The sequence below is a fragment of the Phascolarctos cinereus genome, unplaced genomic scaffold, assembly GCF_003287225.1.
Source record: "Phascolarctos cinereus isolate Bilbo 61053 unplaced genomic scaffold, phaCin_HiC Scaffold_6;HRSCAF=336, whole genome shotgun sequence".
NCBI classification, from domain to species: Eukaryota; Metazoa; Chordata; class Mammalia; order Diprotodontia; family Phascolarctidae; genus Phascolarctos; species Phascolarctos cinereus.
The window spans coordinates 1442402-1514490 of record NW_027556069.1 but is presented as its reverse complement, the minus strand read 5'-3'; the positions used below and the strand labels follow the sequence as shown (position 1 = coordinate 1514490).

At 39.9% G+C, this 72089-nt stretch overlaps 1 protein-coding gene, 1 long non-coding RNA gene and 2 pseudogenes across 2 annotated transcripts in view; 2 read left to right on the top strand and 2 right to left on the bottom strand.

Moving 5' to 3' along the window:
- Positions 1–27376: 27376 nt before the first annotated feature.
- On the top strand, positions 27377–28168 carry LOC110202226 (tRNA-uridine aminocarboxypropyltransferase 2 pseudogene; annotated as a pseudogene).
- Positions 28169–31148: 2980 nt separating this feature from the next.
- Positions 31149–58757, bottom strand: LOC110202225 (protein regulator of cytokinesis 1-like). Its single transcript, XM_020978247.1, is given in 10 exon segments — positions 31149–31298; positions 31483–31629; positions 33962–34060; positions 35932–36068; positions 42341–42488; positions 43249–43370; positions 43373–43397; positions 46502–46662; positions 46745–46988; positions 58692–58757. Coding segments are annotated over 10 exon segments (1299 nt in total).
- An 808-nt stretch (positions 58758–59565) lies between these two features.
- LOC144458183 (RCC1 domain-containing protein 1-like) lies at positions 59566–62251 on the top strand (annotated as a pseudogene).
- Positions 62252–68954: 6703 nt separating this feature from the next.
- The window catches only part of LOC110202218 (uncharacterized), a 7422-nt gene continuing 4287 nt past the window's right edge, over positions 68955–72089 (bottom strand). Inside the window, exon 4 of the long non-coding RNA XR_002322665.2 lies at positions 68955–69536. This is a non-coding gene — a long non-coding RNA (uncharacterized LOC110202218). The remainder of the gene's footprint in view (positions 69537–72089) is intronic.

Genomic DNA, 72089 nt, shown 5'->3' with positions numbered 1-72089 from the left:
CATCTCTCCATCAATTCCCTTTGAAAGATAATCCCCATCGCTATCTTCTTAAGCAATCAGAGCATGTCCTGAAGGACAACTGCCAGGTACCATTCCTATAATCAGCAAAATTGTCAAAGAGAGGGTTGCCATGGCAACTCCATCTTCTCAAGTTCTCATCCCATTTACATTTTCATTATGTTTGACATTGCCTTTAGATTTTTTCCAGAGAAAAATTGGTGGAGGCTATTGATTACTTAACAGCCCCAAATCCATCATCTCTTCAAGGAGAGCTCTGTATTGCCAGCCATGAAGGAATGAATGAATGAAAACAATTGTTAAGCACTTACTATGTGCAAAAAACTGTACTAAGTGCTGTAGCACATACCTCCATTGGCAGTCCCTACTTCCACTTCCTGAAGCACACAAATATATGTTGATATATTCAAAATTATTATCCCAAAAGGGTGTGAAATTTGATGGAACTTTCCTTCATGATTCAAAAGGAATGAAGGGAAGTAGGAAGGAGAAGAACAGAGCATCTAGTTTTGGAACTTGCCTCAGGGGTGCTGTTCCCCCTAATCTCCACCTTTCCTTATTCTTGCTCCACTCCTCTGCACAGCCTAACATTATGCTGAACATTCAGTAGATACTCAAAAACAAATGGTTTATGTTCTACAGCAATTTGACTTAAAATCCAATAAACAAGGAACTGCCTAACTCAGATTTTGTTTTGTCAACTCTGTTCTTCCTCAAAATTTTTGAGTCTACAGTGGTATTCCCAATTCTCCCAGCTCTTTCTGGTATATAATTGTAGTTATGACTTTCCTTTTCTCTGACTCCAACAAACCAAAAAGTTTTTGCAGGCCTTACTGTCAGGAGGCGGCTTCCTTTGGACAGTAAGAACATCTCTATGTGTGAGACATGGGTGGAAGAAGAGGTAGTGGCAGAAGGCATGTGAATGATGTGAGAGGAAGTGGAGTGGAGAAGAAGGAGTTCTCAGGGAACGACCTCAGTATTTTCAGTAAAGTATGAGGCAAAAGTTCTCAGCTGAGAGGGTGGGTGGGTGCAAGAAGGAGCCATGGGAAGTTTGAGAAGGGTTGAAAATTTTCTGAAGAGCCATTGTGCTGAGTGTGATAGTGAGTTAATTAGAGAAGTATTAAAAATTATTTGGGGGCACCAGGAATACCACTTGTTTTATATGGCCCTAGACCACAGTACCCCAATCACCTCAGCTATGGGTCACGCCTGTAACTCTCAGAGTCATCCACTCATCCCTTAGAACTTTCTGCCTGCCAAATCAGGGGGAGCATTTCCTTCTTTCCAGTCCCCTTCTCAGAAGATGTCCTTCTTAAAGTAGTCACTCTCTCAGATAGGATCTAGTGTAGAAAGATCCTCTCCTACTTCTGTAAAAATGGACAAAAACAGACTCAGAAAGTATCCTAACAAAAGTCTATATAATAAACACAAAGATCAACACTTCCTCATTAAAAAGGAGGGAGAGGATTGAGGCATGTTCTCAAAGTACATATTAAACAAATTTAAAACAGACAGAAATACAGTTGGATCAAAGAGATGTAACATTTCACCTAGCAATGTTAAAAGCAAGTTTAAAAAAATAGATACTTACCCCTGGATATGTCCAGTATATCTGAAAGTGGTCAATCTCTGGAGGAATCCTATAAAATAGCAAAGATCCAAGAGTTGAGTCCAAATACACTCCACAGGTGACATTCCACATGAATTCAACCAACTATGTGTGTGCAGAGAACCACTGAACACATGATCTAAATGGGGGTTTGTTTATACAAATGGGGTCATTATCAGCAGAATTTATAGATTTTGTTTAAGGAACCCAGATTTAGCAATCAGCTCAAACTCTGGAAGGAAATAGTAGAAACTGAGCAACACTTCACTGTGGGTTGTAAAACATTAGTATCCAACGAATACTTTGCAGGCATGAACTGGTGGCTGTAATCATTCATCAGAAGCTCAATAGCTTTCAAAAGTGTACACATAGTAATCTAATTCTAAGAATGAGTGGGACAAACAACAAATCATAGAAACAACCAATAACTTCATCCAAGAGCATGACAATGAGACAATACACCAGAACTTATGGGATGAAGCCAAAGCAGTTCTTATGGGAAATTTTATATCTCTAAATGCTTACATGAATAAAGTAGAGAAAGAGGATACCAGTGAGTGAATTGGCATGCAACTAAAAAAGTCAGAAAACAAACAAATCAAAAATCCACAATTAAATACCAAATTAGAAATTCTGAAAATTAAAGGAGAGATTAATAAAATTAAGAAAACTACTCAACTAATGAATAAAACTAAGAGATGGTTTTATGAATTAAAAAAACAATAAAATAGATGAACCTTTGGTTAATTTGATTTTCGAAAAAAAGAAAGAAGAATACCAAATTACCAGCATCAAAAATGAAAAGGACAAATTCACCACTAGTGAACAGGAAATAAAAAAAAAATAATAAGGAACTATTTTGCCCAATTGTATGCCAATAAATTTGACAATCTTAGTGAAATGGATGAATACTTACAAAAATATAAATTGCCCAGATTGACAGAAGAGGAAATAAATACTTAACCCCATTTCACAAAAAGAAATTGAACACCCCATCAATGAACTCCCTAAGAAAAAATCTCCACAGTCAGATAGATTGACAAGTGAATTCTACCAAACATTTAAAGAACAATTAATTCCAATAGTGTATAAACTGTTTGGGAAAATAAGGGAAGGAGTCCCACCAAATTCTTTCTATAATACAAATATGGTTCTGATATCTAAACTGAGAAAAGCCAAAACAGAGAGAGAAAATTATAGAACAATTTCCCTGATGAATATAAGTAAAAAAATTTTTTAATAAAATATTAGCAAAGACACTAGAGCTACTTAGGATGAGGATAACACAGTATGCGCAGTTTGGATTCATACCAGGAATGTAGTTCTGGTTCAATATTAGGAAAGCAAACAGCATAAATGACTATATCAATAAAAAATTAAAATAAATCATATGATTAACTCAATAGATGTAGAAAAAGCTTTTAACAAAATGTAGCATGCATCCCTATTAAAAATACTAGAGAGCATAAGAACAAATGGAGTTTTCCTTAAAATGATAAGTGCCATCTATCTAGAACCATCAGCAAGCATTATATGTAAAGGGAGTAAGCTAGAAGCATTTCTAGTAAAATCAGTAGTGATACAAGGATGTCCATTATCACCACTGTTTTTCAATATTGTACTAGAAATGTTAGTTTCAGCAATGAGAAGAAAAATAAATTGAAGGAATTAGAATAGACAATGAAGAAACAAAGCTATCACTCTTTGCAGATGATATGCTGGTATACTTAGAGAATCCTGAAGAATCAACTAAAAAACTACTTGAAATAACAAGTTTAGCAAAATTGCAGGATATAAAATAAATCCACATCAACCGTTTCTATAGATTACTAACAAAGCCCAGCAGCAAGAGATGGAAAGAGGAATTCCATTTAACATAACTGTAGAAAACATAAAATATTTGTAAGTCTACTTGCCATAACAAACCGAGGAACTATATGAACACCATTACAAAACACTTTTCACACAAATAAAATCAGATCTTAAAAAAAGGAAAATATCAGTTGCTGATGGGTAGGCTGAGCTAATACAATAAAAATGATACTTCTATCTAAACTAATTTACTTATTTAGTGCCATACCAATCAAACTGCCAAAAATTATTTTATAGAGCTAGAAAAAATAATAATAAAATTCATCTGGAGAAAACAAAGGTCCAGAATATCAAGGGAAAGAATGAAATGAAATACAAGGGAAGGTAGCCTAGCCATTATAGATCTAAAACTGTATTATAAAAGAGCAATCATCAAAATTTCTTGGTACTGGCTAAGAAAAAAGAGTGGTAGATACGCAAGATATAGTAGTCAATAACTATTGTAATCTGTTTGATAAACTCAAAGACTCCAGTTTCTCAGATAAGAACTCATTATTTAACAAAAACTGTTGGAAAACTGGAAAATAGTATCTAGGCATAGAGCAACATCTTATACCCTATACCAAGATAAGGTCAAAATGAGTACATGATTCAGATATAAAGGGTGAGACCATAAGCAAATTAGGTGAGCAAGGAATAGTTTACCTGTCACATCTATGGAGAAGGGAAGAACTTATGACCAAACAAGGGCCAGAAAACATTATGAAATGCAAAATTGATTATTTTGATTACATCAGATTAAAAAGGTTTTGCACAAACAAAGGTAATAAACCAATGTTAGAAGGGAAGCAGAAAGTTAGGAAATGATTTTTACAGCGAGCGTCTCTGATAAAAGCTTCATTTCTATAATATATAAAGAACTGAATCAAATTTGTAGGAATACAACTCATTCCCCAATTGATAAATGGTCAATGGATATGAACAGGCAGTTTTAGATGAAGAAATTAAGGCTTTCTATAGTTACATTAAAAAAATGCTCTAAATCACTACTGATTAGAGAAATGCACATTAAAACAACTCTGAGATGTAATTACCCTAAGATTTAAACAACCTTAAATGTTCCTAAAGTACCTTTAAATCACACCTATTAGATTGTCTAACATGAGAAAACAGGAAAATGATAAATGTTGGAGATTTCAGTTAATTGGAACACAAATGCATTGTTGTTGGAGTTGTGAACTGATCCAACCATTCTGGAGAGCAATTAGGAGCTATGCCCAAAGGGCTATAACACTGTGAATACCCTTTGACTGAGCAATAGCACTTCTAGGTCTGTATCCCAAAGAAATCATAAAAAAGGGAAAAGGACCTACATGTACAAAAATATTTATATCAGCTCTTTTTGTGGTAGCCAAGAATTGGAAATTGATAGGATGCCCATCAATTGGGGAATGGCATAACAAGTTGTAGTATGTGATTTTGATGGAATACTAGTGTTCCATAAGAAATGATGAGCAGGTGAACTTCAGAAAAACCTGGAAAGACTTACATTAACTGGTGCTGAATGAAGTGAGCAGAACCAGGAGAGCATTGTACAAAGTAACGCAACATTGTGCAAGGACCAACTCTGATAAACTTAATTCTTCTCAGCAATACAAGGATCGAGGACAATTCCAAAAAAATCATAATGGAAAATGCTGTCCATGTCCAGAGAAAGAGCTACAGAGTCTGAAGGCAGATTGAAGCATACTATTCTCTCTTGTCTCTTTCTCTCTCTCTCTCTCTCTCTCTCTCTTTTCTCTTGGTTTTTCCATTTGGTTCTAATTCTTCTTTACAACATAATTAATATGGAAATATGTTTAATATGATTGTACATGTATAACCTATATTGGACTGCATGCTGTATTGGGTAGAATGGAGTGGAGGGAGAGGAAATTTAGAACTCAAAATCTTATAAAAGTCAATGTTGAAAACTGAAAACAAATACATTTTTTTAATAAAAGTGAACAGAAGACAAACATTCATATTACAAATGGAAACTTCAATATATCCTTGGAAATTCAAAAATAAATTGCGCTGGAACTGAAACACTGTCATGGAACAAAACTATCACCCCCATCTCCTAGTCACAACATTGATCCATAAAAATTCGGGAACAATGTTTTTAATAACATACCAAGTGTTAGTAATCTCTAAGCTGCATGGATGAAAAGCTTTCAAAGTATAGAGATCTAGGGGAAGAATGAAAAACCATGTGGAAACAGCATCAGGAATATGTGATCTTCATAGCCGTGTCTCCTCGTCGAATTGTCCTAAAGATATATTCATGTAGCCTGCAGGAGATGAGTTAACATCCCTTTGATTTTACTGAGTTACAAAGAACAGTAATTCTATGCAATTATCTGAAGAACATTAAACAGAAAAGAATCAATAGCATGATATGTAAACTCCATCAAAAAGACTAACAGAGATGAATAATAATGATAATAATAATACTATCAAACTTTCTATAGTATGTCATAGTCTGAAAAGCACTTTGCAAGCATCTCATTTGAACCTTGCAACCACCCTGTAATTTATTTAGCACAGGTATTATTATCACCCCCATTTTACAGATAAGAAAATTGAGGTTAAGAGAGTCTAAGTGGCTTGGGTATTGTCACACAATGAGTATGGCAGAACTTCAATCTAGGTCTTGTGACTCCAATTCCAACTATTTATCTACTATGGCAATTTGCTAGTGGCAGGGTGGCTGGTGTTGGAGAGAATAAAATGCCAAATCCGAAATAGTTTTAGAAAGAAATTTATTAAGTCCCATGGTGGAGGAAACTGCACCAAAAAGGAGGGCATGGCTCCCCCTTCTCCAGATTCTGGAAGGTTTATATTATATAGGATTTAGACCAGGGTACCCACGCATAAATATCAGGGGCAGATGCACCCACCTCTTTCGGTGCCCAGCCCCACCCCTCCATGCCTGATCTTTGTCTTCTCCTCCCTGGAGAAAGGAAGCTGAGATCCACCTCTTCCTCAGACCAGCCCTTTCCTCCTCTGCCTTGGGGGTTGTGAGGAATCCACTTCCCATTCAAAGGCTGGTAGTTTGCAAATGCTGCAGCTACTGAAATACCCAGTTTCATAAATGGCAGTTACAAAACACAAGACATGGTTAGTAAGGCTTAATAAAATAGCATAACTGGTTTTAAACACTTTTTTCCACTGTCATTTAGTTTCAACAAAATTCCGATTAAAAATTGCTTTGTCTAACACCTTTTCCGTCTCACAATGGTCACTCAAATTTTCCAATACAGTTTAGAAATACAATAATAACACAAACAGTGTGTTTCAGATGACATTAATTGTATTTCCAAATAATCACATATAAAAATTATTGATAGAAGGTAGGGCTTACCAAGTGCAGATGCTGGTTGGCTTCTTACCTCGTACTTCCCTGGTCCATCTGCCTTTTCTTTCTTCCCACAGTTGTAGACACTGCTAAGTCTGGGGCTGCTTGCAGCTGCTGGGAGGGTGTGCAGAATGTTTTGCAGGTTGGGGAGGATGACTTAAATGCCCTACCATTCTCTGGAACTCTCTTTTCTTAATCTGATCTGGGATGAAAGGAGTTAACAGAATCTGCTAAGCTATTTATAGCTGTTCTAACTTTTCACTGTAGCCTTAACCTGGTCAAGAGCTGGGATGACAGAGACAAAGATTTAAGAATATTTTAAATTTTTACTCAAGTAAACTTCACTTCTGCATCCACTCCTTAAAAGCTTCTGTGAGAGTGAGAGCTTTGAACCTGCCAGTCAAGGTACGTGGGACTGTGGAAAAAATCCAGTGGCACCTAGTCCCTTCTCCCCCTTACTGGAGAACTCATGTCTTCACTTTTGAAGCTTCTCTTTTTCAGATCTATGCATTTTCCCAATTTATTTTAGTGTCAAATAGTATAATAAATCCTAGCTTATCTTAAACATCAAAATAGGAGAGATGACATTTCACTCAGAATGAATTCAATTACCTGGATCTATATTCCAAATGACATTACACAGAATCCAGGGTTAGGATTTTACAAATGTACCCCAATTATCACACTTAAGAGCGTGTTCTAATTTACTACCTGTCTCGGTTCCACAGTCTTGGATGGAACCCATAGCTCTCTGATTTCTTAAAATGAATAGGAGTATCTTATAATTTGGTCTAATTACCAATTTTAGCACACATAGTGATTTAAAAGTTATTTTAGAATTGATCAGTACTTTAATTTGTAGGACTGTCTAAATTCTAGCAAGATATTCCAATCACATTCAGTTACCTTTGGTTGTGTCCCAACTTTTTCCTCTTTCTGTGACCCAGGAAAGGGTTAAGTTCTAGTCCTATTACAAAGTGCAGCTTTGAAACCTACCTCTCTTTGGTAAGTGAAGTGACCCTCTTTCTCTTAGATCTAAGTGAAGTTCCCCTGTTCCTCTTTTTCCTATCTGTCCCTTCACATTCAGAACTTGACCAGAGTCCAAGAATGGAGGGAGAGAGAGAGAAACAGAGAGAGAGGAGAGAGAGAGAGAGAGAGAGAGAGAGAGAGAGAGAGAGAGAGAGAGAGAGTTTTTGTTCTCAAGAATTCTATCAATCTTTTCAATCTAGGTACAACCATCAGAAGGTTTGGTTTTTTTTCCTAGCTAGCTAGCTGCATTTTAAACCTTAAAAGGTGGCAGACTCAGATTTTCCACATAGACACAGAGAAGACAAATACAAATAGAAAGCACAGATAGTCATAACTTTTCGTGGTCCTCTAGATCATACTGAGACTAGGCCCTATTACAGCTTAGTGCTCCTGTGGGATGGGAGCTGGTACTGAATGCCAGTAAGCCTAAGGAAATCCCCCCATAGCCACATTCATCCTTTCAGTGGTCTCCCACCAGAACAGATGAAGAAAAAAATTGAGTTCAGAAAGAACTCCCCTCGAAATTCTTAAATAGAGCTTCCTCTATCTCGAGGAAATTTGTTGGCCACAAGGACTTTGGGTGCTAGGGCCCAATTGATCCAACTAAGCCTCCCTAGGTGCTTGAAGGACCTCCCAGCTAAGAGATGGGGAAAAAATGGTCTTACCTTTAGATTCGAGGGGGTCTGAATCAGGCATTCTCCTCTATGCGTGTGGGGTCAACCCAGGGATGCCAAAATTGTTGGTTTTCATGTTGTGTTGTGGCAGAACCATCTCAGAGAATTCAGAGTCAGACCACCTCTAATCCAAGTATAGGCATTTACTGGAATGGTGCCTCCAATGGGCAGAATTCCAAAAGGAACCAGCAACATATTAAGACAAGATGGATTTTTTTTTATAGTGTAATGGTGCTGACCACACAACAGAAACTATGAATATTAAAAAGGCAGAGGTGGTTTGTCAAGGGATTAGGTAATGGGGAGGGGTCCCTTCTATGGTTTGGTGATCAAACATCCTGGTCGTACTGCTTTCTGATTGGCTAGCTATTGTGGTCCTGTCTGGTCAGGATTGATATTTAGGTATTGTGGTACAGTCTTGGGCTAAATGGAGGATGTAATTGTTGTTGAGTACAAGGACACACATTTTTAAATATATGAATTGGATCTGGGGGCAAGTGGCTTAGCTAGGGGCAGTGGCTGTATTGAGAATGGGGGCAGCCTTATTAGGATTCCATTATACCCACACATAAGCAGTGGGAGCAAATGCATGAGCCTCCCTGGTTGCCCCTCCCCTATCTCTCCTAGCCCAGCCTTGCCTGATCTTTGTCTCCTCCTGCCTTGAGAAAGGAAGCTGAGACCCGCCCCTTCCCCACACCAGCCCTTTCCTCCTCTGCTCTGGGAGTTATAAGAAATACAAGTCCCATTCAAGGGCTGGTGGTCTGCAGATGCTGCTGCAGCTATTGTGCTCTTCCCTTTTGTGGTGCCCAGGACAGCCCTCCCTCGACCTCCCACTTCCCCTCATTACCCTCCCCCTCCCAGTTTCTATAAAAGGGCTGACCCTCAACAACCCCAAAATGACTCAGCTGCTGCACCCCACTTCCAGCCGCAACAGCCTGCCCTCAGGAACCTGAGACCCTGGTTAGCACTGGGCCCACCTCCAGGTGGAGGATGCACTATGCCCCCCTCCCCTAATCAGGCTGGTTGATGGGGGCTGAGAGAAATGACTGGGGGAGGGGCTCACCATTGTTCTGGGCCTGATGTCACAGACAACCCTCCCCTCCTCCCTTCCCCCACCTCTCTGGGAGGAGACTAGCCCTGCCTTGAAGTGATGTCACAGGGCCTGCCCCTTCCCACCCTCTATTAAGCATTAAGTGGAGGATGATATGAGTGGGATGAGCAGCTCCAGGTCTGCATGCCCCTCACGCACTTTCCTTCCCCTTCCCATCCACACCCTGCCCCTCCATTACTCCCATGTTACTCCCATCTTCCAGACTGACTGCTCATGAGGGTACTGATAGTGCTTAAGTGTCTGTGAATGAAACAAGTGCACCCCTCTCCTGCTCCTGCCTCAGCCTCTCCATTTCTTCTCCTTATCTTTTCTTCCCTTCTCCTCCTCAACCTTTTCATGAAGCCAACCCCGCTCCAGCTGGCTTCACTTAGTACATTGGAGGATGTGTGTAAGGCTGGGTGGAAGGTCCTGGAAGTATCAATACCTTTCTTTAGGCATGTGTTGTGTATGTAGGTAGGATCATGTGTGTGTGTGTGTGTGTGTGTGTGTGTGTGGTGTGTGTGTGTCTGTTTTTTTGTGTGTATGTGTATATATGGCTGTGTATATGTTCAGGGATGAACCTGTGTCCTCCAGGGCTACTCTTGCCTGGGAATTCCTGACTGCCCAGAACTTTGTCTGGAGGTTTGGGGCTTGGGGGTCATGGGATTTGGTGGGATGTGGTGGGGGCCAGCAGGGAGAAGCCTTTGAGGACACTCCCTCCTTCTTCTCCTCAGGTGGACATTTCCATCCTTTCTTCCTCCCTTCCATCCTTGACTTGGTCTCAGAGCTGGGGAGAGAAGAGACAGTCTAGGAACTCTACCCCTCCCCTTCTCCAGATCATCTATTTTCTTTGTTGGCCTTTAATTATATGGTATATTTGTTTTTTGTTTTGGTTTGAACCAGAACCTGGTGAAAGTGTTGTTTCCATGTACCTTGTTGCAGAAGAGAAAGAGGGGATTTTCCCTGAACCTGCAGACCTCTATGATATACAGACTGAAAGAAGAGAGTTGTTTTAATATACACTTCTTGAATTATGAAGGATTTGGAGCATTTCGTCATAGGGCTATTGATAGGTTGGATTTCTTCCTTTGAAAACTTCCTGTTCATATCCTTTGACTTACTGGGATATGGCTCTTAATCTTAGAATTTGGAATCAGTTCCTTTTATATCTTGCATATGCATCAGTCTTTAGAGAACTTTAGTGCAAAGATGTTTTTCCTTACTTAACTATTACCCTTCTCATTTTAACTTCATTTATCTGTTTGCGCAAAAGCATTTCAACTTTATAGAAGCAGAATTATCCCTTTTATTTCTGTGATCCCCCGATGGCTTGTTCTGTAATGACCTCTTCCCCTATCTATAGATGTGAAAAGTAATTTCCTCCTTGCTCCTCTGATTGGCTATTTATTCCCCCTTTACACCTAATTCATGTATCTATTTCTAGTTTAATTTGACAGGTGGTATGAGTTATTGATGTCCTATCAAATTTCTGGTAAACTGTTTCCCCTTATCCCATCTGTTTTTTTAATCAAATAGTTTGTCCTCCCCTGCCCCCCACCCCTTCATCTTCTGTCTTTGCATTTATTAAACATTATTTTATTTGTTTACTTCTGTGCGTTGCATACCTAATCTTTTGTATTAAGCAACTTCAATTTTTAACAAGTTCAAATTGTTTTCTGGACAGCTAGGTATCCTTTGGGCCTGAAGTCAGGAAGACTCATCTCCTTGAGTTCAAATCTGGCCTTAGACACTTACTAGCTGTGTGACTTTCAGCAAGTCACTTAACCCTGTTTCCCTCAGTTCCTTATCCATCAAATATGCTGCAGAAGGAAATGGCAAACCATTCCAATATTTTTGCTAAGAAAACCCCAAAATGGGTCAGAAAAAATCAGACAAGATAAAACAACAATGACAAATGCTTTCATAATCACTGATCTATAGTATAGTTTGAGATCTTCTACTAATAATTACTAACCCCAATCTCCTTTCATTCCTTATTCTCCACCCCATCATTTCCCTTGAGATATTTGGCCCCTTTTAAATAAAATTATTGATGTTTTCTGTTTCTTACATCACCAGGGTATCCCATGTATCCCTCCCTCTCCCCATCCTCGAAGGTCATGCCTTGTAACAAACTGTATTTTTTTTTTGGTTTTGTTTTAGAGAGGAAAAGAAATGCAAGCACAATTGATCAATTCATTCTGGTAAAGGTGTGCAATATGTAACACTTATGGACCTCTCTCCTCCTGGATGGTGTAGGGTAATGGTGTCTTCTCATGTTTCCTTTTCAATCTTATTTGATCTTTAACATTTTGTCACTGGTATGTTTAATTTTTGTGCCATTCTTTCTATTTAAATTGTTGTAGTTACTGTAAATATATATACACACACTGTTTGCTTGGCTCTCCTTAATTCACTTTGCATCAGTTCACAAAGATCTTTCCATACTTCTCTGTAGTCATTACACATATTATTTCTTACAGCATGGTAGCAGTATTCCCTAAAATTTATGTTCCATGCCTTGTTTAACCATTCTCCAGTTGATGAGCATCTGCTTTGTTTCTAATCAATAGCTGTCTCAAAAAAAGGGTGATTATAAATATTTTGGAATATATGGGGTCTTTTTTCTTATTGATGCCTTCCTTGGGCTGTAAAGGAGTCCTTGTTTTAAATGTTTTGGACATTTTTATCACTTTCTTTGCGTAACTCCAAATTATCTTCCAAAATGGATGTGCCCTTTCTCAGCTCCCCCAAGAACGTATTAGTGTGTGTATATCCTCACAAACTTGTTTAAGTATCAAAACCATATTTGTGCCATAAAAAGAATTTGATAGGACTCCTTTTTTTCCTGTTTTTTCAAATAGTTTATATACTATTGGGATGAAATTTTTAAAAATGTTTGGTAGAATCACTTTCAAATCCATCTAGTCCTGGGGATTTTTTTTCCCTAGGGAACTCTTTTATGCCTTGTTCAATGTTTTCTTTTAAGGTAGGGTTATTTAAGTATTCTATTTCCTCTTCTGTTAACATTGGCAGTTAATATTTTTGTAAGTATTCATCCATTTCATGTAGATTGTCAGTTTTGCTGGCAAATGATTGGGCAAAATAACTCCCAAGCATTGCTTTAATTTCATCTGCATTGGTTATGCATTCACCCTTTCATTTTTGAGACTGGTAATTTGATTTTCTTCTTTCTTTTTGTTAATCATGTTAACTAATGGTTTATCAATTTTATTAGTATTTTCATAAAGTCAGCACCTACATTTACTTATTACTTCATTTTTGAAAAACTTTCTTAAACTCAACTTTGATTTAGTGGTTTCCATTTTGATATTTAATTGGAGATTTTTCATTTGTTCTTTTTCGACTTTTAAAAAGTTCATGCCCAAATCCTTGATCTGTTCTTTCTCTCTTTTTTTATTGATGTAAGTATTTAGAGATAGAAATTGTCTAAGTACTTCTTTGGCTACATCCCACAAATTTTGGTATGTTGCCTCATTGTGGTAATTCTCTTTAATGAAATTATTGGTTGATGCTATGATTCATTCTTGGACCCACTCATTCTTCAAGATTAGGTAACTTTGTTTCTAATTAATTTGTAATTTATCCTTCCACATCTTGGTAATTTATATTGCATTGTGCTCTGTAAAAGCTGCATTTAATTTTTGTATTCTTCTCCATTTGGATATGAGATTTTTATGAGCCAGTATATGTTCATTTTTTGTCAAGGTGCCATGTATGGCTGAGAAAATGTTATATTCCTTATTATTTCCATTCATTTATCTCCAGAGTTCTATCATATCTAACATTTCTAATGTTCTTTTCTTCTCCTTAACTTCTGTTTTATTCATTTATGCATTTTCTAATTCTGAGTGAGGAAATTTGAGGTCACCCCTTACTACAGTTTTACTGTCTATTTCCTTCTGTAAGTCATTTAACTTTTCCTTTAGGAAGTTGGATGTTCTGCCATTTAGTACATATTTGGCATATACTGATATTATGTTATTGTCTATGATACATTTTGGCAAGATATAATTTTCCTGCATATCTCTTTGAATTAGGACTATTTCAGCTTTTGCTTTATCTCAGATAATGATTCCTTCCCTTGCCTTTAATACTTTAGCTAAAGCCTAAGGGTGTGTGATGTGGGACTTGGGGGAGTGGATTGTCTGAAGCTTTAGGCCTTTTCACTCTGCTGTTTTTTGAAAGATTTTGGTGGTTCCAAAGTGATGTGATTTGGGGAGAGGTTTGGTCACTGCTTTCCTGGTGTGTGCACAGGAAGAACTCTTAATCCCTTGGGACTGCCATCAATACTGCTCCACAGGGTCCCTACTCCCTTTTGACTAGAAGTGACACTACCCCTCAGGACTGTTTCCTTGGGATTGGAAGTGATACTGTTCCTCAGGGTCCCTGCTCCCTCTTGTAGAAAGTGCTCCTCTCTTTTCTTGAACTGTGACCCAGAAGTCTGTATAGGCAATGGAATGTCCAAACATCTTCCAATCTTGTGTCTAGTGCTAGCACAGGGGTCTCCATAATCTCTCTCTAGCCAGTTGCTAGGTCCCATTATTGTTTCTGGCTTGAGAGCTCTTAAAGCTACTGCTGCTTCTGACTACTAAAATTAATTATCTGAAATAGAAAATAATCCTGAGGTACGAAATTTCCAAGTAAATAAATAAGGATTTCATAGTAATGGTTGACAGTTTCCCCTTCGGTCAGGTCAGTGAATTACTCAGTAATTAGTGACAAAGGCGTGATTTATAGAGCTTATTTTTGTAACAGAAAAGTGGAATGAAAATTACATCAATCTTAGGAAACTTGTTTGTAACATAATTCAGTTGGACAAAGCAGTTCATCAGACTACTTTGCTTCTCCCAGGCTTTCTTAACCCAAATTTGTACTGTTGGCAACATTTAGCTGTCAAAGTGAGATTGCCCCAGATGTCCTTGGCCCACAGCTGAAACATTTTTTTAACCAGAAAGTTTCCTTTCAAGGGGCCTTTAGTTTGAACTAAGGCTGGGAAAGAGGAACTTATGTTTTGTAGTTAGCAGTCATCCCCTATCCCCCATCCTGCACTTACCAGAAAGGGAAACCCAGCCTTAGAAGATTACACTACTCAACTCATACTTAAGCTCTAGCTGAAGAAAAATAAGAGAGCTTATCAACTGAGATATGGGGATGCCAGACATGCAGATAAATGGGCAGAGCAAGAAGTGTCTTCTCTCAGCATTGGAGGTCTCCGCACATCCAAACCCTTTTCTTTCCTCCTTCCCACATCTCCCACCTTTTAGATTCTTGACCTCATTTAAAAATTTTTATTGATGTTTTCTCTATCTTACATCATAGTATCCCATGTATCCCTTCCTCTCCCTCTCCTCCTCCCTCTGATCCATGCATTGTGACAAATGATATTTTTTGTCTTAGGAAGGAAAAACACTCAATAAAACTATATAGTAAACAGGAGAAAAGAGAGTTGTGACAGGAGACAATCTCCCTAAGAACATTCCAGTTACTACAGGCTTGCTTTCTATGAAATGCGTTAAGGGAAAAAATGGATATTTAATATTTAATGAAATGTTTAATGATATATAATGATATAAATAATATTTAATGAAATAGAGGCTTCTGAAGCATTCCTGATGAAAAGAGAAGAGAAAATGAGTTTCAAATACAAGACTCAGAAGAATCATTAAAAGTAAATATGAAAGAGAAATCATAAGCAACTCAATAAGGTTAAAGTGTGTACATTTATGTAAGGGAAGATGATACACATACCTTCTAAGAATTTTATCATTATTAGAGCAAGTAAGGATTCTGCATAGAAAGAAAATTTTAGGGTGAGCCAGTTAGGTTGGGATGATATAAAATAAATGGACAGGTAAGATATATAAATGCCCTGGGAGAAGGCAGAGTGGAAAGAAAGAATGGGGAAAATGATCTCACATAAAATAGGTGTGGAAGGAAGAGCTTGTACCCTAGAATGGAAAACGGTAAGGGGAGAGTGGCCAATGCTTAAACCTTAGTTACAATTAAATTGGTTCAAAAAGGGAAAATATCTATATCTATATTTATATGTGTACCTATATGTACTTACTCAATTGGTCATAAAAATCTATCTTACCCTAGAGGTAAGCAAGAGAATGGAAAAAGAGAAACAAAAAGTGGTGATGAAAGAATGGACAGATAAAAGAATACACTGGTTATATGCAAAACAGAAATTAGAGGAGGGACAGGATAAAAAAAGGGAGAGAAGGAGAAACAGAAGAAAATGGGAAGGAGGGAAAGGAATAGTTAGTAATCTTAACTGTGTGAATGGGATGAAGTCACTGATAAAATGGAAGCAGGTAGCAAAATGGCTTAGAAACTAGTATCCAACAATAAGTAGTTTTTTTTTTACAAGAAACACACTTGAAACAAAGAGAGAATCACAGAGTTAAAATAGGAGGCTGGAGCAGAAATTGTTATACCTCAGCTGTAGTAAAAAATGGAGGGGTAGCAATCATGATCTTAGACAAAGCAAAAGTGAAAGTAACCCTATTAAAAGTAGTAAGCAAAGAAACTACCTCTTGTTAAAAGGAATGACAGAAATGAAGCAATATCAATAGTAAACATTTATTTGGGAAATGACATAGGATTCAAATTCTTTAAGGAAAAGTTAAATGAATTACAGGAAGAAATAGACAGTAAATCTATATGTGGGGTATGTCAACTTTCCCCTCTGAGAGGTAGATAAATCTAACCTCAAAATGAATAAAAAAGCAGTTAAAAAGAGTAATAGAATTTTAGAAAACTTAGATACGAAAGACCTCTGGAGAAAAATGAATGGGAATAGAAAGGAGTACAGACAGATGTTGCTTTATGTAAATTCACATTATGCAAATTGGACTTTATGTAAGGAATTCTATAAGAAATCTGCATTCTAAAGAAGCATCTATGTAAACTTTCCCATAGCATACTGGAATCTCTTTCTGTTCTTGCCTCTCAACTTGGCGATGACTCCCTACCACCACCATCCCTCCCCCACCCAGAAAAAGCTAGAAAAAAAATCTCCAAGTGAAAGCAGAAGCATAGACCTGCAGAGAGACAGCTACCACTACTGCTGGATTGGAGCTTGGCTTAAGACCTCCAATGCTGAGAGAAGAGACCTTAGTTTCAATCTGCCCACTCACCCGAGTGTTTGGTCCCTGCATTTTGGTATTTTGTCCATCCACATTGGGGTACTGTGTGTCTGTCCCTGGTCCCCACCACATGTAGCCTGTCCTCTCCTGAATGTTTCCATATCCGGCCTCCATGTGTCTGTCTGCCAGTGTGTTCTTCCTTTCAATTCCAGCCAGGACCTCATGTGGCTTGCCCCACCAGCCATGTGTTCCTCCTCCTGTTTTTGCTTCTCTGTGCCCAGCCCCAATGTGTCCTGGAACCATGATCTGGTGTCTACTCCATGGAGGTGCAGTCCCCTTCCTGCCTCCCTCCTGCCCTTTTCCACATCCATGGGTAAATTCACATTACATAAAAAGTCTGCAGTATGGTCCACTTATGTTGTTGGGGTTTTTCAAATATTTATTTAGTATTTTATTTCTCCTTAATTACAGGTAAAAACAATTTTTAACATTCACTTTTACATTTTTGAGTTCCAATTTCTCTCCTCCCTTTCCATTCCCCAACCCCCCCCATTGAGCAGGCAAGCAATTTTATATAAGTTATACATGTGTACTCATGCAAAACATATTTCTATATCTGTCATGTTGTAAAAGCAAATGTAGAGCAAAACAAAACAAAAAAAAAGAACCCTCAAGAAAAATAAAGGAAGTTAAAAAAAAGCATGCTTTGATCTGTATTCAGACACCATCAGTTCTTTATCTGGGGATGGATAGCATTTTTCATTATAAATCCTTCAGAGTTGTGTTGGATATTTGTATTGCTGAGAATAGCTAAGTCATTCACACATGATCATCTTATAATATAGCTCTTATTGTGTACAGTGTTTTCCTCATTCTACTCATTTCACCTTCCATTTGGTCACATAAGTCTTTCTAGGTTTTTCTGAGAGCATCCTGAACATTATTTCTTACAGCATAATAGTTTTCCATTGAAATTATATATCACCACTTGTTCAGTCATTCCCCCAATTGACGGGCATGCCCTCAATTTACAATTCTTTGCTGCCAGAAAAGAGCTGCTTTAAATATTTTTGTACGTATAGGTCCTTTTTTTTTCTAAATCTTTTTTGAGATACAGACCTAGTAGTGATATTGCTAGGTCAAAACATACTCCTGGTTTTATAGCCCTTTGGGTATAGTTCCAAATTGCTCTACAGAAGGGTTGAATCAGTTCACAACTCTTCCAACAGTGCATTAATGTCTCAATTTTCATTTTGGTTTGTAAATATTATCTCTTCAAATCTTACAAGTGTTCTATTACATTGTGATAGCAGGAAGCTACCATCCATGGGCCAAAAGATGTAGCAAGGCTGGATCAGTTTCCAGAATGCTCAGGCAGTCAAATCTTGGCTCTCTTGCCCTCTGAATCTCTGACTGTTCAAAAAGAGCCCTGCATTTCTCATTCCTGAAATGGTTTCTTTGTCAAATATTCTGACTCCTGCTTGTGGACCAATTTCATATGCCAACCGTTAGACTTGAAGGAAGATTGTCACAAATCATTTCTGTTAGTGAAGACACTTCTTGAAGGTGTTTTTTTTTTAAAGAGAATCATGACTGGCAATTAGAGAATGTGCCTTTGGAAAGACAGGTGAAATTCTTCAGATGCTCTCCTGACAGAGTTTTGCTGAAGTGTTCATAAAAAAGTAAGTATTGTTTCTAACATAAGGATTACAGTGATGGTGGTGATGGTTAGTAAGTGATTGTGTCAGTGTCTTGCTCTTTTTTGACTTCCTTTGATACCACATTACCCACAGGGGTTTAGAGACATTGGCCTGGGCATCAGAAATCTTGACTTCAAATCTTATTTCAGTTATCTTCTAGCTCTGGCACCCTGGCTCCTTCCCTTTGAAGAGAAATAGCCTCAGATAACTCATTTGTCAAATATGCGGAATAATGGCTCTTACCTCAGTGGATGGCTTGGGCAATTCAGTGTCAAAGGAAGTAAAAAAATCCATATCAGGGGTGAAACGAGGATGTCCATTATCACCACTGTTATTCAATGTTGTACTAGAAATGTTAGCTTTAGCTATAAGAGAAGAAAAAGAAATTGAAAGAATTAGAATAGGCAATGAGGAAACAAAGCTATCACTCTCTGCAGATGATGTGATGGTATACTTAGAGAATCCTAGAAAATCAACTAAAAGCTACTTAAAACAAGTAACAACTTTGGCAAAGTTGCAGTATGTAAAATAAACCCACAGAAAGCATTGCATTTCTGTATATTACTAACAAAGGCCAGCAGCAAGAGATAGAAAGAAAAATTTCATTTAATGTAACTGTAGACAATATAAAATAGTTGGGAGTCTACCTGCCAAGACAAACTCAGGAACTATGTGAACACAATTACAAAACACTTTTCACACAAATATTGTCAGATTTAAATAACTGGAAAAATATCATTTGCTCATGGGTTAATATAATAAAAATGACAGTTACACCTAAACTAATTTGCTTATTCAGTGCCATACCAATCAAACTATCAAACATTATTTTACAGTGCTAGAAAAAAATAACAACAAAATTCATGTGGAAGAACAAAGAGTCAAGAATATCAAGGGAATTAATGAAAAAAAATGCAAAGGAAAGTGGCCTAGCTCTACCAGATCTGAAACTATATTATAAAGCAGCAATCATCAAAACTATTTGGTAACAGCTAAGAAAGTGAGTGGTGGATCAATGGAATTAGTTAAGTACATAAGACACAGTAGTCAATGACTATGCTAATGTACTGTTTGATAAACCCAAAAATTCAAGCTTCCAGGTTAAGAACTTACTATTTAATGAAAACTGCTGGGAAAACTGGAAAATAGAATGGCAGAAACTTGGCATAGACCAACATCTTACACAGTATACAATGATAAGGTCAAAATGGGTACATGATTTAGACAAAGTGGGATATCATAAGCACATTTGGAGAGCAAGGGATAGTTTACCTGTCAAATCTAGGGAGAATGGGAGAATTTATGATCAAACAGGAGATAGAGAACATTATGAAAGGCAAAACGGATGATTTTGATTATATTACATTAAAAAGTTTTTGCACAAATGAAATCAATTCAACCAAGATTAGAAGGAAAGCAGAAAGCCAGTAAACAATTTTTACTGCCAGTGTTTTTGATAACAACTAATTTCTCAAATAAATAAAGAACTTTGTTAATAAATTTGTAAGAATACAAGTCATTCTCTAAGTGATAAATGGTCAAGGGATATGAACAGGCAGTTTTCAGATGAAAAAAATTAAAGCTATTTATAATCATATGAAAAAATACTCTAAATCACTATTGATTAGAAAAATGCAAATTAAAATAACTCTGAGGTACCACCTTACACCTATCAGATTGTCTAATATAACAAAAAAAGGAAAATGATAAATGTTGAACATGTGGAAAATTTGGAACACTAACATATTGTTGGTGGAGTTGTGAACTGATTCAACCATTCTGGAGATCAATTTGTAACTATGCTCAAAGGGCTACAATACTGTGCTTGTAAAATCTGTCACACTCAATTCCATTGAATTGATGCTTACAGGAGGATGTTTGCAAAAGACAAATAAGTTAACAGAGTTGGCATCAATTAAAAGATCACACTGGCAAGAAGGTCCTCCATAATATTTCATTGGATTTTGAATTTATCATTAGTAGTACTCTTCAATATGTGTTGTCACCAAATAGGTTTACCAATGGAGGTGGTAAAGTGTCATTTTGATTTTGGAAGCAATCTTCAGGTTGATTTTTGGAGAGGTGTTTGTGCTTAGTAATAAAGGAGTAGTATCTCTAGATAGTCAGCTTATGTCATATTGATGGAGTTTAATTGGCTCCTTTTGGAATGGGTCAATGCCAGCATTCCAAACGGTTCTGACAACAGTGGTAATCAATAATGATAGTGCTGGTGGTGATGATGGCCATTTCTGTTCATTTCTTGTATTTACCATCCCAAAATGCTGGCCACTCAATGAAGTAAGTGCTAATATAGACCACACATGAAATAAGTTTTCTGGTGAATGTGACGTGACCACAGTGTCAGAATTTGGAAAGACTGAAATGAGATTGCAATTTAACATACTCATCCCAAATCCTGATTGCTAAGCCACTAAGAATACTCTGTATCCGTCACTAGTTTTGCAGCATTATATTGACCACCACTACTTCAATTGTTTACATTTCTTTGTCATCAAAAGCCATAAAATAGGAAAGCCAGGGTGGTTCTGTGACCCTGATGAGACCATTTGGGTATGATTGACCAAGGACCTATTCCATAGCTAAATAGATGTAGCAACTGGTCTGAATGGATATGTTTTTGCCTCAATCCCAAGATACAGGCCTTTCCCCATCGATTGAGGGTGAACAGCTATGGTTCTTTTTTTTTTTCCACAGTCTTCTGAAATCTGGTAAGCTATGTTTTCATGAATTGAGAAAGAAGGAAAAGAGACTCCAAGGGACTAGAACTGTTGGATGGCTGGATCATTTTCCAGGTTGATACTGGCAATGACAAACTAACCAAAGCTCTTTGTGGGCATTTCCTTCTGGTCAAAATGATTTCTGCATTTCTCATTGCGAGGAATTTTTCTCTTGGTAAAGTTTTCAGACTCTATCTTCAAACCTAATTGCAACTGTTATGCTTAAGTTTGAAAATAAAGTCTCTGGAATGCCTTTTCAAATGTGGAGTTACTTTTGGAGGTGACAGTTCTGAATGGGTTTTGCAGCTAGTAAGTAAAGGGGGGAGGTCTACAGATGGCAAGATAAGTTTTTATATCAGTCTTCCTAAAAGATTCCCATTTGAAATAATCTTGCCTTAACGATTCATGGTTCTGACAGAAACAATAATGATGATGACAATGAAGATTATAATGGTGATGAGGAGGAGGTTTAATATCATTGCTATTTAATTTTTCCTTCACTTTTCATCATAATTCCCTGAATACCTGATGACACAAGTACCACTGTTCTGTCATAAAACTACCCTGATTCTAAAAGTTTTCACAGGGAGTGAGCAAAGGTGCCACAGCTAGTAGATAGCTAAAGTAATATATTAAGGCAAGATTGATGGTCCCCCTTGGACTCCTGGGGAATTAACAACATTTGTCTATGAGCATTTTAAAAAGGGTTTGGACTCTATCACTAATTTTAAGAGCCCCCATGATTTTTAGGGTTTCTTTGGTGACAATTAATGACAGAGGTCCTGGGCCCTTTTGCAAGGTCCCAAAGGGGTATACATAATGAATAAGATTTTTTGGTAGTAAAACAAGAGGGGAGATTAGTTTATTAATCTGGAGTCCTAAGTGATTCCCTTTGGAAGTGATCATGCCTTAATGGTTCATGGATCTGACAGGAATGAAAATGATAATGATGATGAATCTGATGATGTTTAATGCCATTTTCATTTAATTTTTTCCATCCCTTTTTATTCCATTTTGCTGGACACTACATGATTCAAGCATCATTAATCTGTCAGAGCACCACTGTCATTCTAAGAATGTTCACAGTCAAAGTGGAGATCTCTTACCTCCATGGACTTCTTTTGGAATTAATCAAATTTCTTTAGTAACATAAGTTCACTCCCTTGGGGTCACTTTTCTTTCGTCTTCAATTTAAGAGAAAATGTAAATGGTTAGGGCCAGGGATGGTGTAAGGCAAGTCTGATGAAGCTGTCCACCAGGAGCTGTCAATGGTTACAGGGGTACAGGATTGCTCCCTGAAAGCTACTGGATCTCTTAGGCAGAGTCAGGTAAACACTCCCATTGGGTTAGTAATCAGCCTTATGTCCAAGGTGGCTGGTCTTCTCTGGCTAAGGTTGGCTAACCAGTTGACTAAACCATGGGCTATTTATTCAGTTTCTAAAAGGGTGTACTTATGTGTAAGGAGATGGTTTGCAAATTTGTCAGTGATAAATGACAGAGTGAGCTTAGGCAGTGCCTTAGGGCCACCTAAGCTTACTTATATGAAAGTTATGCCTAGAGGATATAACTTAGTGAGTATGATTATGAAACTTATATGCTTCTTTATGTTAAGAAAGGATTTATTTTGCTAATTGGGGATGCCTGCCACACAGTTACATTCACACATAATATGGGGGCTTTAGGAATTTAATTAAATTGTGGAAACAACTAAAAAGGCAGTGCCCACTGCTGTACTCTCTGTTTCAACAGTCCAGGCTTTATAAATGTTTTCTTCTTCTCCCCTGATAGTCAACTCGTTTAGTGCAACGGGGTCAGAGGTTTCAAAGGGGTAAGACATCTTCTCTTGAATTGTAGAAGAGGAAAAAGGGAATCCAAGGAACTAAAGCTGTTGAATGGCAGGATCAGTTTCCAGCTTGAAACAGGCAGTGAATGACTGAACAAATTTCTCTGTGTGCATTAGCCTTCTGGTCAAAATGGTTTCTCCATTTCTTACTCTTAGAACTTTTTCTCAGTTAAACTATACAGACTGCTTTATAGGACTGAATTTCAAATTTGAACCTACTACATTTAAGTTGGAAAGCAAAATATCTACAATCCTTCTTAAAATTTGAAAGTATATTTGGAGGTAGGCATTCTAAATAGATTTTAGGCTAGTATAACAAGAGAGGGGTTTCTCTTGAGGGTGGGATTATTTTACTCATCTGAAGTCCTAAGAGATTTCCTCTGGAAGTGATCACAGGCCTTAATGATTCAAGGTTCTGACAAAAATGACAATGAGGATGATGATGATGATGACATCTAACGCCATTGCTGTTTAATTGTTTTTCTTTATTTTTCATTCCATTTCCAAAGAACACCACAGGATGCAAGTATCGTTCTGCTGTTTGAATACTCCTCTGATTCTGAGAGTGTTCACAGGGAGTGAGCAAAGGTGCACAGCTAGGACATAGCTGAAGTGATATATCAAGTCAAGATTTCTCATTCCAAAGTGGAGATGTCTAACCCCCTTAGACTCCTATGGAAACCCCAACATTTGTTACTGAGCAGTTTCAGAAGGGGGTTGGACTTTAACCCTAATTTCACCTTCAGCTCCACCTATTACCTGCATTCCTTTCATTCATGAAAAGAGCCCCCATGTTTTCCAGGGTTTGTGCTGTAGCAATTGATGATGCTGAGGTCATTTTGCAAGGTCAAATGCTAGATGGACTTCCGCAGCTGTAAGAATAGCAGTGGTCTTCAGACCCAAGGCATAGGCTATGCTCTTAGTCACAGACATAATAGTGTTTTGCTTTTTAAAAACCATGTTTTCCAATCTCAAAAGAGATATAATTGTGTCAACAGGAAAGGGGAATAGAAGGGCTAAAAGATGTAGCAAGGCTGGGTCAGTTTCCAGGATATTATAAGTGGTCAGGTATTTAATTTCTTTGTCTGTGGATCCCTGAATTTTCAAAAAGTTTCTGCATTTTTCATTCCTGAAATGTTTTTTTTTTTAACCAAAGATTCAGACTTCCTCTTGTGGACACATGGCAACAATAAGGATGGAAAAAATATTGCCACAAACCATTTCTCTTGGTGAAGATTTACTTCTCAAGGGTGGGTTTGGAAAAGGAATCATGACTGGCAACTCGAGAAGATGCTTCTGGATAGACAGATGAAATTCTTCAGATGTACTCATGAAGGGTCTTTTCTGAAGGGTACATGCAAAAGGAAGTATAGCTCCAATCATAGGAATGACAGTTATGGTGGTGATGAAGATGATGTGATTGTCAGTATCTTGTGATTTCTGGACTTCTTTTGACATTGCGTTATCATGGCTGGTGAGTAAGGTAAGAGCCAGTCCTCCCTATATTTTACAAAGGAGTTATTTGAAGCTTAGTTTGTCAAGGTGAATGAACCAGGTTGCTTCAACTTCGAGCTGAAGTGAGATTTCAAGTGAAAACTTCCAGTATCCAAGTGCAGATGAGCTTGTAACTACTTGCACACTTCCCAAGTTCAAACTCTTTAAGCTCTTCTACTCCACTTCCCTTCATCTATTCAGCTCTGGTCATACCTTTGTCTCCAAGGTTCACACGGCAAGTGTGATGACACTTTTCAGTTCCATTGATGAGTCCACAGAGAGAAATGAGGCCAGTAGCACTTTCTGCAGACAAATAAAGGGACCAGTTTAGCGATATGAATGCATGTATAGCCCTTGTCTTCTAACATAGTCTTGTCATAGGCTATCAGATCCTGACATGTGGAGTCCTCACTCGTTATTTTTGGCTTTTTTCATGACTTGTTAAATCTCATACGTTCAGTTCCATTGAGTTGCTGCTGGCTCAAGGTTCCTTGCAAAAGACAAATATGGTAATAGAGCAGGTGTCAGTTACAGAATGATACTGACGGATACTTAATGAATCATTTTGCATGGGCTTAGATTTATAATTACTATGAATGTGCACTATGTTTATGTGGCAGAATGGTCTTTTCTCTGGAGCAATTGTACATGCAAATAGTAAGCTGATATTTGAAAAAATTTTCGATTTTTGATTTTGATTTTGTAAGGAACTTCTGTAGGTTGATTTTTGGAGTGGGGCACCTACAGAAACTATGTTCCAGTCAGGAAACCCTGCTTTGAATCAAACTTGTCCCGTTGTTGCTGTTATCCCTCATTGTCAGGGCTACAGCTCACTGTGAAGCCACTAGTAAATGTACTGAGATTTACTCACACCAAATTGAGTCTCCTCAGTATCAGAGGAGGTCCCCACACGTGTCTAGTTTCCTTCCTTCAACATAACAATGAAATCTTTTTGCTTATCACTACTGTTAGCTCTTTGGTTTTATGGTATTTTATTTTTCAGAGTTAACTCTGGTTTTGATAACCTGTGTGAGCTCTTTGGTATTTTCAGAGTTGAGAGAAGTTGCACAACCTCTGTGACTCTGGCCATTTCTTTTCACATTTGACAGCTGTTCACTAGATTTGACTAAAGTCTGTGTGTTTCACTGGGAGGGGCTAATCTGTGTGGATGATTGAGGTGCTTATTCACACCCCGGGAGGGAGAAATTCAAGATACAGAAGAGAGGAGAGAGCATTCAGCTAGACACCTGAAAAAGAACTCATGGAGGGAGAAAGAGGCAAGCTCTAGACCTAGGCTTGACCTTGATCTGGGCTAATCCACAGGGAACTTGGAATGGTCTGGAGGATTGGCATTTCTCCCCCAGCATCTGAGCTGGGGAATGTCTGACCTAATTTTCTACATGTTGAGCCAAAGGCAGACCAGATATGGTGAGCAAAGCAGATTCAAAGCACTACAAAGGGCCAACAGGAAAGTATTAAACATTATGTTGACTCAGTGACCCATTCTTCCCAGTCCTTCTTGTCAATCTGTGTGTGTGTGTGGGGGGGGCAAGGTTCTGTTGAAGAAGTTGACATCAAATCTGTAGCATTTTGCATTACCTGCTGTTTGTTATGCACCCCTGCCTGTGACATAATATCCCTACCTGCAAATTGTTACTGTTCTTGAAAACTTGGGGAAGAAATGAGATGCAATGGCCCAGCCTCTTTTGCTGAGGTAGATCTATTTGAATTGTCTTTAAAGTTCCCATTAAAAGCTGACCTCCACCTTGAAGCTATCATTGATCTTCATTTGCTACCTTAACATACTTATAATAAACTTATATGCCTTTAGAGAACTTTAATTTCTTCTTCTGAAAACTACCTGTTCATATCCTTTTATCATGAGGGCAGTTAGGTGGTGCAGTGGATAGAGCACTGGTCCCAGATTCAGGAGGACCTGAGTAAAATCTGGCATTAGACACATAACACTTACTAGCTGTGTGACCCTGGGCAAGTCACTTAACCTCATTGCCTAGCCAAAGGCAAAAACAAACAAACATATCCTTTAACTACTTATCAATTAGAGAATGACCCATCTTCTTATAAATTTGACTCAGTTCTCTACATATGTGAGAAGTGTGGCCTTTATTAGTGAAACTTGCTGTAAATTCCCCCACCCACTAATTCTGTGCTTTCCTTGTAATCTTGGCTGCATTGGCTTTGTTTTTGCAAAACTTTTTACTTTTAATGTAATCAAAATTATAAATCTTACATCCCAAAATATTCTCTATCTCTTATTTGGTCATAAATTCTTCCCTTATCCATAGATTTGACAGGTAAAATTTTCCTTGCTCCCCTAACTGACTTATGATATCACCCTTTATGTCTAAATCATGAACCTATTTTGACCTTATCTCAGTCTGTGGTGTGCAATGTTGGTTTACACCTTCTTTCTGCCAACCTGTTTTCAAGTTTTCCCAGCAACTTTTGTCAAATAGTGAGTTTTTGTCTTAAAAGTTTGGATCTTTGCATTTATCAAACACAAGATTAATATGTTCTTTCCTGCTACATATTGTGTGTAATCTATCCCACTGATTTTTTCTACTCTTTTTCCAGCTTTCCATTTTTGCTCATCTGGGTTTAAATATTTACAGCATATTTGCAGCATAAAATGAATTTATAAGACTATTATAAATTTTTAATTTTTTCTTTCACTATGGTGTTTTTTTTCCTCTCCTTCTCCTGCCTGGGAGGGCCTCAGTGTCCTCCTCAGTCAGTGAGGGGTTTAGTCTAGATGACCTCTGAGGGCCTTTGGGGTTTTTGCTTTGTTCCAAAGTTTCATCCCACACCACCCTCCCAAGGGACCATGATCTGTTTGGCCATTCCCCACTCAGAAGGCAGTCAGCCTTTTGCCAGGTTACCCATCTTACAAATAAACACACATAAGGACACTAACGTGGTATGGTGTGACAGCCAGAGCACGTCATGGAGATGGAAGCGGTGGTTGGTGGGGTCTGGTGCGGTGGCAACGGAGTCCTCATACCGCTGGAGACAGCAAGGGAGGGTGAGAGCTCCATGGAGTCAGCTGCAGCAGCGCTGTCTTTCTCTGACCCAAAGAATGGTGGCAACTGAGCAGGCAGGCTCTAGGAGCTGCAGATAGATCACACCCTGAGGAGGCTGGAGTGCAGCCGCTGCAGCCGTCCACAGAAGGTCTGCTTATGTCCATTTCTGCCAGTACATCCTCTAAGTATCTCTACCAACCTGTATATGATTCAGCATCTGGGCAGAGGAAAACAAAGTATTATGGACAGTATCTCTGTTTGCTGCATGTCTTCCCCAGGACAAGGGTAAGGTCAAGATTGGTCGACACTTCAGTGAGGAAAGAGATCCTGAACTTTAAGCTCTTTGCAGAAATCCTGGCACTTTAATTTTGTATCCTGGTGCTGAAGTAATTAATTTGGAAGAATTGGTATCAAATTCTCCTAATCATCTTTCCACTATCATTGTCATTGATGGGACATGGATCCAGGCCGAAGACATTTTCTGCAAGAATTCTCTCTTCCAACCTCCTAGACAGGTGCAACTGAAAACCAGTGTTTCTAGTCAGAACTTTGAAGCACTAATGGTTTTAACCAACCTGGCAGGGATCAATGAGAGGCTTAGGTAAGATGAAGTCCCTATGTCTCTGGAACTCATAGCCAGCAAAGTGAATTGCCTCCTTTTTCAAGTAGGGTTTACTGGCTCTTACTTTTACTCTGTAGCCTACTTAAATTCTGTTTGATTGATGAGCCAGAGCTAACAGGAAATTTAACAGCTGCTCTCTGGACTTTAGTGGCTGATTGTGGGCCTCTGTTGGAACATGGTGGAGGCTTCAAGGGAAATCACAGTGAAACTAATGGAGACTGAAGTGTTAGAGATCCTCTCTGTGCTTGCCAAGGGTGAGCTGGACAGTCATGAGGGCAGCAACTGCCTCTCTTGCAAAGGCAGTGGAATATGGGATTGTCAAACCCAGCAAGGAGGACTGAAGAAGTTGGGCTCACTTCCATTGTCAGGGCTGGGGCCTAGTGCCCCTTCAGCCCTTGGTTCTTAACTTTCTGCATCATGCTTGATACACACAGTGCTTGTTGCTACACAAGGAACAAAAATATAGAAGCAGCTGTGCCTGGCTGGAAAGGCAACTATATTAGGTAGCAATTGAGAAAAGGGAGAAGGTGGCCCAGCTTCCTCCCCTGTCACAAGGCAGCTTTTTGGCTACCGTTTCATGTAGTATTTCACCCTCAGGGACCAATCAAATGTGGGCACCTGGGGAGGGGGCAAGTGGACCATCACCAGGCCTATGGATTCTCCAGCACCCTAAAAAGGATTCCAATACTATTCCTCTGTGAGCATCACCCACTTCCAACACTATAATAAAATGTGTGAAATCCTCCTAGTTTATAGAAGAAAAAAGGCTGCTGTATAGAAAAGGAAAGTATCCTGGTACCTGGAGCTGGACCGGAGGGATTCATGAGGAATTTTACCCTATAGGTAAAGGAATTTTTACATAAGAAAGTTAATAGATGGAAGTTATATAAAAGTGGCACAGTTTCTCCCTTCCCTCCTTGTCTATTTGTTGATATTTCATGCATGTTAAATATCAGGATAGGCCACTGGAAGGGACCAACAAACCCAACTAGCCTGACTGATTTTTCCTGAATTCATGCTTTCTGCCTAAGCTCCTGTGGTGCTTTCCATGTTCTGGATATGCATGATCTAGCTACTACTGCCATCATATCTATCCTGACCAAGGTACGAAAAAAATTGTTTTCCTTTTAATTCATCCAGGACAAGATTAGTGTTTTTTAGTGTAGTTGTTTAATTGTTACATTCATATTAGTTTTAAATCTCCTTTTCTATGAACTTCTGGAAGGCATTTATATTTTGTGCTTGTATTATTTTTTATTTGTACCCCTCAATTTTAGCAGACAGCATGTGATTAATCATTTGTAAAAAACAGCAACAAATCTTTAACATAGCTACTGCTTCTTCCTCTCATTTATGCACTGTCTTCTGTATCTCTAGTAATCTTTCTTCTGCCCCAATCATCTTAGTCAAAATGTTCTCTAAAAGGTCATCAAAGATATTTCTTCTCTTGCAGGTACTACAAATTAATTACTTAATCTCATTTTAATGAGTCGAAAAAACTTGTAGTGAAGTCCAGGAGGTATGAAGAAGTAAAAGTCAGAGGGGCACTGAAGATATCAAAGTTGGAAGCCTCTGATGATTTTTACTGTTGGAAAAGAAATAAAAAACAGATGAGGAAAGTGGGGAGGGAAGCACATTCTCAGAAGAGCCCAGAAATCTGGCAGGTTCGTGAAGTCTTCCTCCTTGGCCCACCCTTTCAGCACAGTCTCTAAGGGGCACGCAGAGGGAATGATGTCATGGAACATATCTTAGCTACCTACTCCAGCAAGAATCATGGTAAAACACTGCTTGGTACAGTAACAAAAAACTCAGATGCACATAGCTATGCCCCAGGACATACTGAGCTATATAAGAAAGTATAAAAACAATTCCCTGTGTCTAGAAGGCACTTCTTAGTGAAAAGCTAGTACCCGAGGAAGGCAATAAGAGTGGAAACACTGGCACTTTAAGCTTCTCTCACAAGGACAAGACACATTTATCATTCTATAAGTCTGAGAGTCCTGTCAGAACCTGCTGCCAAGATAATCTTAGGCTGAAGTACATGGGATGAGAGAAGTTGGAAGCAAAAGGCAAAGATCACCAGAGGAAGAAGCTAATAGCTATTTAACTAAACCATTATAACTAGAAAGAAACATGGTTTCTCAGGATGAGAGCTGTGAGGAATAGTAGCAGCTCTGCCACAGGGAATCCTGTTTTATGGGTGTGTCTGGCTTGAACCTGACCAAAAGAACAGGCTTGAAGAGAACCCTTTGCTTATCAGTCAAAAAATGAAAGGCCTAATGATAACAATGTGAAAAATGTTAGATTGAACTTCAAGGTTTCAGAAGATTTATGGATGGAAGGAGGCCCAGAGGTCATATAGTTATGCTCCTTCATTTATCATGCTACCTTGATGCCTATTCCAGTTTTTTTAATTTGGATTCTAATTTAGAGAGGCATACATCTGGGCCTGGAGTCAGGAATACCCAAGTTCAAATCTAGCCTTAGACATTAGCTGTGTGACCCTGGGCAAGTCACTTAAACTCAGTTTCCTCAATTGTAAAATGGGGATAATAACAACCCTTTCCTCCCAGGGTTAAGGATCAAATGAGATAATATTTGAAAAGTACCTAGCACATAATAGGCACTTAATAAATGCTTCTTTCCTTCTTTCCAAGTTGATAATGCAATCCTAAAAAATTCCTGCTTCAGTATACTCTAAAACCTTAGTGCAGTTAAAATAAGATAGATGGCTGAGCATTCACTGGGTAATCATGGTGGTTAGTAAGGTAGAGGTTCTTTGAGATTATCAGTACACAGGCAGGGACTTCTCTCACTTCCAACAGAGGGCAAGCAACAATTAGGTAAACTGTGCTGGGCTTTGATGGCATTCACTCAATCAACTTGTATTAAACTTGCCAAGCCAGCAAGCTGTCATTTTGGATATCATTCCTACTACCTTTTTCCAAACAATACTTCTCTGACTAGGAGTCAGATTTTTTAATGAGGTAAAGCTTTGTTATCTTGTAGTCTTTGCCTGATGAATTAGGTCCCAGTCCTTGCTTCTTGCAGGGTATTTTGGATCTGCTGCTATATGACATCTCTGCTCCTGCTTGCTGGTTCTTCTTTAGTTGCTATAGGAATAAGAATCATCAGTGATAAGCACAACATCAAAACAAAATGGAGGTGTGAAGGCAGAGCCCCAAAGCTGGTCTATAGCACACACAAAATGGAAGGCAAGGGATGGACATAAAGTATATGCTCTCACCATCCCTTCAATTTAGCTCACAGCTCTTCTCTTTCTTTGTTTTTACTTACTTGCTCCTGCTTTTCTTTCTCTTTCTTCAAATGAAACATCTCCCACTGTTCCATCATATATTCTATGAATTTCTGGCCATTCACCACAAAAGCCTTGGAATGTTCCTTTTCCCACATTTCAATCTGTGCTTTCAATTCCTCTTCCAGCTGAGGTCATTTAAAAAAAGGAAAGCTTACTATCAATAACTCGCTAACGTCCTATTAATCTTGCTGTTCTCAAAGGGTGACTTCTTCCATTCAGAGGTTGATTGTGCTATTTCAATATGTTTGTAACTCTAAGCAAAACATGAGAGCAAGACAGAGAATGTACATAAAATTCATTATCAGGGGAAAAAACCCCAGTTTATTTAGAAAACATGTGATGGAGCAAAGAGAAATAAACCACAAGCATTTCTTCTATTTTTTTTTTGTTTTGATGGCACCTGATGCTATGGCATTCAGCAAAACCCAAGTCTCAATGGTAGGAGCTTCATGAGAATCCTTATGCCTGAGGAAGCTCCATCCTGAGAACGTCCTTTGTGACTCACTGGCAACTCTAGTAAGGATAGACTTCTTGAGAGAGCTATCATGTAGCATTCTATCTGTTCAGAGAAATTAATATAGAAGGACTTGTTTCTTGGGCAGATAACTTTTTTAAAAAATTAATTAATTAATTAATTTTTAGTTTTCAACATTCCCTTCCATAAGAATATGATTTTGAGTTTTAAATTTTCTCCCCCTCCCACCCTGCCTCCCTCCCTAAGATGGTGTGTGGTCTACAGATACATTCCTATTAAACATATTTTCACATTAGTCATGTTGTATAGAAGAATTAGAACCAATGGGAGGAACCACAAGAAAGAAGAAACAAAACAAAACAAAAAAGAATGTAAATAATATGCTTCCATCTGCATTCACACTCCATAATTCTTTCTCTGGATTTGCATAATATTTTCCATCTTGAGTCTTTTGGAAATGTCTTAGATCCTTGCACTTCTAAGAAGAGGTAAGTCTATCAAAGTTAGTCATCACATAATGTGGCTGTTACTGTGTACAACGTTTTCCTGATTCTGCTCACTTCACTCAGCATCAGTTCATGTAAGTTTTTCCAGGTTTTTCTGAAGTCTACCTGCTCATCATTTCTTATGGAACATGAGTATTCCGTTACATTCATATACCACAACTTGTTCAGCCATTCCCCAGTAGATGATCATCCTCTCAGTTTCCAACTACTAACCACCACAGAAAGAGCTGCTATAAATATTTTTGGTACATGTGGTTCCTTTTCCCATTTGTATGATCTCTTTGGGATACAGACCAAGAAGTGGTATTGCTGGGTTAAAGATATACAGTTTTGTAGCCCTTTGGGCATAGTTCCAAATTGCTCTCCAGAATGGTTGGATCAGTTTATCACTCCACCAACAATGCATTAGTGTTCTAGTTTTCCCATATCCTCTCCAGCATTTATAATTTTCCTGTTTTGCCATGTTATCCAATCTAATAGGTGTGATACGGTACCTCAGAATTGTTTTGTTTTGCATTTATCTAATCAGTAGTGATTTAGAGCATTTCTTCCTCTGAAAACTGCCTGTTCACATCTGTTGACCACTTATCATTTGGGGAATGACTTGTATTCTTATAAATTTGACTCAGTTCACTACGTATTTTAGAAATGAGGTCTTTATCAGAGACACTGGTTGTAAAAACTGTTTTCCAGCTTTCTGATTCCCTACTAATTCTGGTTGCATTGGCTTTGTTTGTGCAAAAACTTTTCAATTTAATATAATCAAAATTATCCATTTTGCATTTCATAATGTTTTCTATCCCTTGTTTGGTCATAAATTCTTCCATTCTCCATAAATCTGACAGGTAAACTTCCTTGCTTTCCTAGTTTGCTTATAGTATCAGCCTTTATATCTAAATTGTGCACCCATTCTGACTTTATCCTGGTATAGGGTGTAAGATGTTGGTCTATGCCTAGTTTCTGCCATACTATTTTCCGGTTTTCCCAGAAGTTTTTGTCAAATCATGAGTTCTTATCCCAGAAGCTGGGGTCTTTGGGTTTATCAAACAGTAGATTACTGTAGTCGCTGTTGGACAGAAAACTTAAAGGATAGATTTTAAAAGGCATTTATTGTTTTTTCTTTTTTATCACCTTTATTCCTGAATGTATCTCTCTCATTCTTTCCTCCCCCAGAAGTCATCCCTCATCAGAAAGAACAAAATGGGTGGGGTGGGGAGGGGTGCAAAGCAATTCAAAAAAACTAATCAAGACATCAACCAGTTGGACAGTACCACACCTAAAAACCCCACCTCTACAAAGAAAAAGGATGTTAAGGGACATTTTCTTAACTCTTCTTCCAGGCCAAGTTTGGTCATTGTCATTAAGCAGCATCCAATCAGTGTGTGTTGTTTTCCTGATTCTGCTTTTATCAAAGATAGATTTTGAAATGAAGGACCTTGCATGTAAAACATGAAGAGCACTCCAAGCATTGCCTACCTTAGAGAGTGTTTTTTGGAGCTTGGCTTGGTGCTTTTCTTCTTTTAAGAGATTTCCACCATGGTTCAAAAATTGGCTTGGATCTGAAGCCAATATATTCTGTGGAGACAATATATTCTATTTATTTTTTAAAATTGATTTTATTCTGAACTTCAGAAATAAGACAAGCATTTCTGTAACATAGTAGAATAGAAAAAAAGATGACTGCACATGAAACTGCAAATCTATAATGTAAACTTGCTATTCCTTTAAAATATATATTAAAGCTATCATGTGACTTTTTTCTTTTTTTTTTCTTTCCTCCCCTCACCCCTTCAGCCCTAGAGGTGGCTATCATTAGAAACAACTAAGTATTTATATGTAAAATAATTCTATACATACTTCTATTTATCAGTTCCTTTTCTGGATGCAGATACCATCTTCCTTCACTGGTCATGTGTAGTTGATTTGGGTATTTATAAGAGTCAAAATAACTTACTAGCTCCAAGTTGTTCTTAAAGCAATATTGCTGTTAATGCATACAATGTTTTCTTGGTTCTGCTCAATTTGTGCTTCATTATTTCATGCAAGTCTATCCATGTTTTTCTAAGATCATGAAGCTCATCATTTCTTATAACAATATTATTCCACCACAATCATAAACCATAACTTCTTCAGCCAACCCCTAATTAATATGCATCCCAATAATTTCCAGTTCTTTGCCATCACAAAGAGAGCTGCTATAAAATATTTTAGAACATATAGGTTCTTTTCCTTTTTCTCTAATTATCTTTGGAAATAGACCTAGTAATGGTATTGCTGGGTCAAAGGATATAGGCAGTTTAATTACTCTTTGGGCATAATTCCAGATTGGTCTCCAAAACGGTTAGATCAGTCCACAGTTACACCAACAATGAATTAGTGTCCCAATTTTTCCGTATCTCCTCCAACATTTGGCACTTTCCTCTTCAATTATTTTGGCCACTCTGGTAGGTGTAAAATGATATCTCAAGGTTGTTTTAATTTTCATTTCTCTAATCCATAATGATTCAGAACATTTTTTCGTATGACTATATATTATTTTGATTTCTTTATTGGAAAGCTCCCTGTTCATATCCTTTGACCATTTATCAAGTGGGGAATAACTTGTATTTTTATAGATTTGACAAAGTTCTGTATATATTTAAGATATGAGAACTTAATTTCAGAAACTATGTATAAAATTTCTGCTTTCCTTCTGATCTTGGCTACATTTGTTCTATTTGTACAAAACCTTTTTAACTTAATGTAACTGAAATTAACCATTTTACACCTCATACTGCTCTCTATCACTTGTTTATTCATAAATTGTTCACCTCTCCATAAGTCTGATTAGTAATATATTCCATGTTCTTCAAATTTTCTTGTAATATCTCTCTTTCTATCTAGGTCATGTATCCATTTTGACCTTATCTTGGGAAATGGTGTAAGATAATGGTCTATGCCCAATTTCTGCCAGACTGCTTTCCAGCTTTTTCAACAATTTTTTACTAAATAATGAATTCTTCTCTCAAAAACGTAAGTCTTTACACTTGTCAAACACAAGGTTATTACTAAAGTCATTTGCTGCTGTAAATGGAGACAATAAATTTTAATGAGAGCTACTATTTAAGCAATAAATCCAAACACAGAAGGAAGATTTAGTTCTTGGGAGTCCTTTAATTTCATAAAACCATACACTTCATGAGCCAGAAAGGTATTCCTTCCCTGCACTAACAACTAAGCTGCCAGAAAAGGAATCCAAAGTATTCCTAACCAGAAGTGATCTTTAAGTAGGTTCATGAGAAGTTAGCAAGACATGGCTTGTGGTAATGAGGATACTTAGGAGGCAAAACCAGCTTTCAGAAATCTCATTGCACCAAGGAGTGGGGTTTAAGCAATTGTGTTCAGGACAATTTATTACACTCTTCTTTTCTTGCCTTTCCCTCCCTCCCTCCCTCTAAAAAAAGTACCTCAAATTCCAAGAAAAGTTTCCAGTTCTTTCCCCACTTCTGAACACCTTCAAATAGCTCTTTGTGCAGGTCATAATAGTGTTTCAACTTCACAATTTCTTCATCGTGGAGCTTTAGCAAGATCTCTGTGTAGTTCTCTGTGTGAGGGAGACAAAGAAGCCAAATTTTAAAATTCCTCTAAAGTCTTGCTAGTCTTTCCTGTTTCCAGTATAGTGAAATGCCCCAAATTTCCAAGTATAATGAGTCACACTCTTCTCTGATCACAGCCTCTGAATAATTATAGCCTCACTTGATCCACTCCATCCCATCTTCTTCAGCAAATTGTCCCTTCTCTCATCCCTACTTTCTCTCCAATCTTTCTTTTCTCCCTGTCTACTATATGCTTCCCTGATGTCTACAAGCATGCTCGTATCTCCTCCACCCTTAAACTTTCACTTGATACATCTATCTCTGCTGACTATTAACCTATAGACCTCTCCTCTCTTTTGTAGCTAACCTCCTTAAGTAGGCTGTCTACAATCTGTGCCTTCACTTACTTTCCTCTTTCTCTTAGCTTTTTCCAGTCTGGCTTCTGACCTCATCATTCAATGCTCTCTAAAGTTATTTATGATCTCTTTATTTATTTGACTTTTGATATTTTCCCTATTATATGTAAAGCCAAAATTTTACCTTTACTTTTTATAATTTTGCGTTCCAAATTCTCTTCCACCCTCCCCTTCCTTTCGCCTTGCTAAGAAAGCAAGCAATTTGATAAATGTTATACATGAGTAGTCATGCAAAATATATCTCCATATTAGTCATGCTGTGAAAGAAAGTGCAGACAAAAAAAAAAGAAAAAGAAAGAAAGCTTAAAGAAATAGTATGCTTCCATCTGCATTGAGATTCCATCAGCTTTTTTCTCTGAAGGTGGATAGCATTTTTCAACATAGGTCTTTTAGAATTGTCTTGGATCACTGTATTGCTGAGAATAGCTAAGTAATTCATAGTTGATCATCATACAATATTGTTGTTACTATGTACAACATTATCCTGGTTCTGCCCACTTCACTTTGCATCAGTTCCTATAAGTCCAGGTTTTTCTGAAAGCATCTTTCTCATCATTTCTTACAGCACAATAGTATTCCATTACAATCATATGATTTCTTAATTGCCAAATCTAATAGCCATTTCTCAATCCTCATCTTTCTTGACCTCTCTGTAGTCTTTGACACTGTCAACCCACCCTCCTCTCCTAGATATTCTTTTCTCTCTAGGTTTTCAAAACACTGCTGTCTCTTGGTTCTCTTTCTACCAGTTTGACTGATCTTCAGTTCTTCTTGTTGGATCTTCATCCAGTTTGTACCCACTACCAGTGGGTATCCCCTAAAGCCTCCATTCTGGGAAACCTTCTCCCTCTATACTTTTTGATTGGTGATCTCATCAGTTGTCATAGACTCAATTATCATCTCTATGCCAATGATTCTCAAATCTCTTTATCCAGTTCTAGAAGCCTCTCTCAACTTCCAGTCTCGTATCTCCAACTGCCTTTCGGATATTTTGAACTAGATGCCCCACAGACATCTTAAACTCAGCTTGGCCAAAACTGAACTGATATCTTTCTTCCTCATCTTCCCCCAAACTCTCCCTTCTTCTAAACTCACCATCCTCCCAGTTACCAGTACCATGATTCCTCACTCTCTCATCTCCAATATCACATACTTTGCCAAATCTTGTCAATTCTAATTTCACAACATCTTTCACATATGTTCCTTTCTCTCCTCTAACACTGCCAATACCCTACTGCAGGCCCTCATCACATCACACCTAGACTACTGCAATAGCCTTCTGAACTCCCTGTCTCCAGTCTCTTCCCCACTCCAGTCAATCCTTCACTCACCTAAGTGATCTTCCTAAAGAGCAATTCTTTGTTATCTCCTCTTCAATGAAATTTAATAAAGTCACACCAATGGTTCCCTTTACCTCCAGGATCAAACAGAATAGGCCCTGTTTGTCTTTGAAAACCCTTCATAACCTGGCCCTTAACCACATTTCCAGTTTTATTATCCCTTATTCTCTTCCACATAGTCTATGGTCCAGTGACACTGGTTTCCTTGTTGTTCCTCAAACAAGACTCTCCCTCTCAGGGGGTGAAGCCAAGATGGCAGAGTAAAAGCAGTGACTTGCTTGAGCTCTCCCCCAAACCCTGTCTGATAGCTGTAAACAATGGCTCTAAACAAATTCTAGAGCAGCAGAACCCACAAAAAGACACAGTGAAACAAATTTCCAGCCCAAGACAACCTGGATGGTTGATAAGAAGGGTCTGTTGTGCTGGGATGGTAGAAGAGCACAGTTCAGTGTGGACCATGCAGGAAAAGATGGGCCCTCAGTGAACCTGGAGCAGGCCTCAGGGGACTGAATCACATGGCAGCTGTAGCAGTTTCCAGACTTCTCAACTCACAAATGAGAAAGACAACTTAGAAGGTCAGTAGGAAAGATCTGTTGGACCTCGATGACAGAGGAGAGTGGTCTGGCCCCAGTCCTGGCACAGGAGGCAGCTGCTTCTGAAACTGTTGACCCACAGATGGTGGGGAGATTGAGTGGCTGATCAGAGGGGGATTGCAGGGATCTCTTTGCTGGTGCTGAGGCAGGATTCTCTTGCTTTGCCCATGCTTGCATCTGAGTTTCAGCTCTGGATGGTCCTGGGGTGAAGAGGACCATTGGTGTGGTAGAACTTTTGGCGATGGTAAAGAGAGAATCCTCTTCACAGTTCCAAGTCAGGAAAGAGTGCTTGTGGTCACTTGTAGACTAGAGCACAGGCCAGGAAAAGACTAAACACCTCACCCTTGATCATTTAGGAAGAACTGAAAATGTATAGGTCCCTAGAAGTATCTCTGAAAACAGTTGCACAAAACCCCTGAAGCTTGGGACAGTGCATTCTCCAAACTGGAAGCAGACCCCTACCTTAACAAAGAGTTTAAAACTCAAGTAATTGGCTTGGAATATGAGCAGGCAGCAGAAAAAACCCTCAGTCCATAAAATCTTACTTTGGTGACAAAGAAGATCAAAACATGCAGTCAGAAGAAGACAACAAAGTCAAAGCTCCTACATCCAAAGCCTCCAAGAAAAAAATATGAATCAGTTCCAGGCCATGGAAGAGCTCAAAAAGGATTTTGAGAAGCAAGTAAGAGCAGTAGAGGAAAAATTGGGAAGAGAAATGAGAGTGATGGAAGAAAATCATGAAAAATAAGTCAACAGCTTGCTAAAGGGGACCTAAAAAAATACTGAAGAAAATAACACCTTCAAAATGGACTAACCCAAATGGCAAAAGAGGTCCAAAATACCAATGAGGAGAAGAATGCCTTAAAAAAAATTGGCTAAATGGAAAAGGAAGCCCAAAAATTCACTAAAGAAAATAATTCCTTAAAAAGTAGAATGAACAAATGGAAGCTAATGACTTTATGAGAAATCAAGACACTGTGGAACAAATCCAAAAGAATGAAAAAATAGAAGACAATGAATGGGAAATATCTCATTGGAAAAACAACTGACATGGAAAATAGATCCAGGAGAGATAATATTAAAATTATTGGATTACCTGAAAGCCATGATCAAAAAAAGGCCTAGACGTCATCTTTCAAGAAATTGTCAAGGAAAACTGCCCTGATATTCCAGAACCAGAGGGTAAAATAGAAATGGAAACAATCCACTGATCACCTCCTGAACGAGATCCCAAAAGGAAAACTCCTAGGAATATTATAGTCAAATTCCAGAGTTCCCAAGTCAAGGAGAAAATATTGCAAGCAGCCACAAAGAAATAATTCAAGTATTGTAGAAACACAATCAGGATAACAAGATTTAGCAGTTTCTACATTAAGGGATCAGATGGCTTGGAATATGATATTCCAGAGGTCTGAGGAACTAGGATTACAACCAAGAATCACCTACCCAGCAAAACTGAGTATAATACTTCAGGGGAAAAAAATTGACATTCAGTGAAATAGAGGACTTCAAGCATTCTTGATGAAAAGACTAGAGCTAAATAGAAAATTTGGTTTTCATATACAAGACTCATGAATAAGTAAACAGGAAAGAGAAATCATAAAGAACTTATTAAAGCTGAACTGTTTATATTCCTACATGGAAAGATGACATTTGTAACTCATAAGACCTTTCTCAGTATTAGGGTAATTGTAGGGAAACATATAGATAGTATATATATATATATATATATATAGATATATATATATAGATAGATATATATATATATATATATATATATATATAGACAGAGGACACAGAATGAATTGAAGATGAAGGGATGATATCTAAAAAAAAATTAAGGAGTGAGAGAGGATTATACTGGGAGAAAGAGAAAGAGAGAGGTAGAATGGGGTAAATTATCTCACATAAAACAGACAAGAAAAAGCTTTTACAGTGGAGGGGAAGTGGAAAGTGAGAGGAATGAGTGCATCTTAATCTCATCAGATTTGGCTTAAGGAGGGAATAACATACACACTCAATTGGATATAGAAATCTATTTTACCCTTCAGGAAAATAAGGTGGAAGGGGTAAGCAGAAGCAAACGCTTTTGAAGAGGGTCAGAGTCAAAGGAGAGAATAGAATAAATGGCAGGTAGAATAGGATGAATGGAAATACAGTTTCTCACAACATGACTACTACGGAAGTATTTTGCATGACTACACATGTATAATGTGTATTAAGTTGCTTGCCTTCTCAATGAGGGTGAGTGAGAAGGGAGGAAGAGGGAAAATTTGGAATCCAAAGTTTTAAAAACAAATGTTAAAAAATTGTTTTTACATGTAACTGGGAAATAAGATATATAGGCAAGAAATATCCTGCTACAATTGAAGGGGAAGGGGATAAGAGAAGGGGGAGATAGAAGGGGGACAGATTAGGGAAGGGATATTCAGAATGCACACTGTCTTGGGGTGGGGAAAGGATGATAGGGAGAAAATTTGGAACTCAAAATGTTGTGGAAGTGAATGTTGGAAACTAAAAATAAATAAATAAATATTAAGAAAAGACCCTCCCTCTCTCCACTCTAGGCATTTTTATTGGCTCTTTCTCCCTCTTCATCTCTGCCTCTTGGTTTCCCTGGGTGCCTTCAAGTCTTAAATAAAATCCCACCTTCTATAACAAGCCTTTCCCCTTAATGCTAGATTACACAGTTTGCATTGGATATTGCTTGTGCATAATTGTTTGTATGTTGTTTCTTCCATTAGTTGTGAGCTCCTTGAGGGCAAAGACTGGTTTTCTGTCTTTCTTTGTAATCCCAGTGCTTAACACAGGGCACATGACAATCTCTCTAAACTAACTTTAATAAAAACAATAATCACCATATGACTAAAAGCTTTTAATGGTTCTCTACTCACAGAATAAGTATATATTCATATTCATCTTTATTGTATGGTAATATATAATTATATAATGTATGATACATATAATTATATATGCATGTATACACACATACATACACATATTCTCTCTATATATATACATATACATGTGTATATATATATGTGTGTGTGCATATATACACACACACACATATATATATGAACTAAATATGATTGATTTCCTTTGTGTTTTATTTTATGCAGTTAAAAACACTATTTCGATTAAGGGTCCATAGACTTCAGATTGCCAAAAGGTCCATGACACAAAGGTTAAGAATGCATGTTCTAACCCTCTAATGGCATAGCCTTACCTTTCCCACTCCTCCCTAAATAGATAGTGCTATGTTCATTCTAACCTCCATGCTTTCATTCATGCTATATCTATTCTACCCTTTCTATTGAAATACTATCCATCCTTTAAAGCCCAGGTCAAAAGCTACCTCCTGCTTTCAGTTTTTCCCCTGTTATTTCATCTCAGTTACTGTTTGTGTAGCATTTAATTGTACTATTACTTTTTTATATAATCACATACTACCTTCTATTTCGTATGGTTATTCCATGATATTTATCATGTTTACATGTTAGCCATCTCTCTCCAATGAAAATATAAGCTCCTTAAGGGTAGGACCCAAATTTTCTAAACTTCTTTTGCATCCCCTGCCTCAGGATTAAGCACAGTAGGATATCAGAAACTTGACAAACATAGATGCTTGGGTGTATCATGCCAGGTGGCCAGCTACATTGAGAGATTCAAGAGGGAAAAGTTTCCTACTCCTTTCCTACTCTGTCATATCATTTCTAGAGGAAATGCTTCAAATGAGAAAAATTGCAGATCACTTCCAACAGCCTTACAAACTGTCATCTGTACAAGAATACCAATTTACATTGATAACCAGAAAAATAATCTGACTTGAATTCCTTTTCAAACACATGTTCTTCTTGTCAGGAGATCTGGCTTATAGAAATGCAGCAGCAAGCAGGCAAGCCTGTATTGATACAGTTTCCATACTAACTGTTATAGTAATATGTAAAGGCTTCTTTCTGCTGTTGGCTGTGAAAGTATTTTTCCCAATATAGTGCCAGCTCCGCTCTGATTGCTTCAATCATTTCCTTCAAGTTCTGAATCCTCAAATCCTTGAACCAATCTACTTCTAACTGTAGCTGCAAAGGGGAGAACTGTCCAAAAAGTGCTTCTCTTTTTTCTCGAGAACAGTCTTAACATTAGTTTTATGCCAAGCTTCTTCTGTTTAGTCAAGCCTCAGTTTAGAGTTTGATTTCCCCTAATCATCTACCAAGTTTTCAGGGCTCTAATTAACAGGCAAGAGTACTGGCAATAAAAGGTTAGTTCATAATTCAAGATATTCAATGACTTAAAAGTATGTTCTAAGATGGTTTCTAAGAATGAATCTATAAAAGAGGGTCATTGGGACAGCTAGGTGGCACAGTGGATAGAGCTCCGGCCTTGGAGTCAGAAGGACCTGAGTTCAAATCTGGCCTCAGACACTTGACACTTACTAGCTGTGTGACCCTGGGTAAGTCACTTAACTCCATTGCCTAGCCAAAAATAAATACATAAATAAAATAAAAATAAAAGAGAGTCATTAGTTTCGTAAGTTTTCCATAACTTTCAGAGCATAGTAACCAAAACCCAGAAGTCATAGAGACAGATATATGGTCTCCTTGCCAAAAGTGATGGAAAAACATAGTAAGTTCTGTTATAGAAGTTGACAGTCTATGGTATACACACCAAAGATAATGCATCCCATTCACCTGGCACAAAAAATGTCTCACAGGTCAGAGGTCGGACAGCAACCAGCAATCTTTTCTTTCTGCCATGTCTGGCACACGAATGAAAAGAATCAGAACCTTGAAATACCAAGACAGAAAGGTTGCCCGTGTCTTGCCTATTATATTTTCTTACCACTTTTCTGATCGTGGCCTTTGACCCAGTCATGAATGTGGCCAGAGCTTCTCTCTCCTGGGTAGATATTTGTAACCAGAGACAGAGTTCCCTGATTCGAGAGCATAGCCCTTCACACACACTTCATTCTCAGCTTTTTCCATTTCTAGCTGCAACAAAGAAAATGCATTCCTAATCAAAGGAAAGTACCTCCTTTTAAAGAGAAATAGCTGAAGATGTTGAAGCAACAAGGCAGAAGACAGGAGTGGGTGTCCAAAATATGATCAGCTGAAAACAGAGTGAATTAATGAAAAAAAGTTAAGGGCTTCCTATGCACCAGGCACTGGGTATCTAAATACAAGCAAGCATGACAGTCACTGCTCTCAAGGAGCTTATGTTCTGATGTGGGAAGGTAACACATAAAAGGGAGGTAGAAGGAGGAGAGAAATGCATGACTGGCAACATGGTTTAGAAATGGTTGGAAGTGCTATGATGGCCTGATAATTCCGTGACTCCAGGCAATATATGACAAAAGTTCACCTATTGGGGTAGCTAGGTGGCACAGTGGATAGAGCACTGATCTTGAAGTCAGGAGGACCTGAGTTAAAATATGGCCTCAAACACATAACACTCACTAGCTATGTGACTCTGGGCAAGTCATTTAACCCCAATTGCCTCAAAAAAAAAAAGTTAACCTATCAGGAGCCAGAATCCTAGGGACAGAAACTACATTCCACTGACAAGGGGTTGAGGCAACATGGCTTGGAAGTAGCTAGGAAGTGAAAATTGGCTAGGAGTTGGGTTCCTGTTTAAGGCCTTTCAGACAATAGTTCAGTGTTGCTTCTGTTTGTTTTAGGGCTTTACAGAAATATTAACTAGAATCCAAGGCAGCTGAGCAAGCTGGTGAAAAAGACTGGAAGCTTACTATAAATAAAGTTCTATCAGGAGCCCACAGGTGGTGAATGGGTGGGAGCAAACAACTATTCACCATGAGTTAGTTACAAGAACAAAACTTACCACAAGTTTGAAGAACATGGGGAATTATGGGAGGCCGAGTCCTTATGGAAAATCTCTAAGTCCTTATAGACTTTAGGGGTCAGTACTATAGAGGCTTGCCTCAGGATAAATGCTCCCATGACTCTTGCCCTAGCTCCATTTGTTAGTACAGGACAGCTAGGTGGCTCATGGATAGAACACTGGGTTGAGAATCAGGAAGACTCATCTTCCTGAATTCAAATCTGACCTCAGACACTTACTAGTTGTCTGACTCCCAGCAAGTCATTTAACCCAGTTTGTCTCAGTTCCTCATCTATAAAAATGAGCTGGAGAAGGAATGGCAAACCGCTCTAGTATTTTTGCTCAGAAAGCCCCAGAATAGAGTCATGAAGAGTTGAACATGACAGAAATGACTGAACAACAGCAACAACACAATAATTAATGATTTGAAGCATTTTTTTCATGTGGTTATATAGACCATTTGTCATCTTTCTAATTTTAACTGCATTTTGTTACAATTTTATGGAATCGAAACTGTCCATTTCCATGGACCTTCTATGCTCCTCTGTATCTCTTGTCTGGTCTTGAACTTTCCACCTAGAGTTGTGAAAGGTGTTTTCTTCATTTCTCCTCTAATTGGTTTATGATGGGACCTTGTATATCTAGGTCTATCTATCAGGAGCTTGTTAAAGTACATGGTGTGAGATCTTGGTCTAAACCTGTTTTTTTCTGCTGGACTATTTTCTATTTTTCTCAGTAGTTTTTATCAAATAGTGAGACCTCATCCCAATAGTTGGGGTCTTTGATTGAATATCCCTCTTTTATCCTCTACCCAGAGAACCATTTCCTATAACAACAAAATCAAAATGAAAAGGGAAAAATAGTATATCTATAAAATTAATGAGAAAATGTATGGTAGTGAACATGCTGAACTTGAAGTGAGAGGACTGAAATCCTAACTCTGCTACTTACTGCCTGTGTGACTAGGTAAGGGCCTTCCCTAGTGTCTCATCTGCAAAATAAAGGGCTTGAACTAGATGGCCTTTTACCTCTAGATCTATGAATGCTATGATCCCATCAACAGTCAGACAGGATATGTAATGCTCCATATCCATAGTCTCACACCTCTGCAAAGGTAGGGAAGTGTACTTTCTCATCTCTTTGAGAATGAGCTTCATACAATACTTACATAGCATTCAGTATTGTTTTTGTTCTTCCCACTTACATGATTGTAGACATTCTGTATGGTTTTCCTGGTTCTGCTTATTTCGCTCTGCATCAACAGTTCGTGTAAGTCTTCCCACGATTCTTTCAATTCTTCTTATTAAATTCTTCATATTCATCATGTCTTACAATGTAGTAACATTCCATTATGTTTTTGTACCACAATTTGTTTAGACATTCCCCAAATAATGGCCATTTTATTTCTACTTCTTTTCTACCACAGAAACTTCTGCCAACATGGCTAATGTGAAAATATGTTTCACATGACTTTACATGTATAATTGATACCATATTACTTGCTTTCTCAATGGGTGGGGGAAGGAATTTAGAAATCAAAACTTTTTTAATGTTAAAAATAAAATTTTTAAAATTTAAAATGAAAAAAAGTTCTACTCTGTATAAATTGGTAGATATGGAGATTTTTTAAAAAATCATTGAGTTCCTTGGAGCATATGCCTAATAGCAGGATCTCTGGATTAAAGGGTATGAGCATTTTAGTCCCTTTTTTCTCCAAATTGTTTTTCTTTTCTTTTCTTTTTTTTTTTAGGCAATTGGGGTTAAGTGACTTGCCCAGGATCACACAGCTAGTAAGTGTCAAGTATTTGGTCTGAGGCCAGATTTGAACTCAGGTCTCCTGACTTCAGGGCTGGTGTTCTATCCATTGTGCCACCTAGCTGCCCCCAAAATTGTTTTTCAAAATGATTAGACCAACTTTATTGTGCTTCTCCAACAGTGACTATTCCCATATTTTGTCACCTCTGCCAATCACTGGGTTTTCACAGAGTTTTTGTGAACAAACCAGTTTGCAAACCTTAAAGAACTCTAGCAATGGAAATCATTATTGTTACTATCTTGGTTATAAGCTTGCCACTTTTCTATAAGGCAAGAAAAGAAAAAAAAAAGTATAGATTTCTAAAGTTAACATGAAACTACTGGGCCGTACCTAGTAAACCCGCATCCAGAAATGAAGCAAACATTGTCGAGGTTCTAGCCACAGCTCCTTTCCAAAGTTCTACACTCAAGTTACTAATATCTTGAATTTACAGCAGTATACCTGTAAAAGCAGATTCTTTAGGGCTGTTATGTTCTCCAGTGACAGACAGAAAGTCTTGTCATCCTTATATACCACATCTCTCTCAAAATATGTTTCTGGAGTGTGATCCAGATCTTCCATACAGAGTAGGATCTGCTTCTTTGTGCTAACAAATTCTTCCCATCACCTTTGCCTATAAAAGCAAAGAAGTTATACGGCACCTCAGAAGTGAGTGAAACACACAGACAGGAAGAATGTCAAGAAGCAATTATACCTTTGTTTCCTCCAGAGCTGCCAGGTGATTTCTGAACTGGTTCAGCTCCTCTATGCTGAGTACCGAGTCATTGTCAAGGCTGTATGGGAGCACACAAAGAATCTCACACAATTTTTGGTCTTGTTCTTGAAGTAGTTTCTGTTCTTGTATCCTTTCTTCTTTCTGTCTTTTCAATTCTTCTATCTGTGTTTGAAGATCGTTCTTTAGCTCCAAGATGGTAGTCTCCTTTCTTTCCTGTGCCAAATATCAGTGAATCAGAGTAAAAACACTAAAAACAACCTTGCCAGAAGTAAAGGAAGGACAAGTGAGGGAAATTCTCAATTCGACTTATTTGTGAGTTATCCTATAGCAACAAGGTTTTTTTCTGAGTTTTTTAGAGAGTTTCAGAAGTTTTTCAGAGAGATTCCCACAGAAGAAATAAAAAATGTGGATATATTAGAGCATCGTAGACTGTTTTTAATGAAACTAGAAAGAAGCTTGGTTTTGGTTAGTTCTAGGATGGGTCATTTAGCTTTATGTGTTCTTCTTTAGGTGTGAGAGCAACTTAAAACCTCTGCTTTTGCTGGCTTAGTCTGATTCATCCACAAGCTATTTATAGCTTTGTCACATCCCTTTCTTCTGCCTTGTTATTCCTCTCTACTTTCCTCCTTTTTTAAAATACAGTGCCACCCACTCTCCAGTTTGCATCTATGTCAGGAAGATTCCAGTTGATTGGCACATCCCTACCTGTGATATCAGAAGTATAAAGTGATCAATAAATCAAGAATCATATAATAAAAACTTACTATGTGCCAGACATTATGCTGAGGATACAAAGAAAAAGCAAAAACAGATTCTGCTCTCAAGAAGCTTACATTCAAATGGGAGAGACAACATGTATATATAGAGAGAGCAAGAGAAATACCAAGTACATTGAAAATCTTAGAGAGGAAGGCTTGAACAGCTGGGTGGGGGGGAGGTGGGGTGGAATCAGGAAGGGGGAGTCAGGAAAAGTCTCCTGCAGAAAGAAGGTAGCTGTGGTCGGAATAGTAAGCTAACCTCTGCTTCCACGCATTAGGCTAGTTTTTTTCCTCAGATGGTAGTGTAAACATTTGTGATAATTGCTTGGCTTAGGGGACTAAAGAGTTGTCACTTCCCAGGTACCTAAGTACAAAGTATACAGGATCAGCTCCAGAAGCTATCTGAGCAAGTTTCTCCCAGATGAACCAAATCTGAGATGACCTAAATGCCTAACCTTGTGGAACACACCCTTCTCCTGCTATGCTAAACAATTTTCCCTTGGCTACCTGTAGAATGATGTACAAGTGTTTCATTTTGTTCTAATACTGAACCTAAAATTATCAGGGGTCTGGCCTTGGGCAGGCCAAGCCAAGAATAAATGGCATAGTCATTCAGGATTGGAACATAAGGAGATTATTGAAATAAGGGGATGAGCATTAAATGCAGAGGGAGGTGAACTCACACTAGCAAGATTTCTGGTGATGCTTTTGGTGACAATAATAATAGCTAACATTGGGGCAGTGGTGATAGCCTCCGCCTGAAGTCAGGAGGACTAAATTCAAATCCGGTCTCAGACACACAACACATACTAGCTGCGTGACCCTGGGCAAGTCACTTAACCCCAATTGCCTAGCAAAAAGCAAAAAAAAAATTAAAAATTATAATAGCTAACATTTATATAACATTTCAAGGTTTGCAAAATACTTTACAAATGTATCATTTTACCCTCACAACAACCCTGGCACATATGTGCTATTATTATCATCCTCATTTTATAGATGAGGAAACTGAGGCAGAAATAAGTCACTTGCCCAGGGTAACACAGCTAGGATTTGGGGCAGGATTTGAATTCACATCTTCACATGTGCTTTATCCATTGCACAAATTAGCTGCATCTCTAGATTCTTCTAGAGACTGTAGTTGCTTACTGTAAGGTACCTTTCCCTTCTGGGATATCAGAGAATAAACTGGCTGTGCTATTCAGCAAGGAAAGACCAATGTGAGTATACTCCAAACCTCTAACTGGTACCTGAAGATAAGTACCTTAAAACATCTCTTAGGCCCTCCAGCTGTGTTGCCCCTGTGCTCTATGAGCAAAGCAGATTTGCAGTAGCTTGAAAGATACATGAGATGTGAACATTTAGAGCAATCTCCACCCCAAATGTTAATATGGAGTATTTGTGCCCAACCTGTGATAGAGCCTTCTGAGCTCACATTGGGCTGAGCAGTCACAGTTGGACACACTCTGCTTTAACCCCAACATAGTGGTGTCATTTTGGTCCCCTTCAAACATGAAGGACAACAACCAACCAACCTAGGCCTTAGTTCTATGAGGGGATCTCCTCAGAACTCAGTTTACCTTTGAAGAAGCCTAGAGGGATTAAATTTGGGGAACTGAAAGAGATCTCCCTCCACTTAAAAACAAGAACAAAATCAGAAGAATGTGTTGTGTTCTACCTTTACCGAGATGAATATTTTGTATCCCCAAGGCTCACCAGTTGCCTCATCAAAGACCTACTGAAAGAATGCCCCTTCCAACTTTAAGGGAGTCAAATCTGTGTATGAATAGGGAAGAATAGGGGAAGAATGGCTTTTGGGAAAAGACTGAATAGCAGAATATCAATATCCAGTCCTTTAAGTAGATAAGGACAAAATCAGCAAAGTGAGGAGCAACATGAAGGTCTCCAAAAAAAAGAAAATGCAAATCAAGACACAGACCTGGAATTCTAAGACTGTTAACATTTAAATGTGCTGGAGAAACTGTATTGGTTTGTTTAATTTGGCCTTTGAGTGGCCTTCAATTAATCTCCCTTCAGTTAATCTATATTATCTGACAAATTGTGATTACACTATGGCAATAGAGAACTCCATTTGAATCTGAACCAGCTAGATAATAATATTTGAATCTGAATGACCTCAATAACTGGCCTGACACTCTCTCCATTTTATGTATGTTGATATAGTCTGAGAGTGAACTAAAGACTTTCTTGGTCTTTCAATTTGGATATCGTCATTAATATTGGGATGTAAAAAGTGGAATATAACTTAAAAAGAGAAGTCAGTGGAGAAGAAAGAAATGCATTTTGGAGAACAATTTGGAACTATGTCCAAAGGGCTGTAAAAATGTGCATACCCTTTGACCAAGCAATAGCAGTTCTAGGGCTATATCCCAAAGAGACCATGCAAATGGGAAAAGGACCCACATGTACAAAAATATACATTAGAAGATCTTTTTGTGGTGGTCAAGAATTAGAAACTTAGAGGATGCCCATCAATTGGGGAATGGCTGAAGAAGTTGTGGTATAGGAATGTAATGGAATACTATTGTGCTGTAAGAAATGATGAACAGGCAGACTTCAGAAAAACTTGCAAAGACTTATGGTCTGATACTGAGTGAAGTGAGCAGAACCAGGAGAATGTTGTACATAATAACAGCCACGTTTTGCGATGACTAATATTGATAAACTTAACCCTTCCCAGCAGTACAAGGATCTAAGACATCTCCAAAGGCCTCATGATGGAAAATGCTACCCACATCGAAAGAAAGAACTGTGGAGTTTGAATGCAGATTGAAGCATACCATTTGCTATTTTTTTTCTTCTGTTGTGTTTTGTTTCCTTTTCCTGGTGGTTCTTCCTAGTGGTTCTAATTCTTCCAACATCACTAATGTGTTAAAATATGTTTAATAGGAATCTATATGCATAGCCTATATCAGATTGCACATTGCCTTGGTGAGGGAGGGGGAGAAAAATTTAAAACTCAAAAGCTTATTGAAGTGATTGTTGATAAATCAAAATAAATGAAAAAGGGAAAAATGTTAAAAATTGTTTTAACATGTAATTGGGGGAAAAATAAAATAAAATTTTAAAAAATGCCTGGGTGTCTAGAGAGTATAGAGACAAAACAGATGGTAAAGCCTAGGCATGGCCATCTAACTATAAGGATTGGAGTTCATTATTTCTTGTTCACTGAAGTGGTGTGAAATCTGCCCCACAGCTGGGGTGGGGATGGGGATAAAAGAACTCAGGTTCATAATCCTTGTGAAGAGTAGGCCCAAAGGTCAGGACTGGGTTGGTGTGGTGACTGAGGAAGGAGGGGAACTGATCAGAAAGGAGGAGAAAAGGGGAAGGAGTACTGACAGAATGCCTGGAGGGAAGGGGAGATCCAACTGGGATACCTACAGAGTATTGCCTGGAGCAAGGGAAAGATTCTGAGGACCTACTCTATTCTACCCTAAAGAACCAAGAGGGAACACAGCCTTGTAATGTACAAAATTTTTATTACTAATCTTGAGGAAAATATAGGAGGCATGCTTGTCAAAATTGCAGATGTCGTGAAGGAAAGGAAAGCAAATACACTGGATGATAAAATCGGAATTCAAAAGGAGCTTAATATATATAGGATGATGTTGAAAACAATAACTACAATGTTTTTCACTTAGATTTTAAAAATTACCTTTGCAAGTCCAGGATAAAAATGAGACATGGAAAGATAATGGGACAGGAAGGTGGATGGCTCAGTGGATAGAGCATTGGGCCTGGAGTCAGAAAGATCTGAGCTCAAATCCAGTCTCAGACATTTATTAGATGTGACCCTGGGCAAGTCACTTAATCTCTGTTTGCTTTAAACCACTGGAGAAAGAAATGGCAAACCGCTCCACTATCTTCCCCAAGAAAACCCCATGGACGGTATGATCCATGGAGTCATGAAGAATTGGACACAACTGAACAACAACAACAACAACAAATTCAAGTGACCAACAGGAATTGTTTCTTGTGGACTTTGTGAGTCTTTGGTGCAAGCCATTGGGAGAAGCACTTGAAAGAACACCCGGAAGAAACCAGCTGTACTCCTGTCAACTCATGAGGGCAGGTGGGGGAGTTGTAGTAGTTTAAAAAAGTTCTCTCTGTCTCTCTCTCCCCCTCCCTTCTTTTCTCCCCTCCCTCCTTCTCTTTTCCTCCCCCTCCCTCTCCCTTCCAGTAAGGAGCCCCATGGCACAAGATTGGGTAGTGGCGTGTGCAGCAGAAACAGGCCCCCTGGGGCCCACTGTTTAATGGAATATAAAACTGACTTCATTCCTTCAGTACAATACCTAAAGAGCATTCTACAACTCTTCCCCAAGGAGGGCTTAAAGGACCAAAGGTGGCTGTTGTTGGGAGGGGGTTTTCTTTCTGCCAAAAAAGGGGAAGTGAAAATATCAAAGCAGCCCCTGCAAAAGAAGAGGGGCCATTTTTCAGAGGCCTCTCATGGGTTGAAGATCTTGTATCTTCCTCCTACCTACCCAGTAATGCTCACAGGGTTAGGGAAACTATTGTTGGTGGGCCAAGGAACATGAAGTGGGTGGTGGTGCAGGGCAGTTCTCCCTTGCCTGTGATGAAGATCAATGACTGTGTAGAAGCGTCAGCATCTTTGCTGAAGCAAAGTTGCTGGTTTTGCTCCTAATTACAGTCACTGTTTTACATTGGCATCACCTACCACACGGACCTGATTGTTTAGTCCCTGGAGTCTCCTGGGACACTCCCAAATTGAGTCACTCCTTCAGGTAGCAGATACATTGTTTGCTTTGTTTTTTTCTTTTCCTTCTTTAGTGCCACCTTCTTTATTTTTATTCAGTCTTCTTGAATATCAAAGGTCAGGGTTCACCATTAACAGCCCTAAAGTCTTTTAGGTGGTAGAAGGTCCTCAAGAAGACCTTAAGGACCTTTCCACCAAGGGGTGGAAAGTTGTGATAAGAGCAATGTCCCAACTCCTACCCCTTCTTTAAAAGGTACTGAGACCATCCTCAAGACCTGGTTGGCTTAGGGGAGTAAAAGGTCAGGCTGTTAACATCATTTCCTGGTTTATTGTTGTTCAGTCACATCCAACTCTTTGTGACCCCATATGGGGTTTTCTTACCAAAGATACTGATATGGTTTGCCATTTCCTTCTTCAAATCATTTTATGGATGAGGAACTGAGGTAAGCAGAGGTTAAGTGAGTTGTCCAGGGTCACAAAGCTAGTGAGTGTCTGAGGCCAGATTTGAACTCTGGTCTTCTTGACTTGAGGCCCTGTACCTTATCCACTGAGCCACCTGCCTACTTAGATTCTTGTTCACCTGTGTACAAATTAACTGCTAGGAGTTATGGGAGCTCTGATGTTTGGTAGAACATGAAGGATGACTCAGGCAAGAGAGCTTCTCTCAATTGAATCAATTTGAGGCATCTTCAATGCCCATCCCTATTGAATATCCTTCTCTTGCTATGACTAAGTAAATCTTCATTTGTTAACTGTCAAATGATATATGATTGTCTCCTTTTGTTCCACTATTAAACCTAAACCACCACGGGACTTGCCTGAGGAAGGTCTAGCCCAGAACGGTAGTGTTAGAGCCGAGTCTTGAAGGTAAAGGTGAGGAGGAGAGCATTCTAGACATGGGGTACAGCCAGGTGCAGAGGAGCTGGGGCATAACATGTTATGAACAGCAAGGAAGCCAGTATGTCTAGACCAAAGGATGTGTACAGGGGACTTAAAAGGTAGGAAAGGGCCAGGTTATGGAGAGCTTTAAATACCAAAAAGAGCAGCTTATATGTGATCCTAGAGCTAACAGGGAGCCACTGGAATTTACTGAGTAGGGGAGGGGTTCAGACCTATGCTTTAGGAAAAGTGCTTTGGCAGCTGTGTGGAAGATGGATTAGAATAGGGAGAGACTTGAGGAAGGAAGACCAACTAAAAGGCTATTGCAACTCTAAGGTACCACCCTTCACCTATCAGATTGGCCAACATGACGAAACAGGGAAATGATAAATGTTGGAGAAAATGTGGGAAAATTGGGACACTAATGCCTTGCTCGTGGAGTTGTAAACTGATCCAACCATTCTGAAGAGCAATTTGGAACTATGCCCAAAGGGCTATAAAAATGTGCATATCCTTTGAGCCAGCAATAGCACTTCTAGGGCTGCATCCCAAAGAGATCATACAAATGGGGAAAGGACCCACATGTACAAAAATATTTATAGTGGCTCTTTTTGTGGTGGCCAAGAATTGGAAATTGAGGGGATGCCCATCAATTTGGGAATGGCTGAACAAATTGTGGTATATGAATGTAATGGAACACTACTGTTCCATAAAAATGATGAACAAGTGGACTTCAGAAAAACCTGGAAAGAATTACATGAAGTGATGCTGAGTGAAGTGAGCAGAGCCAGGAGAACAATGTACACAGTAACAGCAACATTGTGCAATGACTAACTTTGATAAACTTGGCTCTTCTCAGCAATACGAGGATCTAAGACAACTCCAACAGACTCATGATGGAAAATGCTGTCTGTCTACATCCAGAGAAGGAACTATGGAGTCTGAATGCAGATCAAAGGAATACTATTTGCTCTCTTTTTTTGGTTATTTCTTCTTTCTTGTGGTTCTTCCACAAAATTGGTTCTAATTCTTCTTTACAACTGACTAATGTGAAAATACGTTCAATATAAATGTATATGTTAGAGCCTATATCAGATTGCACACCATCTTGGACAGGAGAGAGGGGGAGAAAATTTAGAATTCAAAATCTTATGGAAGTGAATGTTGAAAATGAAAGTTAATTTTTAAAAAATTTAAAAGAAGACTATTTCAGTTTTCTGGGCAAAAAGTGATGGGGCTTAAACTAGGAAGGTGGCTGTGTAAGTGGAATGGGGGATGATAGGGTCATATATAAGAGATATTGTGGAAATAGAAGTGATAAAATTTAGCAACTTATTGGATATGTAAGGTGAGTGAGAGTGAGGAGTCAAGGATGACACCAAAGTTGCAAGAGTGGTGACTGGGAGAATATTGTTGCTCTTGACAGCAGTGAAAAAGTCTGGAAGAGGGATACATTTGAAGAGAAAGATGAAGAGCTCTGTTTTGGATATGTTGAGTTTAAGACGTCCAATAGGCAAATGACATTGGGTGAAGATGAGGACTGGAGAGATCAAGAAAGATGTTAAAGTTATGCAACTAGATCTTAGAACCATCTGGAAGGATGGTAATTGAACTCATTGGAGCTGCTGAGATGACCAAGTGAGAGAGTGTAGAGAGAAAAGATAAGAGAGCCTAGGACAGATCCTTGGAGGACAACTAATTAATAGGTAGGACATGAATAAAGGCTCAGCAGAGTGTGAAGGAACAGCCAGACAGGTAAGAGAAAACTCTTACTGTCAGGAAAATACAGAGAGGAAGGAATATCCAGGAGGTGATTGACAATGTCAAAGGCTGCAGAGATGGCAAGAAGGATGAGGATAGAGAAAAGGCCATTAGATTTGGCAATTAGGAGATCATTGGTAACTTTAGACAAAGTGGTTTCAGCTGAATGATGAGGTCAGAAGTGAGAGTGGGAGGGGAGGAGTGATATCAGATGACAGCTGACAGGGATGACAGACTCCAATGCCCATACAATCAGAGCCAATCTTTTCCACAATTATACCACTTCTAACACTTAAGAAAACAGGGGAAACGATTGCCTTTAGGTCAGGCAATAATAGGATTTGGTGCTAACTTCCAGGTTAATCTCACCTATGTACCCTGACATTACTTAGTTCCTCCTAGTGAAGAGCAAAGAGAGCATTTCAAATATAGCATCAGACTTCTTTTATCCCTACATATTATTTAATCTGTACTATTTATTATTCTGGCTTCACCCATTTTAATTTTATATTTGAATTCTAATTTAGAGAGGCAGCATGACATAGAGTTGGGCCTGAAGTCAGGAAGACCCAAGCTCAAATTCAGCCTCAGACACTGGCTGTGTTGTTCTGGGCAAGTTAGTGAATCTCTGTCTGTCTCGTTTTCCTCCTCTGTAAAATGTGGATAATAATAGCACCCACCTCCCAAGGTTCTTGAGACGATCAAATGAGATATTAGTAAAGCACTTAGCACAGTGTCTGGGATATAGTAGGCCATAGCAGGCAAATACATGCTTACTTCCCTCCTTCCTAGTAGACAGAGTAATGGACTTAAAAAATCAAAAAGATCTGAGTTTAAATGCTATCTTAAACACTTAATAACTATGTGACCTGGGCAAGTCACTTGTGTTCTTAGAACATCATAGAACAATCATTCTGTCAGAAGTTTCCTCATTGGTTTTTTCCTAAACCAATGAAATCACATGACTAGACCTCACCAAAAAAATGTTAACTTTTTATCTACTAGTACTGGTCTTTGTTGTGTTCTTCAACCAACTAATATAGTTCTTTACCTGATCTGGCCTGCCTTGGAACCTGGTACAGCAAACCCTCAGATTCTGAAGTTGAGGTTTTAGGTTTGAGGTTAGGTGGGGCCTAGTTTCGTCTAATTTATTTGTGTTGTTATAATATTTGTATTATTTACATGTTTGTATTATGATAGTATATTCACATTATATACATTATAGTATCTTCATAGTATAAACATGTAACTGTTTTAGTTCTCTGACAATTATCCTGTCCCACTTCACTCCCAATTGGAGGTTTCAGCATATCATGAACCTTAAAAAAAATGGGGGTATGGGAGGGAGAGGAGAGAGGGTGGTGGGGGAAGGGGAGGGATAAGGGATGGGAAAGAGTGGGGGTGGCGCAAATGGGTGGAGAAGGAAGAGGGAGGGAGCATGGGACCCCTCCCACCCTTTTGCCCCTTCCCCTCCCTCACTTTCCCCACCCTCCACCCTCCCCCACTCCTCTTCCTTCCTCCCCCAACCCTCCTTCTCCCCTCTCATCCACCCTTGAGCCAATCACCTCCCCCACTCTCCTTCCTCCATCCCCCACCCCACCCCTTCTCCACCTCCCCTCTCCTTCTCCCCCCTCTAAAAGGTTGGGGGGAGGGGTGAAGTGGTGTTGGGGAAGGAGTGAAATGGTGGGGGTGGGAGAAAGGGTGGGGGAGGGGAGGCATGGGGAGGGAGAAAGGCTGGGAGGAGGGGTAAAATGGTGGGGGAAGGGGAGCGGGAGGAGTTAAGGGTGAGGGAGGGGCAAAAGGGTGTGGTAAAAGTGTGGGGGTGGGGGAGGGGCGAAAATATAGGGAGGGGTATAAGTGTGGGGGAAGGGCCAAAGGGAGGGGGAGGGGAAAAGGTTTGGGGAGGGGCAAAAGATTGGGGTGGGAGAGGGATGAAAGGGTGGGGCAGGGGCGGGGGAGGGCCAAAGGGGTGAGGGTGGGGAGAAAGGGGTGGGGCAGAAATGTGGGGGGGGAGGTGTAAAAGGGTGGGGGAGGGGAAAGGGTGGGGGATGGGGGTGGGGCAAAGGGGTGTGGTAAAATGTGGGGAGGGGAGGGACAAAGGTTTGGGGGGGCAAGATGGTGTGGGTGTGTGAAAGGGTGGGGCAGGGGGAGGAGCAAAGGGGAGAGGGGGAAGGGGTGGGGTGGAAATGTGGGGGAGGGGAGAGGTAAACGGGTGGGGGGAGGGGGAAGGGGAAAGTTTTGGGTAGGGGCTAAAGGGAGGAGGGGGTAGAAGGAAGGGATGGGGAGGGGCAAAGGGGTGAGGGAGGGGGGAAGCAATGGGGCGAAGGGAGGGGTTGGGGAGGGGAAATGGGAGGGGAAGGGGGAGGAGGGGTGGTAAAGATTTTGGGAGGAGTAGGGGGAGGAAGGGTCGGGGATGAGGGGTGAGGTAGGAGGGGAGGTGGAGGAAGTTTGAGGGAAGGGGAACAGGGTTTTTGCGGGAGGGGAGGCGAGGGAGGAGGAGGAGGAGGAGGAGGAGTGTAGGAGAGAGAATGGGGGGGGGGAGGAAAGGAGGGGTGTGGGAGGGGGAAGAAGGGTGAGGAGGAGAGGTGGGGGAGAGGAAAATGTAGTGGGGAAGAGGCGGGGAGGGGATTGGGTGAGGGGGTGCAGGAGGAGGAGCAGGGGATGGGCAGTTCTCCCTAGTTCTCCTTTCCCCTCACCTCTTACCTAGTTCTCTTCCCCCTTCTCCCTGCCTTCTCTTTTCCCTCTTTTCCTTTTGCCCCTTATCTACCTTTATTGAATTCCTTCTAAGAAAGACAAACAAAATTAGGCTGAGTGTGTTTATTTATCTCAAAGCTTGTGGAACATGCATATACAGATATGCATGGAAGTTCATTGGAGACAATGAACGCAAGGATGGACATATGAAAGGGATTTTGTATCTTTAGACCCTAACCCCCCCCTCTCCCTTCCTGGCTCAGGATGCTGGTGTCAGACAAAATTATAGTCTCCATATGTGTTAACCATAATATAAGAAAGGAATTTCTTAAGTGGATATATTGTAAATACAATAAAATAAGAGAATGTCCAGGTGTCAATTGAAATTATAGATCCAGGATGTCTGTGTTTCTTTTACCATTAACATAACACAATGTAGCATAATGTGTCCATAAAATAACAAGATAAGAAAAGTCCCATTATTCAAGATGGTGTCCGGTTCAAGGCCCCTTGTCCTTGATGGTCATAAATGGAAGAATGCTCCTGGTCAGCTTCATCCGACCTTGTAGTTGCTGACACAGGAAGGAGCATTTTGAGGTCACTCAGAGAGCAGAGCAAAGCATGTCTCTCATGCCAGAACACACACAGCGTTATGGTAGGTTAAGTTCAGATTGGGCCAAAATGTCTTCCTCCTGATTGGCCAATCCAGGGTTTAGGCCTTTCTCAGGTCTTGGGGGCTCAAAATGCTTTGGGGAGGGCTCTACACCCTCCTTCCCTTCTCTCCTCCTCCCTGTCCTCCTTTCCCCATCCACTTCCCCCCTCCCTAGTTCTCTTTCCCCTTCTACCTCCTCTTCCTTTCCAACTCCTTTTGCCCCTCCTCTTCTCTCCCTTCTCTTCTCTACTCTTCTCCTCTTCAGGACTCCTTTCCCCCTCCTCCTCCCCTTCCTCTTTTTCCTCTCACTCCTTTCTCCTTCCCATTCTCCTTGTCCTCCTCCTCCTCCTTCTTCCACTTCATTGCTTTCATGTCCCCCATGCCTTTTCCCTCGTCACCCCTTCCCTCCCTGTCCTCATCCTTCCAAGGCCCCTTACCTTCTTGAGTCTTGCAGCTCCAGAGCTTCCTCCCCATCCCTGCACACAGCCTCCCACTCCCCCCATTCCTGTGCAACTTCTCCTGTGCACAATTCCATCCCAGTGAAGTTCAGTGATAGACACCCCTCTCCCCTTGCGTGTGTACACACACACACACACATACACACACACACACACACACACACACACACCCCTCAGTGCTTACAATTTCATCCTTGTGCACACACCACTTCCCCTCCCAGTACTCCCACCTCCATCCTGGAGCATGGCCCCTTCTATCCCAGGGCACAAAACTCCATCACACACATATATGTACATCACTTTGGTTCCACACCATTTTTGGTGAGTGAAAGCCTGGAAAGTTCCCAGATTTCCTATTAACTTTCACACAAAGTTTGGGTGGGAAATAACCTTCTTGTGGACAGCTGGCTTCTGACAAGCAAGTCCTTAGCTGGACCTGTACTTTCAAGTCATATTTGATCACAGAAACTATCGATTTGTTGCACTTGTTACTGTGTTAATACAAATGCAAAACAGGTTTCTTGGAAAAAACGCTGACTGTTGTCTGATGCTAAACTGGTAGTTTTTATCAGTTCATCTAGTAAATCCCAAAATAGTCATTTCTGAGGTTTTATATCTGGAGGGTCCGGGTGAAGAGCAGATGTAACATGGGGGTAGTTCCAGTTCACATTTAGGTTTTAGAAGAGAAATAGGAAGTAATGGTGATGTTGCAGGGTGACCATCACAAGTTGGGATAGATGGATCTTTGGGAACAGACAAGTCTGCAGGTGTCATAATTTTCTGGAGAAACCTCTGCCTGTAGAGTTCTTTAACTTTCATTTGTACAGCATACATACACACACACCCCATCTCAATGCACACAACTCCATGCCAGTGTTCACAACCCAGAAGGCCCAGTGGAGCGCATGCCCACACCCCATCTTCAGTGTACAACCCCCAGCCTCTAGCCCCAGCCACAGATGTTTCTTCCTTTCCAGGAGATAGGTGCCTAGTGCTGTGGGGCTCTGGGAGCAGCCAGCTCTGCAGCTGCGGAGACTGGCTGGCCTCAGAGCAGCATCTGCTCGTGTTGTGCATGGAGGTGGAGGGAACCCAGTGGAGCTGCAGGCCTGGGCTGCAAGGGGACCCCCTGTGGACACACCAGATCCTGCAGCAAGGAGACTGGGAGGAGGAACCTGGGTCTAGTGACCAGGCTGGAGGTCGTGGGGCATGCCCCCAGACCTGCTTTGCTACCCTTAGTTCCCGAGCCTGAGTGGTATGTGAGCCCCAGGCAGCCTTTTTCCTAGCACCTGTCCTCTGAGCTGAAGGCCAGCCAGCAGGTGCTGGGGGCAGAGCACGCCCTGCTGCTGGATGGAATGGGGCAGGTGTACATGTGGGGCACCGGCAGGTAAGTGGAGGAAATCTGGTCAGGGTGGGGCCTTGAGCCTGAAGTGGGCAGCCCTGAGCAGAGAGCTCTGAAACCCCAGCGCCTGTCTCTCTTTGTTCGGACTTGGTCATGTGGGCCATGAGGGCCTAGAGGCAGAGCTGAAGCCTGGGCAGGGGGAGGCACTTCAGGGCCTAGCCATGGCCTAAGTTGTAGCTGGTGAGTGGCATTCTCTCTATATGAGTGGTGAGCTGGCTTCCTTATCCTTGCTCGTTTGGGAGCTTGGGCCCCTTCTCACGTTCCAGTTATAGATGTCTTTGGGTGTTGAGAGGTAGTAAGCCACTGGACAGGGCCCTGGAAAAGGGGTGTTGCCCAGGTCTCATGATCAATTAAGTGTTTAAGTAGGTAACATTTAGGGTTAGAGTCATTGTGGTCTACTGTGAGGGATACAAAGATGTTAAGTTATGCCTTCTCCTCTCAAGGACCTACTTAGTACTTCAGTACTTGTGAATAGAGTTGTATAGCCTCCTGGTATAGGAGAAGGCCACTCCTTCCAGCCTACAGGTTCCAGCCTCCCACTCAGTTGGATTCTTTTCCCATCTTTATCTATCTTTGTCTTGGTCTTTGGCAACTCATCTCACGTGCCACAGTCATTCCCACTGAGCACAATGCTCTGCCCATATTGACTGCCAGTAAATGTTCGTTGAATAAATTCATAAATGATTGTGGAATGCATTAAATGTTTTAGGCAGCTAGGTGGTGCAGTGGGTAGAGCACCTGAGTTCAGATTCAGCCTCAGCCACTTAAATAGTCGTGTGACCCTAGGTAAGTCACTTAATGCTGTCTGCCCCAGTTTCTTCAACAGTAAAATGGAGTTAATAATAGCACGTATCTGCCAAGGGTATTGTGAGAGTCATGTGAGATTGTTTTCAACTGCTAAGCACAGTACCTGGCACATAGAAGGGTTAATAAATGCTTTTTAGTTCCTTCTTTCCTGCCTGTCCTTGACCCTGGGCTCACTAGAAATTTGTGTTACATAATCTCAACTGGGGCCTCACCGCATCAGAGTAAGCCTTTCATGCTTCAGCTGCCAAGGTGATTTGTCCTAAATTGCTAGTCTAGTCACACCACCCCTAAACTCCACTGGCTCCCTGTTACCTCCAGAACCAAATATCAAGTGCTGTTTGGCATTTTAACCTCTAAGATCTAGCTCCAGTAGCCTCCTCCGACAGGACAATCCATCTCTCAATGCTCTTCTTTATCATTGGCTGCCTCCCATGCCTGGAATGCTTTTCCTTCTCACCTCCACCTCCTGACTTCTGTGGAGACTCAGCCTAAATCCCACCTTCTTTAGGAGGTCTTTCCTGGTCCACCAACTGCTAATGCATTCCCTCTGATACTGCCTTTCATTTACACTAAATATATCTTGTATATACAAGTCTGTTTGCAATGTTGTCTACTCCATTAGAATTTGTGTTCCTTGAGGATGGGGTCAGCAGTATTTTTGCTTTTCTTTGTATCCTTAGCACTTGGCACAATGCCTGGCACATAGTCAAGGCTTAACAAATGCTTGACTAACTGATGGCAGCTAGGGCCCACCACCACCCTGATGAGAAGGTATGTAGTTCCATTTACTTTATAGTGCTAACTCTAAAGAGCTTTTTTTTCCCCCAGAGGCTGGTCTCTATGTCTGGCTGGAGTGAATCTGGGCAACCTGCATTGCCTTCCAAGAGAGAAGATGATGGCAGGAGGCAAGTGGTTACATTTTAGTATTTGGCCCCTCTCTCTTGTTTCTTTCATTCTGGTCCTTTGAGGTGCCTGTCATTATAGCATCCCTAGCCAGCCTCTCACAACAAAATTTACACAGCCCCCTTATGAGTCCATGGCAGAAACTATACTGCTTATGCCATTGATCTACTCAGTAAAGTGGGAATTGCTTGTTGTCCCTAAGCTTCTGGGCTCTACTTGTGTAGTCCTGAAGCAACGATATCAGCCAAGAATGGGGATGGAGACCATGGTCAGTTCACATCAATTCAGCCTTTCCCGCATTCCTGGAGCTTCCCAGTGGTTCAGAGGTCAGCAAGGCCAGCTGTGGATCCCAACACACAGCTGTGGTGACACGTAAATATAGGATAATAAGCAACGCTGATTAGTGGCTGCCAGTAAGGGTAAGGCCCTCTTATAGGACTGAGCACCCCCCCCAGCAATTTTCCTCCACAGCAAACAAAGCCCCAACTCAGCTCTACACCCAGGCTTGATCTGTTCACTGTTGGCCAGTGAGAACTCACCTGTTCCATAACTTCTTGGCATCTTGTCCATGTACATGATTCTCAAGTTCTTCAAAGGGAACTAACTTTTAGCTGGTTGTTAAATGCCTTTACAAGGGAGGGTGTGTTGACTGTCTCACTTTTGTTGTGTCAAGTATAGGAGATGGTGAACTCTATAATTGGGACTGGGGTAAATAACATTACCTGTAGGAAAGTCAGGGGAAGGAGTGTTGGAAGAATTCGTTCCCACAATAACAAAGATGAAGGGGTGAAGATCAGTGTTTTTAAATAGGGAGGGGGATCTAGGAGGTCCAGTGATAAGTTTTCTGGCCCTGAAGACTGCATAGTCCCCAGGAGCACTGAGGAAAATGTCTGATAAAAGGCAAGAACCTCAGATCCAGCAGGCACTTCTGTGTGTATCTGTCTTCAAGGGGCATTAGAGGGGCAGCTAGGTGGCACAGTGGATAGAGCACCAGCCCTGGCTTCAAGAGGACCTGAGTTCAAATCCAGCCTCAGACACATAACACTTACTAGCTGTGTGACCCTGGGCAAGTCACTTAACCCCATTGCCTGGCCAAAAAGCAAAACAAAACAAAACAAAAAAACAGGAGACATTAGAGTGAGGCTAGAATGGCCATCCTTTCAGGAGTGGCACATAGAACCCTTTGGCTTTTCCCAGGTGTTTTCAAGTCCTTCTAACCACTGGAATAGTTGGGTTTTTAGATTTTCCAGAGTTACCAGTTATAACTTGCAGTTATCTCTCCTGTTAGGGGATTGGGGGTGGAGGGATGTGAGTCATTTACCTAGAAGTAACAGGGGCTGTGAGATTAGTGAGAGGGAATGGCAGAGGGCATTTGTTTTTATATTTATTCCAGGTAAATATGGACAACTGGGTCACAAGAATATGGCCAGTTTAGATTGGCCCCAACTGGTGGTGTATTTCACAATCTGCTCCACATGGAAGCTATGATTGGTGGCCCATGGAACACTTATGTGTGTGCTGTGGAAGGGAAGAACTTACCTTCTAGACAACTGGACAAAACCCCATTGTAGCTGAAGAATATGAGTCAATTGTGTGTCCCTATGTCTTTCTACAGGTGCAGAAAGCAAATTACGGGAAAAGGGTGGAAAACTCTTGCCCCTGTTTATATTTGTATTGGCATTAGCAATTATTAGCAAGTCAAGAAACTGGCAGGTTAGTTTGGGACATCCATGGTTCTAAGGAATCTAAATAAGTTACCTCTAGCCCAACCCTAAAATTTGCTTTGTTAAAAATCTTGCAAACAAACTTTCAGGTAAAATAATCCAGGTCTCCTAAAGTTACCTCCTACCTTTGGCACTTTTGAAATGATGACAGATATGTATTAACCCTTTTAACTTTAGCATTCAAAGCTGTTACAGTTCTATGCAATCCTACCCGTACCTTGAATGGTTTCAGGGGTTTTGCTTTAGCCAAAAAAAAAAATTCTTAACCCTAATCATCCGGTGTTGCACCCCTTTCCACTTAGACCAATTTTCAAAACCTTTACAGCTGTGTAGAACCTGTTGAGTCTTGCATTCTCTTCCTTCCCCTCACAAGGGGTACTTCCTAGGAAAGTGAGCCTGAAAGAAGTGGCTCTGTGCAGTAAGAATGTTAGATGTATGAGAAGAAATGAAGACGTTTTGGCTATCCTTTTGAAATGTTGGAAAAGGGGTAGAAAGTATTCACAGGAAAATCAAATTAACTGAAGCATGAGGGGGAGACCTGAAAAAGATTGAACCCCACCCCCATTCTTATTTTATAGTCAAACAAGAATTTACTTGTTATACATCAATATAGGGTCAGTTTTTATCATAAATGTCAGAATATCAAAGTCACAGTAAAGACTTTCTAGATTCTATATTAGGAACTGAACTCTTAATATTTACTTAGACTTGGGAAGTACAGATATATTTTGGGGTGAGGGGAAGTTAGCACACTCTTCAAAAGGACAAAAACCTTGACACTTCCTACTTTAAGAGATGTTTCACATCTTATTTTACTGAAATGTTTTTGTATGTAAGGTGGATTTTGTTATTTTTTTTAGATACTAGTTCCCAGGATCCATGGTCACAAACAATTTCTACTGTAACTTGCACTGAGATATAACAATGAGATAATGTAAACCTTTGAGTTTAGTTGTAAACAGCTTACTGCACGTGTGCTGTGCTGTCACCATGATATTGCTAAAGTTAATACAAATTTGTGAGGCTATTGTTGGCAAATTGCCTTCTTTGTGTGCCCCCTTAAAAATCAAGTGAGCACTGGTCAGTAAGTGGGGAATGTGCCAACCAAAGCTGTGCATGCCTTGACCTGCCCCCACTGAGACTTAGGGGAATGTTGTAGGAGTTGGAAGCTCCTACTCTGTATATTCTCACCCACCCCTGTGAGAAGAGTAATTAGGGGATACTGTAGGAGTTGGTGCTCCATCAGCAACCCCCTTGAGAAGAATAAAGTAATTAAATAACCCCTCATGATGTCTCCATTCTTGTCCTTCTGCCTGTCCAGATCAAGAGTGAATCTGCTAGGCAGACTTCAGAAAAACCTGGAAAGACTTGTATGCACTGATGCTGAGTAAAGTGAGCAGAGCCAAGAGAACATTGTACACAGTAACAGCCACATTGTGTGATGACTAACATTGGTAGACTTAACCCTTCTCAGCAATGCAAGGATCTAAGTCATCTTCAAAGGCCTGGTGATGGAAAATGCTATCTACATCCAAAGAAAGAACTATGGAGTCTGAATTCAGATCAAAGCATACTATTTGCTGTTTTTTTTTCTTCTGTTTTGTTTTGTTTCCTCTTTCTGATGGTTCCTTCCATTGGCTGTAATTCTTCCTTACAACATCACTAATGTGAAAATATGTTTAATAGGAATGTATATGTCTAGCCTATATCAGATTGCATGCCTTCTTGGGGAGTAAGGTGGGGAGGAAGGGGGAGAAAAATTTAAAACTCAAAAGGTTACAGAAGTGCTTGTTGATAAATCAAAATAAATGAATAAAAAAAGAATGAACCTGCTAAAAGCTCTCCTGTCTTACACATGGCATAGTTATTGTCTCCTGTGTTATAGTTTTACTTTCATGTTATAATTCCCCCAACATAATGTACCATTTTTTAATGCTTAGGTAATGCAGAACATTATTTTACTATTTTAGGTAGTAGGGCCCTTTAAGCCATGAAAAACAGAAATTATTGCTTAATCTTGCCCCAGACCTCTCTCCTCCTAAATCTAAACAATAGTGAAATGTACTCTTGCATAGCTCAGCACAGCCGGTACCTCCAATGCAAATGGATAAGAAAGCTTGCAACATAATTGCTTTAGATAATTATGTTTATACCAGAGACCAGGACACCTGGTCTGGTTTGTGTGATCTCTGACCTGTAATGATGGGGTGCTTGGGTGTTTGTGCTTGTACTTGTGCCCCAATTTCTCCTTAGTCTCAGAAACACCGTCTCTGACAACCACTCCCCAGTTATTCTTTTTTTTTTTTGGCTTTTTAGGCAATTGGGGTTAAGTGACTTGCCCAAGGTCACACAGCTAGTAAGCGTCAAGTGTTGGGTCTGAGGCCGGATTTGAACTCAGGTCCTCCTGACTTCAGGGCCGGTGCTCTATCCACTTCGCCACCTAGCTGCCCTCCTAGCAGTTATTCATGCATGGGCCTCAGCATGACCCTTATCTCTCTCCCTGGTGCAGCTACACAAAGCTGGGTGAGAGAGTGCTGGGCTGCTCAGGCCCCAGCCATCAGATCATGTCTCTGGAAGCCTCCCAATTCCTTAGTAAGTTCCTGTCTTGTGAGAAAGCTTTCCCTTGTTGCAGAGCATTCTCTCATCAAGACAGAGGGAGAGGGGTGCCTTGGACAGCCCAAGGACTCATCTTCCTGCCAGACAAAGATCCATACCTCTGTCATCTCCCTCCCTGTCCGGTATACTCCCTGTACTTTCCCATCCATAGCCCCCAAAGACACCTGCACCTTTGGATTACCTCATCAGTGTTCCTGGCATTTCTTTCCCATGCTCTTTTCCATATAAACCCTAGCTCAACCCCTGATTGGGGCTGCTTGATTTGGGTGTGCATACCCCTTGCAGCTCCGCTAATAAATCCACATTTTAAATTATGTCTGGGTGTCGCTCGCTGATTTCTCGGTACAACACTTAAGGTAATGTGGTATGTTTTTGCTAAGACTAGAAAAAATATGGAAAGTCAGAAAGCATGGGACTTGTGATCCTCAACTGTGGTTAGTAGTGATTTCCTTTAGGGACCAAGTAGGCCACAACGGTCCCAAAGAGGTCAAATTTCTTGCTCATTGAACTAGGAAGTAAAGGATGTGGCACTTCACCCTCTGTCCTCTGACTTGTCAGTTCAGGGCTTTTCCCACTCTACCTCACGACTTCTCTTGGTCTTAGTTTTCTCATCTTTAAAATGAGGTGTCAGGTCCCGAATGAGAGAGGGAATGGCTGCTTCAGTGCCTGTGGGAGACCATTCTCTCTCACTCTGCAAAGTCCTCATATTAACATCGTTGAGAATTTCTTGCATTGTAAAAGGCTCTACTTTTTTCCACTTCTTATTCTGATTTGTCAAATATAGAGGCAGCCTAATTTATAGCATTCCTAGGAAAAAAGAACTTTTTTAATACATTATCAACTTTTGTAATGTAAAAAAATCACATAATTTTTTTATATGGTTAGTTTTCTTTCATCAGGCAGCAACACCATACAATGGAGAGGGACTGGGGTTCAAATCACAGCTTTACCTCTGCAAGAAGAGGGAGACATTGAACAGGCAGTCACCGTGGAGCTAGATTCTCTAAGCCATAGTTTTCTTATCTGCAAAAGGAGAGAGCTGAACTAGATAATCTTGAAGGTTCTTCCTAGCTATAAATTGAGAATCCTATGTGTATGATACATTTTGCATAAGCAGAGTTCTAGAAGGTCTGGAGAATAGTTTGTGAGTCCTTCCCTTGAAACGGTCGCTGTGAAGTCACTAGATATACAGAACAAATTCACACACACTTCTGAGAACCATTTCATGTGATGAACACAGCAGCATGTGCTCAGGTGTGCAAATTGAAGAAAGACTCAGAGAATAAATAGTGCTTTTGGGAGAACCAGAGTGATAAAGTAACTAAGCATGATTCTTCAGCATTGTGAATAGTTAACCAAAGCAGCTCCCTAGCACTACAAATAGAGTTCCAGATTTTTATTCTTAAAATCAGTAACCAATTTTGCAACTACCCCTTAACCTCACTCTTACCGCACAAGAGGAAGGTGAACATGGACAAGGACACTGGATTTAGACAAGAATGAGAGCTGAGTAGAAGGGACATAACCGTGCCCTACACCCCCCACCCCCCCAAACACAAACATACACAAAGACATACATATACACACACACATACACAAACACACATATACACAAACACACTCAATTGCAAAGTTCAGAGGCTTAACTCTTGCAGAAGAAAGAGATGTAACCACCTACATAACTAAAGGCAACATCAATAGAGGAGGTGGGAGGGAGCAGGCAAGTTCTCTTCCTTCCAGAGATTTAGCCTTATTTTCCTAGGCAGTTCTTTGGCAGTAGTTTGTGTTTACCATATAAACTATTTCAATTTCAAATAAAGAAGCAGATTAGATGTAGTGTGCTTATTGTAGGCTGTCCTAAGTGATATAGAAGGGGGTATCCCTTTGAGGAGAAAGAGCAAAGAGGTTAATTCATTAAAAATTCACAGACTGAAAAAGTTTTCATTATTAGTCTATGAGCCAAAATTATACTGTGAAAAGGTATAACTTACACAAAGGAGGGATTCAGTCAGCCATCCTCTATTCCACTAAAGGAACAAAAATGGCACCCTGAAACTCATATAAGTGAGTCAAGGAACAAGATAAAATGTTCCTTTAGAATGTTCAGATTTTCACTTTGAGCTATTTACATTAAACTAGGTTTACTTTATTTCGAGTCAATGAAGAAGAATTTCCAATTAAGACTAAGTCCCTAGGACCAACCGGACCTATAAAAGGTTTTTGCACTATGGCCATAACCTTTTATCAGTCCCCTGAGCTTTGGATCCAGTCATTGGTTTAAACATCCCTTAACTGATAATAAGCCTGAAATAAAAGATATAGATAGATGATAGACAGACAGACAGATAGAGCTAGATAGATAGGCAGATAGATAGATAGACACACACAGAGAGAGAGAAATAGACAAATAGATAGAGAAATAGGTAGAGGGATAGACAGACAGACAGATAGATAGATAGATAGATAGATAGATAGATAGATAGATAGACAGATAGGTAGATAGATAGATAGATAGATAGAGAGACAGAGAGACATAGATAGACAGATAGATATAGATAGATAGGTAGATAGATAGACAGATAGAGAGAGAGACATAGACAGATAGACAGATAGACATAGATAGACAGATAGATAGATAGGCAGATAGAGAGAGATAGAGAGATAGATAGATAGATAGGCAGATAAAGAGAGATAGACAGATAGATAGACAGACAGAGATATAGGTGGATAGATAGATAGGCAGATAGAGATAGATAGATAGACAGACAGATAGATAGACATAGATAGATAGATAGATAGATAGATAGATAGATATAGAGATAGAGAGAGATAGATATATGGACAGAGAGAGATAGATAGAGGGAGATAGACAGACAGATAGACAGACAGACAGATAGATAGATATAGATAGATAAACAGATAGGCAGATAGAGAGAAATAGACAGATAGATAGATAGAGGGAGATAGAGAGACAGACAGATAGACAGATAGATGTAGGTAAATAGATAGATAGGCAGATAGAGAGAAATAGATAGACAGATAGATAGACAGATAGATAGATATAGATAGACAGATATAGAGATAGAGATAGAGAGAGACAGACAGGTAGAGAGAGAGAGAGAGAGAGAGAGAGAGAGAGAGAGAGAGAGATAGGTAGATAGAGATAGAGAGATAGAGGGAGATAGAGAGACAGACAGACACATAGATAGACAGACAGACAGACAGATACACAAGCCACCCCAGTGCCTTTGTGTTCAGTGTTGGCACAGGGAAGCCAAAGTGGGGAGGATGCTGAAAGCCTTCTCAGGACTGGATATTGGTAGAATTGAGGATTTGAGAGGGGACGTCACATCTGGAAGCCTTTGAAAGTTCTCACTGTTGGAAGAGAAAAGCAGTCAGGAAATCTGGGGATGGGAGAAGGGTGGGGGTGGGAAGCCCAGGAAGCTATCAATTCAATGACGGACTCCTGTTTTTCCCTCCCTTCCAGCACAGCAGATCTAGGAAGTCCCAACAACAGGAGACAGTCAAGTTCCTCATAATGGTGAACAGGGGAGATGATGTTGCCTTGATTTGGACATGGGTCTGATTTTAGTCATCACTCTCACCAAAAGTTGTATTAAGGACATGAGTCGGGGGGGTTTGTGTACTTAGTCGCAGGAAATGCTCAGGTACACATACACATCCCACAAGTCACATTGGGCTGGGAAAGAGACCTATTCTGTGGAACAGAAATGCTGAAATGTCCACAGAGCTTTTGGTCTCAGAGGTGAAGAGCTAGTGCCCAGGTCAGCAAAAAGGGTGGAAGGACTGGCCCTTGCTCCCTCTAAGGACCAAGCCTTGGGGCTGGAAGCCCTGTGACCTGCTGATGATTTCATCTCATGCCAGAGCACATGGTATGAAAAGGTCAAAGGTAAAGGCCAAGTTATAAGAAAATGTTAACGAATATTAGATTGAAACAGGTAGTACTTGAGCTGGGAAGACAAAGCCATGGCAGAGGCTCCTGAGGATCCTTTCTAGGAAACCACCAGGCATAGGAATACCAGGGCCTGTAGGGATTAAATTTCTGAAATAAGTCTGCCCTGGACTCGACTGAGAGAACAAGGAGGTGACCCTTCATAATTCCTCAATTACCAGTTAGATCACTGCTAAAATGCTCATCCTTTTGTAGATGGAGCTACTACCCATGGAGTATGATGCTGCTGAAGAAAAACAACCAACCAACCAACTCACATTTCAATAATTGAAGAGGCAATGATGCCTAATTGTGACCGAATTCCTGAACTATGATATTACGCAGGAGGTCTCCTGCTTATGCTGTCATTGCAGCATAAGCCATTGAATGACATCATCATCTGGTCCCTCCCAGACTTTAACTTAAGTCTCCACTGGGGCCTGGGTAGCCTTCTATCTGATCAGGAAGGTACTGAAAGAATAATCATAATAACAACAACAGCAGCTGAAATTGTGTAGCATTGTAACATTTGCAAGGTGCTCTACATGTGTGACCTCATTGTTAGATTAAAGGTGTTAATGGTTATTGGTAGGTGTTAAACAGGGATGAGAATATCAAACCAAGAGTGAGGGCTCTCCAACCAGCATGGTGCTTTGATCAACATGCAGTGCTGTTCTGGAAAATCTTGGCCCTTTAGTGCCTCAACTATCCAAGCAGCTTCATGCAGCAGAAGCAGGGAAAGCAGGCAAGTGAGCATTAGCTAGCTTATAGTAAACAGAAATGAGGCAGTCTAGTATGACAGAGGTTAATGAGGCATATGCTCCGTGAAATAATCAGCACACAGGCCCAAATGAACTAAATACTGGAAGCACACAGTCAGGGCTCCATCTCTTTGCTCCCAGAACAGTGATCAGGTCATCTGTGTTGTTCTTTTATGGCACGTGCTCAAACCAGGGTGGGTGGGTTAAGCTTGCCAAGTCAGAAAACCTGCCTGGCTTTAGGTGGAGCAGAGAAGGCAAGTCACAGCAAGTTTTCATAATGAGATGATTCAGTATTTGAGAACTCAAGAAACCTGATACTCCCAAGTTAAAAAGTCTATTCAGTGGGCTTTCCTGCTTCCCCTTGCCAAAGGATTCTTTGGTAAATGTGGCTCATCCCACCGGTTAGTACAAAGCTTTTCCCAGATGGTAATGAAGGTGACAGATATTAGGTAGGTTTGAAGGAAGAAGGGACATGCAGGAACATACAGACCTGAGACCCAACTGAGATCAGTCAAAGAGGGAAGAGTCCTTCTACAGAATAAAGAATTGAGACCGTTACCAAGAACTCCACCAAGAAAATACTAAGGTGGTCATTGCATGGACGATAGAGTTTAGGAGAATTTCCTTCTGCAGTTAAGGAATAATTTGTCTCAGACAGAAGGATTCAATTTAGATGTCCAATCATCATAGTCAACTTCCCTCCTGCACAGGACTTCCTGCCAAGGCAAGGCTTCTTAGCCCCCAAAGCTGACCCTGTCCTATCTGATATCCTGTGATCCCCCTGGGAATTTCCCCATTCCACACTATGTTCTCTACAGGGATTGGTAAATTTTAGAAAAGGAAAATTACCACAAACTCAGAATAGCTGCTGGCAACAGAATTAACGGTGAGGTTGTGCTGGAGAGGGGCCCATTAGGGGCAACTACCATTCAGGATGCTGCCACTCAATTCAATATTCTCTTTTTTGTGCCCTTGTCTACCTAGAGGAGCTGTCCTTTGCCCCAAATGGCTAGAAGTCTTGGATGACTGGCCAAAGTAAGTAGTAGGAAAGAAAGGAAAAAAGCAAGGTAAGTCATCCTTTACACAAACCATTAATGTTACAGTGTTTAAAGTCACCAAAAAAGTTCAAGAGGATGGTCATGTATTCTGGAGACAGTGTTTTTGTACTAAAATGCTTCGAGGACCTATGATTTTAGTGGTGTGGGTCCTCCCTTA